Consider the following 72,089-nt stretch of genomic DNA (forward strand, 5'->3'; position numbering starts at 1 on the left):
CCCTCTGCGTGTGTGGCAGTCCATAGCAGAATCACTACCGACACCAGACCCATTAATGTCATAATAACATGAACACTGGCCATCTTCACGGAAACCACCAGGGTTATCATCGTGGATACAAACTCCTCCCTGTCTTATTGCACTGTGCAGAATCTGGTACGAGCATACAGAACGGAACGCTGCTTGTCGAATCCACATCCAGTATCCATCTGTCGTTCTGCCCCTGAACAAGGAAGTTAACCCACTGTTCCCCGGAATATCCCTGCCGGCCAAACCCTCCCCTAACCCGGGACGACACTGGGCAAATTGTGTGCCCCACCATGGGTCTCCCGGTCGCAGCTGGCTGGAATAGAGCCTTGACTTGAACCAGAATCTCTAGTGGCACAGCTAGCACTGCGATTCAGTGCTTTACACCACTGTGCCACAGGAGGCACCTGTTCCCAGACACTTCTGCCCAGATGTACAAAGAGTCTGGTGGACCAACTGTCAAACTTGGCCTTCATTAGCATCGGCTTAATCTACCAACCAATCATCTCTCACAACCCCTCACAACCTCTTGCCTCCATTTGCAGCCACGCCTCGCAGTCTTGTGATTCGCTAAAATTAAATGATGACAAATACTTTACTCAGTAGGTCACTCCCATAGAATTCTATGGTCAGCCTGGGGACCAGGTTATGAACAGTGCAGTTTCAGATATACTTTGAGACAAAGTTTAATTAATTCAGTCAGCATACTGCCCCATCTGTAAACAGCCCATCTATCTACCTACCTCATCGCCATACTGTATTTATTTATTTATCTTGCTCCTTTGCACCCCAGTATCTCTACTTGCACATTCATCTTCTGCATATGTACCATTCCAGTGTTTAATTGCTATATTGTAATTACTTTGCCACCATGGCCTATTTATTGCCTTATCTTACCTCATTTGCACTCACTGTATATAGACTTTGTTTTCTTTTGTTCTATTGTATTATTGACTGTATGTTTTGTTTATTCCATGTGTAACTCTGTGTTGTTATATGTGTCGAATTGCTATGCTTTATCTTGGCCAGGTCGCAGTTACAAATGAGAACTTGTTCTCAACTAGCCTACCTGGTTAAATAAAGGTGAAATAAAATAAATTAAAAAATTGTGTTTATCATTGTGCTTGTGTTGCTTCAGCACAACACTGCCATCGATAGACAAATCTATAAGTTGTACATTTTACATTTGAGTAATTTAACAGACACTTGTATCCAAAGCCGCGTACCTAAGAAGGTTAACGAATCAAATGTTTTGCATTTACTTTCCTATTTACAGAGGATTTAGTTGTTTTTTGTGGATGTCATGGAAACCACATAACATTTTCATAAATATTGTCAATTTTAATATTTATGTAATTATTTCTGTGTTATTGATATTGTTTTATTTTCTTGTCTAAGAAATACTAAGGAAAACCACTGTTCTTTAATACAGTGATTCTCAACTGGAGGGTCACAACTTTTATTTAAACATTATTTTGAAGGTCAACCACGCATATTGTTTCTGACGTTATACGTGCAGCGCGTCTGCAGTGGTGAAAATGTATGGCTAGCTAGGTTCAGTCTCAGGGGGTTTTCGCGCTGCACACACTCACTGACAAATACAATAACGTTCTCGCCCCACCCACACGAACATATCCAATGAAATTACATATTTCTCGACACAAACAAACACTGATCCAATAAAAATACTTAAATGTGACATGTCCAATCAGATAATACAGATCTTCTTCTGACAGCTATCTTGATTGACAGCTAACTATGATGACATGTTCTGCAGGCATTGCACATGTGGATAGTTAACTGTCATTTAACTCAAATAGGCTAGCTGTCAAAGTACAATCATAGAGACGTTTTTAAACCGTGCAGCTCCCTCTTCATCTACTGCTGCTTCCAATGTCAATATCAAGGCAGACAGCTCAGTCCCTGTCAAGAAGAGAAAATACCTATATAAAATGAGAAGGCATCTGGACACCAAGCATCCACGCCACAAAGATAAGACAGCTGACTTTTTTTTTAAAAATTGAAATTATCTGGAGGCCTCACAAGATGAATTGAAGAATGTATCAACCGTACAAGAAAAGGCCCTTTGCGCATCATACCTTGTGACCTAGCGCATTGCTAAGTGCAAAAAAAGCCCACACCAGTGCAGGGGATCTCATACTCCCTGCTGTGATTAATGTGTGCAGTGAAATCTTGGGAGTAAGCCACCAATTAACTTAAAACCATCCCCCGATCCAATGACATCACGAGGAGGAGAATCCAGGACATGTCTGAGGACATAACGCTCCAGACATTACACATCAGGGCAAATGGCCACTATGCACTGCAGATGGATGAATACACAGATGTGTCTAACCATGCAATTCTAATGGTCTATGTCAGACATGACTGGGAGAATAACATCAATGAGCATTTCCTCAACTCATGTTACTGGGTATGTATTATTTCCTTCTTGCACGCACGCACGCACGCACGCACGCACATACGCACGCACGCACGCACACACGCACTCACTCACTCACTCACTCACTCACTCACTCACTCACTCACTCACTCACTCACTCACTCACTCACTCACTCACTCACTCACTCACTCACTCACTCACTCACTCACTCACTCACTCTGAAAGTCATCTTTATGGAAACCTGCTGTTGCTGTCCACTTAAAGTTAATTTAACTGTACTTACGTTTCTTGTCTTCTATTCTATTGCTGAACACAAAGTTGTTTCATTTGAATGGTTACAGCAATTTACATTAATATTATGTTACTCAACGTACAACAGGGCATTGGATTCTCATTTACAACACTGTAATAGCAATTTACATACATTTACTGGTAATTATGTTGCCAATCAAATGCTGGAACAAAATATGTATTTACAGTTGGGTTCTGGAATTTGATTTACAGTACTATGATACATATTTACTGTAAGTTACTAGTATCCCATTTACAGTAATTTCCTGGCAATTAAGTTGCCAATAAAGTACTGTAATAATGTTGATTTACAGTGAGTTACTGTTCATTTACGGTACTATCATATATTTACTGTAAGTTACTGGTGCCTCATTTACAGTAATTTACTGGCAATAAAGTGCCAATAAAATACTGTAAGTTCACAGTACTTTGTTGGCAACTTAACTGCCAGTAATTTACTGTAAAATGTACAGTACATTTCTATCATTGTAATTACATTATTGCCAGTTGAGACACCGTGTAGGCTCTATAGCTTCGTGAAATGTTAGCCTTAACCTGAGAAAGTGACGACCAAATAGGCCTACCTATAAACATGTGTCCATTAGCTAAAGCAAAGCCATGCCCTGCACCTTAGAAAGCATATCATCGTTTCGATAGACATGTAGCCGCATAGACATGTTGCAATTTCAGCACTATGGACAGCGGCCGGTGGTCTACTTTGTGGGGCCCAGAGAAATTGTGGCTAGCGATCACCATGGAATTTAGTTTTTTGAGACATACAGAGATAGACAGAAGGTAAAGACAGTTAAAATAACACCGACTGTAATGATGGTTGTTGCTCACCTCCCCCCTCCATGGGTGTGGCAGTCCATAGCAGAATCACTACCGACACCAGACCCCTTAATGTCATGAGAACCTGAACTCTGGCCATCTCCACGGAAACCGGAAACCAGACAACAGGGTTATTGTCATGAATGAAAACTCCTCCCTGCCTTATTGTCCTGTGTAGAATCTAGTACGATCATGCGGCACTGAACGCTGCCTGATGAATGTGGACCCACAAACCAGTTTAAGATGTAATACACATGAAAACCAGTAGATGGGGACCTTGTCCCAGTAACAAGTACTCCTTGTAACAGTCTCTTCTGGACACACATCTTAGTACTGTATGCAATTGGACAATTACCGCAATTTCAACATTCCTCTGTCCTCCCCTGGGTCAATGTTCTCTCCTTGATTCAAGGAATTACTAAAGTTGATATGGCTGACCCCTCTTCTCCTTGACCTTGTTGTTGTCTTTCTCTGTCTTCCTCTCTTTCTTCTTCATTCTGAAGTGGTTTTCCACTCTGATCGTTTTCATTTGGACCATTTGTATTTGCTGGAGGGGGATAGGTGAGTTTAGGGTGAGTTAGCAGGATTCAGACACACAAACAGCTAGTATGAGTAAATGCATTTAACCATAAGGACATTAATATTCCATGGATGTCTACCTGCGGCAGAGAGTGACTCTTCCTCTTCAGGTGAGATGGTGTTCATCTCTTGAGACCTTGTGGGCTTTTTGGATTTGAGACCTTGAGACAGGAGACAGAAAAATATCAGACACTGAAAGCTGTTCATCAAAAGCCACCAATGTAACCCTCCTCTCTGTTCATCAGAAGGTGGTTGTGTTAAATGGTTCAACAGATTATGATGTCATCATCATTGTCATGACGTTGGCCTCTTTGGGTATAGCAAGCCACATCCCCCTCTCCCTGCCTCCCCCTTTTCTCCTTCAACTAGGCTGCTGTGGTCAGAGAGACATCGTAAATTCCTGAGGATCTCCTCATGGACACAGTATAGAGAGTAAATTTTCATAGAGAACAAAGCAATTCCTTCCACCTCACAGAACTTGAGGTACGAACAAATTTCATGTTCCGGAGAAAGTATAAAAGATCGGTGAAGAATCCAGCTACGAACTGGTCCGTTTGTCACAACTTGGGGAAGCTCATGGGAGACGGTGTGGCCACATTACCACAACGCTGTTTATATAATAGCCTCAGATATGAGGTTTACATCTAATTGTTGTATAAGATGAATGAGTGAGTATGATACTGTTTGTAAAATTGTGTAATATGACTTTGGACTGTTTAATGAAGGAAAACTCAAAAAGGGGATTGGAGTTATCTAAATCAGAGGACCGCCCCTGAGCCCAGTTAGGGTCAGACATCCTGGGACAGCCCTTTTCTGCCATTCTGAATAAAACCCAACTTTGAGAAATTATCAGCAGACCATGTTTTTCTCCATTAGGGGAGGACAAAGGTTGTGGACCATTGCTGAATCTTTTAACCATAACACGTGGTTAAACTCTTAGACTATCGATACCGACAGAATAAGAACAAGTCTTTGATATTAATTACTAGTCTGCAGCTAGGAATTCTGTATCATTGAACGAGAAGAACGACAACCGCCGGAACATCCATTCTATAACAATTTAATGAATGTCACTCTGAACTATCCCCTCTAACCAAGACAGAGAGAGAGAGAGAGAGGACGAAACTCTCCAACAGAAACAAACTTTTCACCAGCGAACAAGATGACACACCGAGCGTAAATATATACATATCGATTGTTCCCGAATGAGTGAGCGTTCATGTGAAAAGGATTAGCATTTCAATTGTTATAATTGTCACTCTGTAGTGACCCCCACTTCCCCTTTTGTCTAACAAGCCCCCATCCTGGTTTATCCCACTAGGTCACATTCTCCTATCATTTCTTGTAACCACAAGTACCTTGTTTGTTTGTTTATGCATTTCTGTGAATTACTTAGTTAGTATTAAATAAATTATTTAAGACAATTGATGTATGGATGACTCATAGTGAAGATTGGGTTTGTGCAGATAACCAACAATTTACGACATTTGGAATGAGACTAACGTGAGGTAAAGTAAATAATTCATTAATCAGAAGACTATGGATCAGATATGAAAATATCTGAAAGGTTATATTCGGAAATTATCACTTTGTAATCTGAATATTTTTCCTTGGTGCCCCGACTACCTAGTAACTACGGTTACATGATTAATCAGTTTGATCGTGTTACACTAATTACAGAGAATCATTGATAAAAACTACAAGTCTTCAGTTAATGATAGTAAAGACACAACATCATCATAATCTTACCTCTCAGCAGGTAACATATCACTGCTGCTATAATCACTGCAGCTATAATCACTGCAGCTATTATTATACCAGTGATTGAACCTGGACTCAGTCCATCTGAAACTGAAGGAGAAAATACAGAGTATCAGTTTTACTGTTGAATGTGATCCTGTGACTTACAGTGAGGGGAAACAGTAAAAGTAAACTTTGTACCATCAGATAGTTTATCAGGTGTGATCTGCAGGTAGGTGAGGATCAGGTGTGTGTCTCTGGCAGTAGAGAGTTCACAGCTGTAGGTCCCCTGGTGGACCATGGTTAACTTGTGGAGCTGAAGGCTGCCAGAGTCAGACAAATTCTGAACCTGCTCCTTCCACTTGTCAACAACATACATCTGAGCTGTACCGTTGGTGGAGGTGGACGTAAGGATGGTGACTATCTGGTTGAACGTCCAGGTGAGGTCAAAGGTCAGGAGGTCAGACTGAGAGACACTGCATGGGATGGACACCTCACTGCTTGGAGATCCTTGGACAGGAGCTGAGATGAGGTCATGAGAAAGAGCCTTTTTAGGATGGTCTTTGCATATTCTGTCTCACATTGATGTGTTGTGTTTGTACAGTTTGCAGCCAGATAAATATATTGATGAATTTATTCATTGATTTATGAATTGATTGATTAATAGGTTGATCAACTTATAACCTTGCTGTTTCAGGGTTGCTGTCCTGTCTATTGTCCCAGAGGTCACGGTACAGATGTTGGTTCGGTTTCTGCTAAACTGTTTTGTGCTGGTGATGTCATAGAGGCCCTGGTCATCCACCTTGATGCTGGTGGAGTTCTGGATGGTTCCAGGGTCAAATGAAAGGTCATAGGGGGGGTCAGTGGACCAGGTGAGTTTAGGCTCGGGGTAGATACCTGTAGAACTGCAGGTGATGATGATGTCATCTGATAACTGTATGTCCACCAAGTGGACTGGAGCTGCAACAAAGTAGACATTACACATGGAGCAGCCATGAAGTGATCATCATAGACAGACAGACAGACAGACATTCCGTACCTTCCACTGCTATGTTAATGAAGGACTCCATGTTGCCTTTAATAGTGCTGGTGTAACACTTGTATCTGCCCTGGTCCTGGAGTGTGATCCCTCTCAGCAGTAGTGAAGCGTTTCCTTTGGGGATCTGGTCATTGAACAGGGCTGTTCTCCCTCTGAAACGCTGGCTCTGCTGTTTGAGCTGATCTGTACTGTAGTAGTAGGAGTGGACGGTCAGGTCCTTGTCTTCTGGTTTCATCCAATGGATGACTTCCTCACTGCCAGGCAGGAAGCTGCAGGGCAGGCCACAATCCTCTGAGAACACACAGGTTACATGGACGTCTGGAAGAGAATAAACACACACATTAAATTAGCATCTGAACGAGAAGGGATTCAAACACAGACTCCTATTCTCCCCAATAGTCAGATACCTTGGTAAAGTGAGTAACCTGTTATTATTGTTAATATTCTCTCATTGTTGTCTTACTCGGTCCTCCACCTGTCCCTTTCCACACCCACAGCACCTAACCACTAACTAAAATCACAATCTAAAGTAAAGACAGACCTGAATGACTACACTTCCTTCATGCCTCTAATCATACCACACACCCATTCAGCAATCATTTACATTGTTAAACCAGCTTAGCCTGTCCTGTGTGTTAAATTGAATCACTGATCTTCCATTAGTTGTTCAAACATAATCACAGGGAGACTTTCTTGAGACCTCACTGTCAATCACATTATCACATGATGATTCATCTGTATATCACTTTGACTTAGGGTGGAAGTGGACAAAGATAACTACTCACAACAGGTCTGCTCTTGAAGTAAGTCATTCATGTTACAGAGAAGCTTGTTTTACAGTTAAACTGATGTGAGGTGATTCCAGTGAGTTTATATCAGTAAAACCCTGTCTGTCCTGTGTGATAACAACTTCCCTCCTCCCAGGTGCTGCTAGCTCAGCACTTACTGTCAAACAGACCTAGGACTACAGATGTAGGATCTACCTTGAGCCTGTTTGCTACAGCAGGAAAATAATTCTGCAGCAACAGGAAATGTGAATTATTATGTGGATTGTAATTAATGGACATGATACATTCATATATAGATACATTTTTCGTTAGGGCAAATCATGTCTGCCATTTTAAAGTGGAAATCACAATCTTTAGAAGCCTTTAAACTTGAATAGACTAGAACTTTTCTTTTCCTACTGTGCAGGATAATTCACAGCACCAAAAGAGTGATCAAATTAAGATCTTACATCTGTTGGAGATATTTTGGAATGTAATATTTTGAGTCACACAGAGTGGCTCCCGAGTGGTGCAGTGGTCTAAGACATTGCCTATCACTGCAAGAGGTGTCACTGCAGTACCTGGTTCAAATCCAGCTGTGATTGGGATTCCCATAGGGCTGCGCACAATTGGTCCGGGTTTAGCCGGGGTAGGGCATCATTGTAAATAAGAATTTGTTCTTAACTGACTTGCTTAGGTAAATAGAGGTATAATTCAAAGATGGATTAACTAAGAAGGTTGTCTCTCACCTCTCCCATCTGTGGATATGGCAGTCCACAGTAGAATCACCACTGACAACAGACCCCTTAATGTCATGGAAACCAGACCCCAGGCCATCTCCACAGAGATCAGACCTCAGGGTTATTGTTGTGGAAATGAAGTCCTATCCCTCTTAATGGATTGTAAAGAATCCTGTGCTTGTCATTCCAGTTTTGTTACTGATTTTTCAGGTTGTGAAGTGAGGAGTGTGCTGCTCCTTACACAAGTGCTTTAACTATTTACCGAATGAGTGTAGGGCAAAGATTAGTGCACTGTGAAATATTTACAGAGTGGATATGGACTTTCCTCCCTAGACAAATGACCCCTCCCCCATTGTTTTTTTTTTTTTTTTTTTTTAATTTTACCTTTATTTAACCAGGTAGGCAAGTTGAGAACAAGTTCTCATTTTCAATTGCGACCTGGCCAAGATAAAGCAAAGCAGTTCGACAGATACAACGACACAGAGTTACACATGGAGTAAAACAAACATACAGTCAATAATACAGTATAAACAAGTCTATATACAATGTGAGCAAATGAGGTGAGAAGGGAGGTAAAGGCAAAAAAGGCCATGGTGGCAAAGTAAATACAATATAGCAAGTAAAACACTGGAATGGTAGTTTTGCAATGGAAGAATGTGCAAAGTAGAAATAAAAATAATGGGGTGCAAAGGAGTAAAATAAATAAATAAATAAAAATTAAATACAGTTGGGAAAGAGGTAGTTGTTTGGGCTAAATTATAGGTGGGCTATGTACAGGAGCAGTAATCTGTGAGCTGCTCTGACAGTTGGTGCTTAAAGCTAGTGAGGGAGATAAGTGTTTCCAGTTTCAGAGATTTTTGTAGTTCGTTCCAGTCATTGGCAGCAGAGAACTGGAAGGAGAGGCGGCCAAAGAAAGAATTGGTTTTGGGGGTGACTAGAGAGATATACCTGCTGGAGCGTGTGCTACAGGTGGGAGATGCTATGGTGACCAGCGAGCTGAGATAAGGGGGGACTTTACCTAGCAGGGTCTTGTAGATGACATGGAGCCAGTGGGTTTGGCGACGAGTATGAAGCGAGGGCCAGCCAACGAGAGCGTACAGGTCGCAATGGTGGGTAGTATATGGGGCTTTGGTGACAAAACGGATTGCACTGTGATAGACTGCATCCAATTTGTTGAGTAGGGTATTGGAGGATATTTTGTAAATGACATCGCCAAAGTCGAGGATTGGTAGGATGGTCAGTTTTACAAGGGTATGTTTGGCAGCATGAGTGAAGGATGCTTTGTTGCAAAATAGGAAGCCAATTCTAGATTTAACTTTGGATTGGAGATGTTTGATATGGGTCTGGAAGTGGACTGGGAGATGTTTCGTATTGCGTCAGATAACAATATTGACGAATACGCTGATTCGGTGTGTGAGTTCATTAGAATGTGCGTTGAAGATGTCGTTCCCATAGCAACGATTAAAACATTCCCTAACCAGAAACCGTGGATTGATGGCAGCATTCGCGTGAAACTGAAAGCGCGAACCACTGCTTTTAATCAGGGCAAGGTGTCTGGTAACATGACCGAACACAAACAGTGCAGCTATTCCCTCCGCAAGGCTATCAAACAAGCTAAGCGTCAGTACAGAGACAAAGTAGAATCTCAATTCAACGGCTCAGACACAAGAGGCATGTGGCAGGGTCTACAGTCAATCATGGACTACAGGAAGAAATCCAGCCCAGTCACGGACCAGGATGTCTTGCTCCCAGGCAGACTAAATAACTTTTTTGCCCGCTTTGAGGACAATACAGTGCCACTGACACGGCCTGCAACGAAAACATGCGGTCTCTCCTTCACTGCAGCCGAGGTGAGTAAGACATTTAAACGTGTTAACCCTCGCAAGGCTGCAAGCCCAGACAGCATCCCCAGCCGCGCCCTCAGAGCATGCGCAGACCAGCTGGCCGGTGTGTTTACGGACATATTCAATCAATCCCTATACCAGTCTGCTGTTCCCACATGCTTCAAGAGGGCCACCATTGTTCCTGTTCCCAAGAAAGCTAAGGTAACTGAGCTAAACGACTACGGCCCCGTAGCACTCACTTCCGTCATCATGAAGTGCTTTGAGAGACTAGTCAAGGACCATATCACCTCCACCCTACCTGACACCCTAGACCCACTCCAATTTGCATACCGCCCAAATAGGTCCACAGACGATGCAATCTCAACCACACTGCACACTGCCCTAACCCATCTGGACAAGAGGAATACCTATGTGAGAATGCTGTTCATCGACTACAGCTCGGCATTCAACACCATAGTACCCTCCAAGCTCGTCATCAAGCTCGAGACCCTGGGTCTCGACCCCGCCCTGTGCAACTGGGTACTGGACTTCCTGACGGGCCGCCCCCAGGTGGTGAGGGTAGGCAACAACATCTCCTCCCCGCTGATCCTCAACACTGGGGCCCCACAAGGGTGCGTTCTGAGCCCTCTCCTGTACTCCCTGTTCACCCACGACTGCGTGGCCACGCACGCCTCCAACTCAATCATCAAGTTTGCGGACGACACAACAGTGGTAGGCTTGATTACCAACAACGACGAGACGGCCTACAGGGAGGAGGTGAGGGCCCTCGGAGTGTGGTGTCAGGAAAATAACCTCACACTCAACGTCAACAAAACTAAGGAGATGATTGTGGACTTCAGGAAACAGCAGAGGGAACACCCCCTATCCACATCGATGGAACAGTAGTGGAGAGGGTAGCAAGTTTTAAGTTCCTCGGCATACACATCACAGACAAACTGAATTGGTCCACTCACACAGACAGCATCGTGAAGAAGGCGCAGCAGCGCCTCTTCAACCTCAGGAGGCTGAAGAAATTCGGCTTGTCACCAAAAGCACTCATAAACTTCTACAGATGCACAATCGAGAGCATCCTGGCGGGCTGTATCACCGCCTGGTACGGCAACTGCTCCGCCCTCAACCGTAAGGCTCTCCAGAGGGTAGTGAGGTCTGCACAACGCATCACCGGGGGCAAACTACCTGCCCTCCAGGACACCTACATCACCCGATGTTACAGGAAGGTCATAAAGATCATCAAGTACATCAACCACCCGAGCCACTCCTGTTCACCCCGCTATCATCCAGAAGGCGAGGTCAGTAGAGGTGCATCAAAGCTGGGACCGAGAGACTGAAAAACAGCTTCTATCTCAAGGCCATCAGACTGTTAAACAGCCACCACTAACATTGAGTGGCTTCTGCCAACACACTGACACTGACACTGACTCAACTCCAGCCACTTTAATAATGGGAATTGATGGGAAATGATGTAAATATATCACTAGCCACTTTAAACAATGCTACCTTATATAATGTTACTTACCCTACATTATTCATCTCATATGCATACGTATATACTGTACTCTATATCATTGACTGCATCCTTATGTAATACATGTATCACTAGCCACTTTAACTATGCCACTTTGTTTACATACTCATCTCATATGTATATACTGTACTCGATACCATCTACTGTATCTTGCCTATGCTGCTCTGTACCATCACTCATTCATATATCCTTATGTACATATTCTTTATCCCCTTACACTGTGTATAAGACAGTAGTTTTGGAATTGCTAGTTAGATTACTTGTTGGTTATTACTGCACTGTCGGAACTAGAAGCACAAGCATTTCGCTACGCTCGCATTAACATCTGCTAACCATGTGTATGTGACAAATAAAATTTGATTTGATTTGATTTGGAAGGAGAGTTTACAGTCTAACCAGACACCTAAGTATTTGTAGTTGTCCACGTATTCTAAGTCAGAGCCGTCCAGAGTAGTGATGTTGGACAGGCGGGTAGGTGCAGGTAGCGATCGGTTGAAGAGCATGCATTTAGTTTTACTTGTATTTAAGAGCAATTGAAGACCTTAGAAAGGCACGGTAGGATAGATATAGGTCTGTAGCAGCCGGTAAGACAGCTAACGGTTAGCAGGCCGCAGATGGGCGTTCAGGTAACGTCGCGACGGAGGAGCCAGCCGGATCTCCTTCGGGTAGATAACGTCGGCAGTCCAGTTGTGAAGGCCCGGTGCGGCTCCGCGTAGGCAGTAAAACGGGTCCGGATAGGTGACTGCAGCCCAGGAGTGATTGATGGAACTCAGGAGTGATTGACGGAGCTGGCTAGCTCCGGAATAATTGATGTTTGCTCCGGAATCGACGAAGGCCGATAGTCACACGGATAGCAGCTAGCTAGCTGTGAGATCCGGGTATGAATGTCCAGAGAGCAGTCGAAATCCAGGGACATGGAGAGAAAATTTGCGCCGCGCCGTACAGAACTGGCGATAGATTTTCGAGCTAAAGGATAGCTGATGACCACAAACCGTGGTTAGCTGAATACCAACGATTTGCCAGTAAAGAAGCTAACTAGCTTCTGAACTAGCTTCTGATTAGCTTCTGGCTAGTTTCAGGCTAGCTTCTTGGAGTTTCTGGCTAGCTTCTTGGAGGATTACAGATTTGAAGTAAATAATACTTTTTTATAAATATAAATTGGTGAGGCGGGTTGCAGGAGAGTGTTTTGAAGATGAGTTGATGGAAAATAAAAATAAAATGTCTGTGAAAAAAGTTGTAAATATATATATATACAGGACACGACAAGACGAGGACATTGTGAAGTTGTGACTGAGCTTGGTATGCAAGACAGGGCAGCGACTGTGTTAAAGCAAAATGTCCGTACTGCGAGACTTGAATTCTTGTGCCGCTCTGCACACAAGCTAGCTAGCATCAACGTTAAGCCAACTCTCTGAAGTTCAAAGACATTAAAAGTTCCTTCATAGATGCCGCTCCTATGTAGGTATAATTATGTGGGTCTAATTCAGAGAATGCATGTCATAACAAGATGTCCAGCGCTTCAATCCAAGCTTCATGTAACTATTGCTTGCCTGCTCCATAGTAAGCTGCTCTTTCCTCACTGAATGGTGAAGTCATTTAATGTTCTGCTAAATGTTTAAAGAAAACTGTTTTCAGAGGTTTAATAATGAACAGAAATAAACTATATAAACCGTTACTTTTTAGGGTTTGAACCGGTTCAGAACTTTATTTAGCTGGTCGGAATAGTGAAATGGAACAACAACAAAAATAAGGCTTCTGTTCGGAGCCAAACGATTAGAAAAGACTAAGTCTTGCCAACTAATTCCTGGATATAATTCATGTTCTTCAACATTAATTAAGGTAAAAACAGAGACAAACTCTAAAAGGCCAATATCAGCAGACTCCAGGTGAAGGAAGTCCCTTGCAGATATGTGTCCTAAATATTATAGTTCACTGCTGTAACTGTGGATCACTTCCAGGCCAGCTGATGGTGAGTAACTATTGTTGAGGGTCTGTCCTGGATACAACAGTTAGTTGAGGGTCTGTCCTGGATACTACAGTTAGTTGAGGGTCTGTCCTGGATACTACAGTTAGTTGAGGGTCTGTCCTGGATACTACAGTTAGTTGAGGGTCTGTCCTGGATACTACAGTTAGTTGAGGGTCTGTCCTGGATACGACAGTTAGCTGAGGGTCTGTCCTGGATACGACAGTTAGTTGATGGTCTGTCCTGGATACTACAGTTAGTTTAGGGCCTGTCCTGGATACTACAGTTAGTTGATGGTCTGTCCTGGATACTACAGTTAGTTGATGGTCTGTCCTGGATACTACAGTTAGTTGATGGTCTGTCCTGGATAGTAGAGCTAGTTGATGGTCTGTCCTGGATACGACGGTTAGTTGATGGTCTGTCCTGGATGCTACAGTTAGTTGATGGTCTGTCCTGGATACTACAGTTAGTTGAGGGTCCTGGATACTACAGTTAGTTGAGGGTCTGTCCTGGATACGACAGTTAGTTGAGGGTCTGTCCTGGATACTACAGTTAGTTGAGGGTCCTGGATACTACAGTTAGTTGATGGTCTGTCCTGGATACGACAGTTAGTTGAGGGTCTGTCCTGGATACGACAGTTAGTTGAGGGTCTGTCCTGGATACAACAGTTAGTTGATGGTCTGTCCTGGATACTACAGTTAGTTGAGGGTCTGTCCTGGATACTACAGTTAGTTGAGGGTCTGTCCTGCATACGACAGTTAGTTGAGGGTCTGTCCTGGATACTACAGTTAGTTGAGGGTCCTGGATACGACAGTTAGTTGATGGTCTGTCCTGGATACTACAGTTAGTTGAGGGTCTGTCCTGGATACTACAGTTAGTTGAGGGTCTGTCCTGGATACTACAGTTAGTTGATGGTCTGTCCTGGATACACCAGTTAGTTGAGGGTCTGTCCTGGATACTACAGTTAGTTGAGGGTCTGTCCTGGATACTACAGTTAGTTGAGGGTCTGTCCTGGATACGACAGATAGTTGAGGGTCTGTCCTGGATACGACAGTTAGTTGAGGGTCTGTCCTGGATACGACAGTTAGTTGATGGTCTGTCCTGGATACTACAGTTAGTTGATGGTCTGTCCTGGATATGACAGTTAGTTGAGGGTCTGTCCTGGATACTACAGTTAGTTGAGGGTCTGTCCTGGATACTACAGTTAGTTGAGGGTCTGTCCTGGATACGACAGTTAGTTGAGGGTCTGTCCTGGATACGACAGTTAGTTGATGGTCTGTCCTGGATACTACAGTTAGTTGATGGTCTGTCCTGGATACGACAGTTAGTTGAGGGTCTGTCCTGGATACTACAGTTAGTTGATGGTCTGTCCTGGATACTACAGTTAGTTGAGGGTCCTGGATACGACAGTTAGTTGATGGTCTGTCCTGGATACTACAGTTAGTTGAGGGTCCTGGATACGACAGTTAGTTGATGGTCTGTCCTAGATACTACAGTTAGTTGAGGGTCCTGGATACGACAGTTAGTTGAGGGTCCTGGATACAACAGTTAGTTGAGGGTCCTGGATACGACAGTTAGTTGAGGGTCCTGGATACTACAGTTAGTTGAGGGTCCTGGATACGACAGTTAGTTGATGGTCTGTCCTGGATACTACAGTTAGTTGAGGGTCTGTCCTGGATACTACAGTTAGTTGAGGGTCTGTCCTGGATACACCAGTTAGTTGAGGGTCCTGGATACTACAGTTAGTTGAGGGTCCTGGATACTACAGTTAGTTGATGGTCTGTCCTGGATACTACAGTTAGTTGAGGGTCCTGGATACTACAGTTAGTTGAGGGTCTGTCCTGGATACTACAGTTAGTTGAGGGTCCTGGATACTACAGTTAGCTGATGGTCTGTCCTGGATACTACAGTTAGTTGATGGTCTGTCCTGGATACTACAGTTAGTTGAGGGTCTGTCCTGGATACTACAGTTAGTTGAGGGTCCTGGATACTACAGTTAGTTGAGGGTCTGTCCTGGATACTACAGTTAGTTGAGGGTCCTGGATACGACAGTTAGTTGAGGGTCCTGGATACGACAGTTAGTTGAGGGTCCTGGATACTACAGTTAGTTGAGGGTCCTGGATATGACAGTTAGTTGATGGTCTGTCCTGGATACTACAGTTAGTTGAGGGTCTGTCCTGGATACGACAGTTTGTTGAGGGTCTGTCCTTAATTAACTGGGAACTGGGAACTTGGAAATCTCTGACTTCCGACTTCAGTGCATCCAAGGCAAATGGGAACTGGGAAAATAAATAGTTTTGACTCTGAATTCCAACTCGGGAACTCAGGCATGTTTCTAGAGCTCCAACTTCCCAACTTTCCAACCTGAAGACCACTGACGTTATGATTTTTCTGAGTTCCCAGGAGTCTTGAAAGAACCATCAGTGCTCTCGTCTCCATTAAAACCAGATATCGATCCAGGTTTCATGTGACAGCAGAGATGAGGTGCTCAACGTCGACCACGCCCCCTGACTTTGAGAATCTCCTACACAACATGCATCAGGCACACCTAACTCATTAGTGGTGGTGAGATAAGAGTCATTATGTCAGACTACTTTGCAATTGACTGTCATAGTCCCACATTACAATTATGTGATGGTGAGTTGAGAAGACAATTAAAAATGCTGTTACAATGTTCCTCAATCGACTGCCATAGCCCCAAATAAAAAAAAATAACATTCTGTTAATTACATGTTTTTTTTCTTACATGGTTGGGGTCATGAGGATTTTCAGTTATCAGAATGGGAATACGTTTGGGAACCACTGGCCTAATGTATCTGTGTTCAATCAGGTGTAGGCATATGGTGCAGAGGCTGTAAGGCTACGAGATGGCGATGTTCGGCTGTCTTTGACCTGATCCATCTATGGGTAGGAGTTGCCCTCAGGCACAGATCTACAATCAGATTTCCCTTCCTAAGGTCTTATTCTAAACACTGAATGAGAATACAAAACTGACCTCAGATTCTCTAGAGGGACCTTTATCTTACTCCAACATGAACACAAGTTCAGCACATGATCCTGCAAGGTTGCAAGCCTCCTCCCAGAATCCAGGAGTCACTGACCAGTCTCAAGCAGGACCAATGGTATTAGACCAGTGTCTTCTGGTTACTGGCAGGTTGATGTAGACAAAAGAGATCAGGAGAATGGTTCCATTCACCTGTGGACAGTTCCCATGAATACCATTCAGGTTCTGTAATGCATCAACAACCTTTCAGACACTGGGGCAGACCAGGCATTATTGACTAGGCCTACTCACTGATCCACATGTTAAGAGGTGGAAAACAGAGGTTTGGTTTGGGGTTGAGCAGGCAACTTGAACTAGAAGCAAACAAAGTATAGTGAAGGAAACATATTTAATAACATTGTTCATAGTATTACGTGGAATGATAAGGCTTGTATGAATCTTTTCTCATTAGGACATTAGGACAGCCTTTAAATTCACAATATAATATAATCAACCAAAGTAAAGAAACCAATCAGAATGTGTTATTTGACTGGTAACTCCAGCCTAGGTGAATCTTCTGTTGGTTTTTAAAAGTCTCTGTTGGTTAGCATAGGAAACATATATTTGCCTGCTGTGAGATGTTTGAATATCCACTGTGAATAAGGTCCATTTTCACCTCTAGGTCAACCTCTTCTTAATTTTTGAGACACTGCAACAGTATTGCTGCTATGTTAGCACTTCATCTTGGTGTTCATCAAAATATCTCCCCCTTTTTGTCCCCGATTCAGAAGTTGTTTTCCAAATGGACCGTTTTCATTAGCTGCACAGAGAAAGATAGGTGGATAAGTCGGTTTCATTTCATCCCACAAACAGAGTTTTATATCACTGTATACAGACAACATTCCTACAGTACCTGTTGTGGAGGCAGTCATCTCACATTCAGCTGCTGGTGACATTCTCTGTAGAACCCAATCAAAACCATTAGTCACTATCATTCTAAATTCAGAACATTTTGATTTGTTAAATGGCTCAATAGAGGCTAACTATGGTTGTTAGAGTGAGGGGAAAAAAGTATTCGTTCCCCTGCTGATTTTGTACATTTGCCCACTGACAAAGACATGATCAGTCTATAATTTTAATGGTAGGTTTATTTGAACAGTGAGTGACAGAATAACAACCAAAAAATCCAGAAAAACGCATGTCTAAAAATGTTATAAATTTATTTGTATTTTAAGGAGGGAAATGAGTATTTGACCCCCTCTCAATCAGAAAGATTTCTGGCTCCCAGGTGTCTTTTATACAGGTAACGAGCTGAGATTAGGAGCACACTCTTAAAGGGAGTCCACAGAAGCAATCAATCAATCAGATTCCAAACTCTCCACCATGGCCAAGACCAAAGAGCTCTCCAAGGATGTCAGGGACAAGATTGTAGACCTACACAAGGCTGGAATTGGCTAAAAGACCATCGCCAAGCAGCTTGGTGAGAAGGTGACAACAGTTGGTGCGATTTTTCGCAAATGGAAGAAACACAAAAGAACTGTCAATCTCCCTTGGCCTGGGGCTCCATACAAGATCTCACCTCGTGGAGTTGCAATGATCATGAGAACGGTGAGTAATCAGCCCAGAACTACGGGAGGATCTTGTCAATGATCTCAAGACAGCTGGGACCATAGTCCCCAAGAAAACAATTGGTAACACACTATGCCGTGAAGGACTGAAATCCTGCAGGGCCCACAAGGTTCCCTGCTCAAGAAAGCACATATACATGCTCGTCTGAAGTTTGCCAATGAACTTCTGAATGATTCAGAGGACAACTGGGTGAAAGTGTTGTGGTCAGATGAGACCAAAATGGAGCACTTTGGCATCAACTCAATTCGCCGTGTTTGGAGGAGGAGGAATGCAGCCTATGACCCCAAGAACACCATCCCCCACCGTCAAACATGGAGGTGGAAAAATTATGCTTTGGGGGTGTTTTTCTGCAAAGGGGACAGGACAACCTCACCGCATCAAAGGGATGATGGACGGGGCCATGTACCATCAAATCTTGGGTGAGAACCTCCTTCCCTCAGCCAGGGCATTGAAAATGGGCCCTGGAAGGGTATTTCAGCATGACAATGACCCAAAACACACGGCCAAGGCAACAGTCTAGCCAGTCTCCAGACCTTAATCCCATAGAAAATCTGTGGAGGGAGCTGAAGGTTTGAGTTGCCAAACGTCAGCCTCGAAACCTTAATGACTTGGAGAAGATCTGCAAAGAGGAGTGGGACAAAATCCCTCCTGAGATGTGAGCAAACCTGGTGGCCAACTACAAGAAACGTCTGACCTCTGTGATTGCCAACAAGGGTTTTGCCACCAAGTACTAAGTCATGTTTTGCAGAGGGGTCAAATGCTACAAATTTCCCTAATTAAAATGTAAATCAATTTATAACATTTTTAACATGTGTTTTTCTGGATTTATTTGTTGTTATTCTGTCTCTCAAATAAACATTTTAAAACCATTACAATTATAGACTGATCATTTCTTTGTCAGTGGGCAAACGTACAAAATCAGCAGGGGATCAAATACTTTTTTCCCTCACTGTATTATCATCATAATAGCTTCCCTTCCCTTTCTGTTTCAGGTAACTTATTGTCCCAGCGACTACAGCTCCTCTCTCTTCAGAGAGAGACTGTCTGGGACTTCCAGAGGGACCCTGTTACATACAGGTAAAGAACCTGCATTCATCAAGGTGTGGGTGTGATACTACAGTAAATAAACTCACTATCACAGTGTAGCTACTTCCTCCTCCCGTAGCAATATATATGTGCACCATGCACATGCACACAATAAAGTAAACCAATACTTTAAAAAATGATGTCCCACAATCAATCAACTACCTCTCCTAATAATGTATAGTAACTGATTGATTAACATGCCAACAAATGACTTCTGATAATGGAACAGGTCCTGTCCTGTCCATTCAGTGTGTGTAAAGGCTGACAGGCCTCTCGAAGACACAATGAAGTTGAATGAGACAAAGCAGGGGATAATATACTGTCACTGAATAGTAAGTATTATGAATACAGAAGACAGTCATTGGTAAATGCACATTTTGTTTTGCAAATATAAAGTGCTTTTTGTAATCAAATATGGTGCTGGTCCAGAAATAACCCCTAGCTGCTACCCTCCTGCTTGCCACTCCATATGGATCCTAAATGATTATGATTATAACTTCACCTTGTCTTCTGTAGGAAACATTTTCAAAATTGCTTATAGTTATAGTTACTGAATTCATTCAAGTCTCTACAAGATTCTAGTGTCTAAACCAGTAGTTGTTTTGTCATCAATGTGTTAGCTAATCAATAATAGCCATTAAGAGACACCATGACCACATCCTGTAGAACACTGACACATTTCTTATCATATTCTTCTTGACTTTTGGCTTACACACCATAGAGAGTTCTAGAATGTCCTTTTTGTCTTACCCAGGATCAATATCCTCCCCCTCTGTCTGAGGCACTGGTATGTCTGCTGTGACTGACCCCTCTTCTTCTTGACCTTGTTGTCTTTCTCTGTCTTCCTCTCTTTCTTCTTCATTCTGAAGTGGTTTTCCACTCTGACTGTTTTCATTTGGACCATTTGTATTTGCTGGAGGGGGATGGGTGAGTTTAGGGTGAGTTAGCAGGATGCAGACACACAAACAGCTAGAATGAGTAATTGCATGTAACCATAAGGACATGAATATTCCATGAAGGTCTACCTGCGGCAGAGAGTGACTCTTCCTCTTCATGTGAGATGGTGTTCATCTCTTGAGACCTTGTGGGCTTTTTGGATTTGCACAGAAAAACTTGAGACAGGAGACAGAAAAATAGCAGAAACTGAAAGCTGTTCAACAAAAGCCACCAATGTAACCCTCCTCTCGGTTCATCAGGAGGTGGTTGTGTTAAATGGTTCAACAGATTATGATGTCATCATCATCATAACTTACCTCTCAGCAGGTAACATATCACTGCTGCTATAATCACTGCTGCTAGTATTATACCAGTGATTGAACCTGGACTCAGTCCATCTGAAACTGAAGGAGAAAATACAGAGTATCAGTTTTACTGTTGAATGTGATCCTGTGACTTACAGTGAGGGGAAACAGTAAGAGTAAACTTTGTACCATCAGATAGTTTATCAGGTGTGATCTGCAGGTAGGTGAGGATCAGGTGTGTGTCTCTGGCAGTAGAGAGTTCACAGCTGTAGGTCCCCTGGTGGACCATGGTTAACTTGTGGAGCTGAAGGCTGCCAGAGTCAGACAAATTCTGAACCTGCTCCTTCCACTGGTCATCAATATACATCTGAGATGTGCCCTTGGTGTAGGTGGACGTAAGGATGGTGACTATCTGGTTGAATGTCCAGGTGAGGTCAAAGGTCAGGAGGTCAGACTGAGAGACACTGCAGGGGATGGACACCTCACTGCTTGGAGATCCTTGGACAGGAGCTGAGATGAGGTCATGAGAAAGAGCCTTTTTAGGATGGTCTTTGCATATTCTGTCTCACATTGATGTGTTGTGTTTGTACAGTTTGCAGCCAGATAAATATATTGATGAATTTATTCATTGATTTATGAATTGATTGATTAATAGGTTGATCAATTTATAACCTTGCTGTTTCAGGGTTGCTGTCCTGTCTATTGTCCCAGAGGTCACGGTACAGATGTTGGTTTGGTTTCTGCTAAACTGTTTTGTGCTGGTGATGTCATAGAGGCCCTGGTCATCCACCTTGATGCTGGTGGAGTTCTGGATGGTTCCAGGGTCAAATGAAAGGTCAGAGGGGGGGTCAGTGGACCAGGTGAGTTTAGGCTCAGGGTAGATACCTGTAGAACTGCAGGTGATAATGTCATCTGATAACTGTATGTCCACCAAGTGGACTGGAGCTGCAACAAAGTAGACATTACACATGGAGCAGCCATGAAGTGATCATCAAATCAAATCAAATCAAATTTTATTTGTCACATACACATGGTTAGCAGATGTTAATGCGAGTGTAGCGAAATGCTTGTGCTTCTAGTTCCGACAATGCAGTAATAATAGACAGACAGACAGACATTCCGTACCTTCCACTGCTATGTTAATGAAGGACTCCTTGTTGCCTTTAATAGTGCTGGTGTAACACTTGTATCTGCCCTGGTCCTGGAGTGTGATCCCTCTCAGCAGTAGTGAAGCGTTTCCTTTGGGGATCTGGTCATTGAACAGGGCTGTTCTCCCTCTGAAACGCTGGCTCTGCTGTTTGAGCTGATCTGTACTGTAGTAGTAGGAGTGGACGGACAGGTCGTTGTCTTCTGGTTTCATCCAATGGATGACTTCCTCACTGCCAGGCAGGAAGCTGCAGGGCAGGACACAATCCTCTGAGAACACACAGGTTACATGGACGTCTGTAAGAGAATAAACACAGAAACACAGATTCATCAACACTGACTACACAAAACATTAAAGACACTGGCTCTTTCCATGTCACAGACTTACCAGGTGAGTACAGGTGAAAGCTTATTGATGAAAGCTTATTGATCCTTTACTGATGTCACTTGTTAATAAAATGCAAATTAATTACTTAAAAATCATAGAATGTGATTTTCTGGATTTTTGTTTTAGATTCCGTCTCTCACAGTTGAAGTGTACCTATGATAAAAATTACAGACCTCTACATGCTTTGTAAGTAGGAAAACCTGCAAAATCGGCAGTGTATCAAATACTTGTTCTCCCCACTGTATGCAAGTACCTTTGAACAGGATATGATAGTCGGTGTCAAGCGCACCGGTTTGTGTCAAGAATTGTAAAGCTGCTGGGTTTTCACAACCAACAGTTTCCTGTGTGTTTTAAGAATGGTCCACCACCCAAAGGACATCCAGCCAACTTGACAGAATTGTGGGAAGCATTGGATTCAACATGGGCCAGCATCCCTTTGGAATGCTGTCGACACCTTGTAGAGTCCATGCCCCGATGAATTGAGGCTGTTCTAAGGGTAAAATGGGGGTTTACTGTCCAAAATGGTATAATCAGTGTATAACACTTTGCCTTAGGGTGGAAGTGACCAAAGATCACTACACGCAATAGGAAAACTCTGCTCTTGAATTAATTTGTCAGTCTTCGGTAATGACCAACATGTTTATGATCTACAGTAATTCATGTGTCTGAGAAGCTTGTTTTACAGTTATATGGTATCATATGATATGGAGTCTGGAGTCTGCACTGTAATATTTTGAGACAAACAGAAGGTAAAGACAGAAGAACTAAGACAGAATGATGATGGTTGTTACTCACCTCCCCCATCTGTGGATGTGACAGTCCACAGCAGAATCACCAGACAACAGACCCCAGACAACAGACCCCTTAATGTCATGGAAACCAGTCCCCAGGCCATCTCCACAGAGACCAGACCACAGTGTTATCGTTGTGGATACGAATTCCAGCTAGTAGCTGTGTTGTCGCTCTTAGCCAAATCCAGTTAGTCACAGAGTAATGTGCCCATTCCGGTTTTGTGTTGGTATGTGAATGTTATTAGCAGTAAGCCTAGTTTCACTCTTCAAGAGCAGTGTCATTGGTAGACCAGGTAAAAGGATAGTTCACTCAAATTACAAAATTACACATTGGTTTCCTTACCCTGTAAGTAGTCTATGGACAAGGTATGACAGCAATTCATGCTTTGGTTTAGTTTCTGGCACTGTTTCCACATGCAAATATTTTCAGGTATCAAGTTTTTATTGTCACGTGCACCAGTACAGTGCAATGCCTTTCTTGTCAGCTGTAAGGGTGCGTGCTGGTGGCAGGGAAGCCAGGCGCAAGAGATCGAACTTGGTATAAAACGGAGCAGTTTAATAAGTGCTCAAAAACTCAAAATATACAAAATAATAAAGTGGGAACAAAACCCGTCGCACACCAGAACATATCTTGCACAATGCTTACAAACAAACAATCACCGACAAGGACAATGAGGGGAAACAAAGGGTTAAATACACAACATGTAATGAATGGGATTGGAACCAGGTGTGATACAAGACTTGACAAAACCAAAGAAAAATGAAAAGAGGATCAGCGATGGCTAGAAGGTCGGCAACTTCGACCGCCGAACGCCGCCCGAACAAGGAGAGGGACCAACTTCGGTGGAAGCCGTGACACCAGCTCTTTTCCCAGTAACAGTATAAATATCAATATACAGTATAGTACTATAAAGTAAAGTAGAAGAAAAACACATGGGAAATAGAAATAAGAAGAACATGAGAATGTAAGTAAGCTAAATACAGGGTCCGTTCCAAAACCATATTTACAATGTGCAGGGGTACTGGAGAGGAAGGGCTCAATATGTACAGGGGTAAGGTGACCTCGGCCTCAGGAGTAGCAGCAGCTTATATGATGATTGGATGTGTGTGTGTGTGTGTGTGTGTGTGTGTGTGTGTGTGTGTGTGTGTGCCTGTACCTATACAGTAGTAACATGTTATTTAACTGGTAACTACAGACGAGGGGAATGTTTTGGTCTAAATCTCTAAATGCTGAGCATAGGACAAATATCTTTGCCTGGTGTGAGATGTACCAGCTCTTAAATATCCATTGTGAACAAGATCCATTTTCACCTCGAGGTGACCCTCCCTGTCACAAATTCCCTGCCGGTTACTGTTATCAGCACCTCACAAACCTGAGCTGCACACTCCACTCCCCATACCCCACGACTGGAGCCTGAGAGTCTAGGGGTACTATAAACCTGCCTCTCAAACTCTGACCTGTGTCACCTGTGCCCAGATAGGTTGCTAGGGGTGTTACTAGGGGGCCAGACATCTGCCCATCCTCTGGAACATACAGGTCACACAATACTGTCAGTGTCCCTCAAGCAGGGCAGAGAGCAACATCTGTCTCTTCAATAGTGTCAGTGTCCCTCAAGGAGTGACTGAGAGCAACATCTTTGTCTCTACAATAGTCAGTGTCCCTCAAGGAGTGACTGAGAGCAACATCTTTGTCTCTACAATAGTCAGTGTCCCTCAAGCAGGGCAGAGAGCAACATCTTTGTCTCTACAATAGTCAGTGTCCCTCAAGCAGTGACTGAGAGCAACATCTTTGTCTCTACAATAGTCAGTGTCCCTCAAGGAGTGACTGAGAGCAACATCTTTGTCTCTACAATAGTCAGTGTCCCTCAAGCAGGGCAGAGAGCAACATCTTTGTCTCTACAATAGTCAGTGTCCCTGAAGCAGGGCAGAGAGCAACATCTTTGTCTCTACAATAGTCAGTGTCCCTCAAGCAGTGACTGAGAGCAACATCTTTGTCTCTACAATAGTCAGTGTCCCTCAAGCAGTGACTGAGAGCAACATCTTTGTCTCTACAATAGTCAGTGTCCCTCAAGGAGTGACTGAGAGCAACATCTTTGTCTCTACAATAGTCAGTGTCCCTCAAGGAGTGACTGAGAGCAACATCTGTCTCTACAATAGTCAGTGTCCCTCAAGGAGTGACTGAGAGCAACATCTTTGTCTCTACAATAGTCAGTGTCCCTCAAGGAGTGACTGAGAGCAACATCTTTGTCTCTACAATAGTCAGTGTCCCTCAAGGAGTGACTGAGAGCAACATCTGTCTCTACAATAGTCAGTGTCCCTCAAGGAGTGACTGAGAGCAACATCTGTCCCTACAATAGTCAGTGTCCCTCAAGGAGTGACTGAGAGCAACATCTGTCTCTACAATAGTCAGTGTCCCTCAAGCAGTGGCAGAGAGCAACGTCTCTGCCCATCAACAACTGGACTCACTCCTATCTCTGGACTCGTGGAATGGAGTGCGTTCTCAAAGTGAGTTTTATATTTTGTTCCTTAATAAGGATTAGCCCTTTTTTAAAAACATTTTTGCCTACAATGACATACCCAAATGTGACTGCCTGTAGCTCAGGCCCTGAAGCAAGGATATACATTCTTGGTACCATTTGAAAGGAAACACTTTGATGTTTATGGAAATGTGAAAGGAATGTAGTAGAATATATCACAATAGATCTGTATATTTGTATATTTTGCTGATTCATGATCTATGGGTTCGTGCAGATATCTAAGGGTTTGCGACGTTCAGAATTTGACTGATGAGGTAATATTACATTCATAAGTGACTGAAATCGATAAGATATGAAAATATCTGGAAAGTTAGTTCGGAAATAGAAACTTTTTAAACATTTTCCTGTGGTGCCCCAACTTCTTTGTTAATTCAAGTTACATGATTAGTTTAATAGCATAATTAAATTACATAGAGAATTGAGTTCATTTTGAGATCGTTGAACAATGTTTGAGAGATGACCGATATTTTTGTGCCCGAATTAATTAGCGCATGACAAGTTAAGCAGTCCTCCAGGACTGTTTCCAGGTATGGCCGTTTAGAGTTGCATTTAGTGAACATATTCCCCACAAAGTGGAGTGGTCGTTCGCAACGATGTGATGTGCCATATCTGTTCAAGATGAAAGCAGATCAACTTTTCGGATGCTGAGTGGGCTTGGCTTTAGTGAAGCTTTAGACCTTTTTCTTCGCAACGTTTGTATAAGTCTATAGACAAAGCCTGTGGGGTTGTTTCTTGATCGAGCGGGCCCTGGATAGGGTCTCGAGTGAGAGCGGGAGAAATTTGACTTTTAACGTCCTTGCTAAGGGTGTTAATTCCTGCAGACCTGATGTCCGGCAATTCCCCGTCTAGTCCTTGTGACTTATCTTTGAACCTTTTCTCACATTTTTCTCGCTTTAGTTCTTCACGTAGTGGAACTTCTAGAGAACATAGGTCTATGTTTTGATCATCCTTTCACATTTTGTTACCCTTGTGCTCTGACCCTTTGTGTGGGTTGGGTGCAGGAACGTAGCGAACAGGTCGATTGTAGCGGTAGTCATGTTGATGGCGACGTTCTTTACAGTTATTTCGACCGCTGTGGTTATTGGAGTCGTGATTTCGTGGTAGAAACCGCTGTTGTGCGTCATCTCTCAACACTCCAATACCTGATAATGCACCCTCTAACTGGAGTGAGTGCTCCTGGTCAAACTTCAAAACTGAGACGTCAGGGCTCTTAGAGTTGTGTGCTTTTGATGCTTCAAAAGCTGTGCTTGCAAGCTCTCTGAGTTGTAAGATAGGCAAGCCAATGTGGGCTGTAGGTCCCAAGTAGGTAATGAAATTGGGATACATGTTCGACAGAAACATTTCTTTGAATGGTAACAGCTCTTCCATTCCTGTTTCAGTGAGTAGGCCACAGTAAGATGAACGAAGCCTATGATATTAATCTCGTGTGTGTTCATTCTGAGCTTATTTGACATTGTTAGCCAGTGAGCTGATGTGTGTGCAAGTCGCAGAACCACTGAATTCTAATTTCAAAGCTGTGGCAAGTTTAGCGTTGTTGTCACGCCCTGACCTGAGAGAGCCTTTTATTGTCTCTATTTTGGTTTGGTCAGGGTGTGATTTGGGTGGGCATTCTATGTTTTGTTTTCTAGGATTGTGCTTCTATGTTTTGGCCGGGTATGGTTCTCAATCAGGGACAGCTGTCTATCGTTGTCTCTGATTAGGAATCAAACTTAGGCAGCCTTCTTTCCCTGTTGTTTTGTGGGTAGTTGACTTTGTTAGAGGCATTATAGCCGAAGTTAAGCTTCACGTCGTTTCTTGTTTTGTTGGCTACATTTTCTAAAAATTAAAGAACTCTGTACGCTCACCACGCTGAACTTTGGTCCGCTTCTTACGACGCCTGTGACAGTTGTTGTTTAGCATGTGTTGCAGTTGTAGACAATTAACTTTGTCACGTCTATTTGACGTTCGTTTCAACAGATAACCCTGTCAGAATCCATAGCGTTCGGGTAGCCATCCAATGCGTCCTCTATGTCAGCTAGGAACGTCTCAGTATCATTTGGCTGACCTGGAATGGGGTCAAAGGTGGGGACATTTTTGACAAGTTTGTCAAGGCGCTCCGTGTCAACTTGGCGGAGAGGATTGGCTTCATCATGTGGGGAAATTGAGGTCGAAAGTCCAAGAGGATAAGACTGAGGGACACATGAGGGAGTCAAAGTCTGAAACCTTCTATCGTCTTTACTCCTTTGAGTACCGAGCTCCAGTTGTTTGGTTGGGTAGTCACGCTGTAGCGCATGACCGTTCTGAAATTCCTTCAGATGGTACCTAAGGGTGATATTCTGCTGCCTAGCAGAGTCAACTTGAGCGCTTAGAGAACTGATTTTGGACATGTGAGTGTCACACTTGCTCCGTTTGGTATCATACTTATCTGTCATGGTTTGCAGATAGAGGTCTTCAGTATGGAGCGAGAGATTCAGTGATGAGATTCCCTCCACTTGCTTAGAAAATCAATACTTCCATCTTCATCACTTGAGTTCTCTCATCATTCATTAGGTCAACAACAAAGTTCTGCTGATTTGTCATCAACTTCGTCATTGTGTTCATTAACTGATCGTCTTTGGTCTGCAGCAATGTTACTTTGAGAAACATTCAACAAAACTGCTTGCATGTTATCAAATTGCACGTTTGAAGTGGACTACATCGTATTAGTTTTGGCTAAATCGAGTTGTTCCTATAGAAAACTATTTATTTTGTTTTAGCGTTTGTGCTCATTCATCATCATAAGTATTTGCAATTACTTTTAATTGTTCAGATTTGAAACACAGTTCCTCGGCTAGCAGAATGTTTTCATTTCCTGCTTTTGTCAATAGTTGCTCGGTTCTCTCCACCTGTCCCTTCATGTCAGCCATGTCTTGCACCTGCTTCTGCTGAGCACTGCGGTACTGGACCGATGCCAATCTTTGATGGTGATACATCAGGGCTAAAGTGGAGAGAACCGTACAAAGCCTGTGTTCGTTGGTTGATTTTGGAGATCGTTGTTCGCAATTCCTGCTATTGTTCCGCTAATGTCATAATTAGGGTTTGAATTGCTGCTGAGGTCAGTGATAAATCCTTTTAGGAGTGAGGGTCACTAATTAGCGGGGGAGTATGGACCACCCCTTCTGATAGCTTGCACATTCTTAGAACATTTGAGAGGAAAAATGTCCCTATGATTTCAAAGTTTGGGTTTGGATTTATTGAAAGCTGCAAAAACAATTTTTATCTATTTATAGACGTTAATAAACCATCAATACTATCAGCAATGCGGGAGTTGGACGTGAATGAATTTGCAAAATAAAATCGTGATTCACATAAAAATAAAAACAAGATTACTCAGTCCATTTATATTTTCCAACGGGGCTTTACATTTGGGTGAGTTTTAGCAGCCTTGTTTCAACGAGTTTTAGTAGCCTCGTTTCACTGCCAAAAATAGAATTATAGCATCTAGAAAAAGTCAAATACAGGTAGAGAAATAACAACACATCACATGCAGGTAGCCTAGTCAAATAATTAACATCCAATCACATGAACCGTTACTCATCCAATCACATGAACCGTTACTCATCCAATCACATGAACCATCTCATGGGAAATCCACTAACGTTCCGTAGGTAACCAAACGTTGCTGCTGCTCATGTTGGTATCTGTACTGATGGCGCAAAAGCCATGACAGGGAGACATAGTGGAGCGGTAACGCGCGTGCAAGCAGTTGCTCCCGATGCCACTTGGGTACACTGCAGCGTCCACCGAGAGGCTCTTGCTGCCAAGGGAATGCCTCATAGCTTGAAAGACATTTTGGACACTACAGTGAAAATGGTTCACTTTGCTAAAGCAAGGCCCCTGAACTCTCATGTATTTTCTGCACTATGCAAAGACATGGGCAGCGACCATGTAATGCTTTCAAAAAATATATATTATATATATTTTTTTATGTATACATACATTTTTTTAGCCCTTTTTTCTCCTCAATTTCGTGGTATCTGTTACGGTCCACAGTTTCTGTGTTGTTGTGGGTTTGTATGTGTGTATTTCAGGATGGCTTCCTGGATTCCAAAGCAGCTGATTGGTCGGCCCATCACTAATTAGAGCTCTGAACCCGCCCTCTCGTCAGGGGATACAGCTGTCTGCAATTACCGACTCCTTCTGCAGCTTGAAAAGCAAGTGTTCCTTTGTTAGGAAAGGGAGTTTCTTTGTATGTCCTGTGTTGATTGTTAGTCTGGTATAATTTGTAAAGTATTTTGTAGCTGCTCCTGCAAAAGGTATGTGTATACCATAGTGCCTAGTGTTTTTGGTTTATTCAAATTGTTCACTAAGTTTGAATTATTCTGTTTCATTTGTTCGCAGGGGATGGCACCTTGGGAGAGTTTAGGCAAGAGGGCTGCAGGCATGCATATACCCGTAGTAATTACTGTCTATGCACACTAGGTAAGACCTGGGCGGACCACCCCTTGTATTTTGGTTAGCGCGCCAGGTGGCATTAAGAATAGGTAACCACTGGGTAGGCAGGTAATGTAGACGAGGGGGAACTTTAACTTTGACTTTCTTTGCTTTGGTTCTGTCCAGCCCCTTTTCCACACCTTACTGTGTGAAGGAAGAATAAATGATCTGTAAACGGTAATATTCTCTGCCTTTGTCATCCTTATTTTTTTAAATAATTGAGAGACCAGCTTAAATTTGTCTTGACCATAATTTTCACTTGGTTTTGACCGCTTATGACGAGTTTCCCACATGACTGGCCTATTTGGGTGATGTTTTTTCTTGCCTGAATGATCTGAATCTAGGATTAGACTCTTCGCAACTATATTTGATGTGCGGGACAAGAATGAGGCTATGATTAAGAAGTTGGAGCTCTTCTCTGTCTCAATTAACAAGGACAACACGCAGGTCTTTCCATCATTGTATGATTTTTTTTTTTGTTGTTGTTGTGCGCAAATAACTCAAGCTTACGGACAATGTCAAATGTGATATAGTGAAGCACCTGAGTGAGTTGGGTACGCAATTATGCAGGTGCTTCTCCAAAACCGATAATACAAACAACTGGATTCGTTATCCCTTTCATGCCCTGCCTCCAGTCCACTTACAGATATCTGAAAAAGAGAGGCTCATTGAAATTGCAAGAAGTGGTTCTGTGAAAATTTAATTTAATCAGTCACTGCCAGATTTCTGAATTGGGCTGTGCTCCGAGTATCCTGCCTTGGCAAATTGTGCTGTTAAGACACTGATGCCCTTTGCAACCCCGTTACCTATGTGAGAATGGATTCTCGCCCTCGCTAGCAGGAAAACTAAATACAAGCACAGACTGTGTGGAAAATGATTTAAGACGGACTCTGTCCAATACAACCCAACATTACAGAGTTATGTGCATCCTTTCAAGCACACCCTTCTCATTAACATGAGTTATTCACAATTTTCAATGTACAAATAAGGTTTTATATGTAAGATGGTTAAATGAATAGCAAATATATTGATTATTATTTGTGCCCTGGTCCTATAAGGGCTCTGTCACTTCCCACAAGCTGGGTTGTAACAACTCACACTCGTTACGTATTGTATAGTGTGTGGCAGGCTTCCAATAATGGGAAAAAATAACATTTGAGAGTGCGCTGACCCTGGTGTTTAGAGGGGGGTATGCAGCTGGAGGTTGAATGTTTGAAGGGGTACGGGACAGTAAAAAGGTTGGGAACCACTGATCTCGGTTAATATGGGAAAGTTTTAAATATCTCATTTTAATTGGAAGAACCTGAAAAGGTATGTTAGACAATTTCTTATTAAATTGATTGAGATGATATCCAATCAATTGAGATTGGCTGGATTATCATAAGTGTAACCAGTAAATCAAATGTGAGGGTACATTCACCACCAGGGTCACTTATCCCGAAGGCTGAAGCTACATGGGGATTCCCGTGAAGGCGGGGCTTCCGTCAGTACTGGGGGTTGTACTCAATGAGCTTTGCAAAAGCAAATTTGACTGATTAATCAATGTTAATGATAAATCAAACCTGTATAGGCTATTTGGGAATTAAACTTTGATTAACCTGAAAGCGTAGCAGTATCAAGGTTAATGTTGAAATTGTCTCATTTGTAGAAGCCAATCAATTTGGATATTATTCAAAATGCCTATTTGAAAAGGGTAAGTCTGGCAATTTTACCTCGCGTTAAATTGAACGAGACGATGATATCCAATCAATTGAGATTGGCTGGATTATCATAAATAGCAAACCACTTCAACATGTAGCGACAGCTTGTCACGCCCTGACCTTAGAGCCTTTTTCTCTATTTGGTTAGGTCGGGGTGTGATTTGGGTGGGCATTCAAGTTTTTCTATTTATTTGTTGGCCTGGTATGGTTCCAAAATCAGAGGCAGCTGTCTATCGTTGTCTCTGATTGGGGATCATACTTAGGCAGCCCTTTTTCCAACCTTAGTTTGTGGGATCTTGACTTTCTATAGCCTGCAGAACGTTACGTTCGTTTTGTATTTTGTTTTTTCGGTGTTCATTTTAATAAATGTAAGATGTTCGCCTACCACGCTGCACCTTGGTCCGATCATTTAATCAACGAGCGTAACACAGCTCCATGCTTTCTGGTCTAATGTACATTTTGTCACGAGTGGTTTGATACACTTATGGGAAAAGGGAGTTCCATGACACCTGATGTAATGTCTCTGCTCACGTGGGCATGGCCACTGACTTGGTCAAGACCTCAAATTAAAACAATTCTCCTTCAGAAGACTAAGATCACATTATCCTAACCAAAAGTATTCTTATGCTTAATCATTCATTTTATACAACATTCAGATGCAAACCCCATAATTGAGAAGTGTATACAAACAAAGATACAGTAATGTGTGTTTCCTGTCCTTCATGAAGTCGCCAAATGAAACAAACCCGACATGACTGTTCCTTAAGTGTCCACGGACTGGTTCCACTGTCACGTCATGACCATAGAGAGCCTTTATTTTCTATGGTAGAGTAGGTCAGGGCGTGACTGGGGGGTTAGTCTAGTTTATATTTTCTATGTGGGGTTCTAGTTTTGTTTTCTATGTTGGTGATTGGTATGATTCCCAGTTAGAGGCAGCTGGTAATCGTTGTCTCTAATTGGGGATCATATTTAAGTAGCGTTTTTTTCCACTTGTGTTTTATTGGATATTGTTTTGAGTTAGTGCACGTAGCATCTCTAAAGTCACGGTTCGTTGTTAGTTAATTGTTTATTTGTTTTTGTCTTTGCTAAGTTTAACTTTCTAGTAAATCAATCATGTGGAACTCAACATCCGCTGTGCCTTGGTCCGTTAATATTGTTTAAATCTCCAATTTAAATCTCCAGCGACTGAAATGACTGCAACACTATACATGTCAGCTACTACAGCGACTGAAATGATTGCAACACTATACATGTCAGCTACTACAGCGACTGAAATGACTGCAACACTATACATGTCAGCTACTACAGCGACTGAAATGATTGCAACACTGTACATGTCAGCTACTAAAGTGACTGAAAGAGCTGCAGTTAGTTTCAGAGTGGGTGGCAAGGAATAGGTTGGTCCTATTTTTAAAACTAAAAGCATTGTTTTTGGGACAAATCATTCACTAAACCCTAAACATCCACTAAATCGTGTAATAAATCATGTGGAAATTTAGCACATATTCTGGACCCTCTCTTTCTAAAATTATCAGCCAAAATTGTTGCAACCCCTATTACTAGCCTGTTCAACCTCTTTTGTATCGTCTGAGATCCCCAAAGATTGGAAAGCTTCCGCGGGCATCCCCCTCTTCAAAGGGGGATACACTCTAGACCCAAACTGCTACAGACCTATATATATCCTACCCTGCTTTTCTAAGGTCTTCGAAAGCCAAGTTAACAAACAGATCACCAACCATTTCCGCTATGCAATCTGGTTTCTGAGATGGTCATGGGTGCACCGCAGACACGCTCAAGGTCCCAAACGATATAACCTCCATCGATAAGAGACAGTACTGTGCAGCTGTATTCAAAGACCTGGCCAAGGCTTTAGACTCTGTCAATCACTACATTCTTATCGGCAGACTCAACAGCCTTGGTTTCTCAAATGACTGCCTCGCCTGGTTCACCAACTACTTCTCAGAGTTCAGTGTGTCAAATCGGAAGGCCTGTTGTCCGGACCTCTGGCAGTCTCTATTGGTGTGCCGCAGGGTTCAATTCTCGGGCCGACTCTTTTCTCTGTATACATCAATGATGTCGTCTTGCTGCTGGGGATTCTATGATCCACCTCTATTCAGACACCATTCTGTATACTTCTGGCCCTTTGGACACTGTTAACTAACCTCCAGACGAGCTTCAATGCTGTACAACTCTCCTTCCGTGGCCTCCAACTGCTCTTAAATGCAAGTAAAACTTCAACCGATCCCTACCATCACCTGCCCGCTCGTCCAGCATCACTACTCTGGACAGTTCTGACCTAGAATATGTGGACCACTGCAAATACCTAGGTGTCTGGTTAGACTAAACTCTCCTTCCAGACTCATATTAAGCATCTACATTCCAAAATTAAATCTAGAATCGGCTTCCTATTTCGCAATAAAGCATACTTCACTCATGCTGCCAAACATACCCTCGTAACACTACCGATTCTTGACTTTGGCGATGTCATTTAAAAAATAGCCTCCAACACTACTCAGCAAATTGGATGCAGTCTATCACAGCTGAGATAAGGCGGGGCTTTACCTAGCAAAGACTTAGATGACCTGGAGCCAGTGGGTTTGGCGACTAATATGAAGCGAGAGCCATTCATTTTGTCACCAAAACCCCATATACTACCCACCACTGGGACCAGTATGCTCTCGTTGGCTGGCCCTCGCTTCATATTTGTCGCCAAACCCACTGGCTCCAGGTCATCTATAAGTCTTTGCTAGGTAAAGCCCCGCCTTATCTCAGCTCACTGGTCACCATAGCAGCACCCACCCGTAGCACGCTTTCCAGCAGGTACATTTCACTGGTCACCCCCAAAGCCAATTCCTACTTTTCCTTCCAGTTCTCTGCTGCCAATGACTGGAATGAATTTCAAAAATCACAGAAGCTGGAGACTCATATCTCCCTCACTAACTTTAAGCACTAGCTGTCAGAGCAGCTCACAGAACTGCACCTGTACATAGCCCATCTGTACGTAGCCCATCAAACGACCTCATCCCCGTACTATTATTTTTTTGCTCCTTTGCACCCCAGTATCTCTACTTGCACATTTATGTTCTGCTAATCTGTCACTCCAGTCTCTATCACTCCAGTGTTTAATTGCTCAATTGTAATTATTTCATCACTATGGCCTATTTATTGCCTTACCTCCTTGTTTGCACACACTGAATAATACTTTTTTTTCTAGTGTGTTATTGATTGTATGTTTTGTTTATTCCATGTGTAACTCTGTGTTTGTGTCGCGCTGCTTTGCTTTATCTTGGCCAGGTCGCAGTTGTAAATGAGAACTTGTTCTCAACTAGCTTAGCTGGTTAAATAAAGGTTGAATAAAAAAATTCAATAAAAAATATTGATACAACAGTAGCTAAGATGTGAAGTCTGTCCATCATAAAGTGCTGCTCTACCTTCTTAACAACATTATCATCAAGGCAGGTCCTACAGGACCTAGTATTGTTGCACCTGGACTACTGTTAAAACGTGTGGTCAGGTGCCACAAAAAAGGAATTAGGAAAATTGCAGTTGGCTCAGAACAGGGCAGCACAGCTGGTCATGTTTAGTTAATTAAATTGAAATGTGTCAATTGTGATCATGGTCACAGCTCTATCGCAAATGTATCATTCTCCACATGTCATGTCAGTTTCCCTGTGGACTTTTCTCTGAAATGAGATGTTGAACTGTCAGAGGCTATGCTAGATGCTATACTAGATGCTAGCTGCATCTAGCTCAGCAGACCATGACAATGTTAAATTGCAATTTATAAACCCAGATTTTAGTCAGTGCCTATTAAAATTAAAGTCAAACTTGCAAATAGGCCATTTATAATGGTTTGTTGTCTTAACATCTGGAACATAATAATGGCACAATTGCCAGAAAATAGCCTAACATTTGTTTTAAAAAAAAGTTTGTCCCAAGTGTTTCTTGTACAGAAATGTTGAGATCCTCTGCAATAAAAATGTAACATTTTGTTAATTACATTTTTTTCCCCACTGTCATTCTCCACTAAATTCGGGACATTATGGTGTGTTAAATGGCTAAAAAGAAGTTGACTATGTTTATAATTTTTTTAACCTTTATTTAAATAGGCAAGTCAGTTTAGAACAAATTTTTATTTACAATGACGGCCTACCCCGGGCCAATTGTGCACCGCCCTATGGGTGCACAATTAACTTATTGTTCCTGCTTCTCTTCAGAGAGAGACTGTCTGGGACTTCCTGCTATATACAGGTAAAGAACATTCATCAAGGTGTGGGTGTGATGCTATCACAGTGTAGCTACTTCCTCATCCCATAGCAAAATGCATGTGGACATGTAGCAAGGTTCATTCTGCATTGTGTACTTTTAAATAGGACACTGCCACAACTATATGTCTGCTGGTTGGATTATTTTTTATTTGCCCTGCACACAAAGAGCCAACACAATATTTTAGCCCTTGGCGCAGTCACAGCTCTCAGGCACCTTGCTAGCTGAAGGTCAGGCAAAAGAGAACCAAAAAGGAATAGCAGATGCTGCGTACACACATTCAGTGCACAACAGCACACCATAGTATACAAGTAAAATGATATAGAACATAATTCGGACAAAATAAAAGACATACCTGCACACGAAGAGACAACACACAATATTTTAGCCCTTGGCACATTCACAGCTCTAAGGCACCTGCGTGAGCACATGGACACTCACTCAAACACTGTCCCAAGTACTCACAAGTTACAATAGATACCCTAGTTAGCGAGCTCAGTGAAAGTTGTTACCATAAATCTTTATATTGTCCACATTGTAACAAACCTATGGTAGCACAACAGTACATTGTAACATTACCACAGTTTTATATTGAACAATTTTGGAGCCAAGGACAACATACCTTTCAAGCCGAAGGTCAGGCAAAAGAGAACAATAAGGGGGTACGGAAATACAGATAATGGGCCAAACCAAAATATACAACTTTTACAATATTGATATGAAAAAGTGTTTGTACAACAACAAATAACATTAGCTATGCAGCTGTAATTAAATTTAAAAAACACACTGAATTATTATTATCAAATTATAAACATCCCCTCTTGACCTGGCCTATTTGAATTGGTCCTTGTGTGCAACTTGGTGCATAATCTAGGGGAACAACATCACACTGCTACACACACACACACACAATAAATTTAACTAAAACTTAAACTATGTTCCACAATAAATCAACTACTTATCCCAATGTATTGTAATAGCCACAACCCTCTGGCTAGGCACTCCATGTAGATCTGAAGGATCCATTGCCTTTTGTAGGTGAAAATGTCATCATTGCTTATTTGCAACTTAAAGTATCCAATTGTCACCTTTCCTCTTTGTCCTCCCCTGGGTCTATGTCCCCTCTTCTGTCTGAGGCACTTAGTGTGTCTGCAGTGGCTGACCTTGTTGTCTTTCTATGTCTTCCCCTCTTCCTTCTTCATTCTGAAGTGGTTTTCCACTCTGACTGTTTTCATTTGGACCATTTGTATTTGCTGGAGGGGGATGGGTGAGTTTAGGGTGAGTTAGCAGGATGCAGACACACAAACAGCTAGTATGAGTAAATGCAGTGGACCAGGTGAGCCAGTGGACCAGGTGAGTTTAGGCTCAGGGTAGATACCTGTAGAACTGCAGGTGATGTCATCGGATAACTGTATGTCCACCAAGTGGAATGAAGCTGCAACAAAGTAGACATTACACATGGAGCAGCCATGAAGTGATCATCATAGACAGACAGATAGACATTCCGTACCCTCCACTGCTATGTTAATGAAGGACTCCTTGCTGCCTTTAATAGTGCTGGTGTAACACTTGTATCTGCCCTGGTCCTGGAGTGTGATCCCTCTCAGCAGTAGTGAAGCGTTTCCTTTGGGGATCTGGTCATTGAACATGGCTGTTCTCCCTCTGAAACGCTGGCTCTGCTGTTTGAGCTGATCTGTACTGTTGTAGTGGGAGTGGACGGTCAGGTCCTTGTCTTCTACTTTCAGCCAGTGGCTGAGTTCCTCACTGCCAGGCAGGAAGCTGCAGGGCAGGACACAATCCTCTGAGAACACACAATTAACACACGTTAAGTGAGCATCTGGACAAGATGGGATTCAAACACAGACTCTTATTCTCCCCAATAGTCAGATACCCTGGGAAAGTGAGTAGGCCCTTTGTTTATATCAGAGTGTTATTAACCTGTTATTATTGTTAATATTAACCTGAGTCTATTCTGTCATTGTGGTCTTCCTCGGTCCGCCACCTGCCCCCCTCCACACCCACAGCACCTAACCTCTAACTAAAATCACAATCTAAAATAAAGACCCCAGTCAGACCTGAATGACTACACTTCCTTCATGCCTCTAATCATACCACACACCCATTCAGCAATCATTTACATTGATAAACCATCTTAGCCTGTCTTGTCTGTTAAGTTGAATCACTGATTCCTACTTTGAAGATGTTCAAACAATCACAGAGAGACTTTGATGAGACCTCATTTTCAATCACATGATCCTTCATCTGTATTACACTTTGCCTTAGGGTGGAAGTGCTTGGGACCTAGCTTGTTCTAGGTCCAAAGAAACAAAGATATCTTCTGTTGAATCTGACAATCTTAATGGTTGTACAGTCATCTCAAATAAAACTGTGAAGGACCTCGGCGTTACTCTGGACCCTGATCTCTCTTTTGAAGAACATATCAAGACCATTTCAAGGACAGCTTTTTTCCATCTACGTAACATTGCAAAAATCAAACTTTCTGTCCAAAAATGATGCAGAAAAATTAATCCATGCTTTTGTCACTTCTAGGTTAGACTACTGCAATGCTCTACTTTCTGGCTACCTGGATAAAGCACTAAATAAACTTCAGTTGGTGCTAAATACGGCTGCTAGAATCCTGACTAGAACCAAAAAATTTGATCATATTACTCCAGTGCTAGCCTCTCTACACTGGCTTCCTGTCAAAGCAAGGGCTGATTTCAAGGTTTTACTGCTAACCTACAAAGCATTACATGGGCTTGCTCCTACCTATCTCTCTGATTTGGTCCTGCCGTACATACCTACACGTACGCTACGGTCACAAGACGCAGGCCTCCTAATTGTCCCTAGAATTTCTAAGCAAACAGCTGGAGGCAGGGCTTTCTCCTATAGAGCTCCATTTTTATGGAACGGTCTGCCTACCCATGTCAGAGACGCAAACTCGGTCTCAACCTTTAAGTCTTTACTGAAGACTCATCTCTTGGGGGCGGAGCTAGCATGTTGGAGTGAACGGCTGTGCGTGAGAGGCTCCTGCAACTTTTTTGCGAAATAATCTAATTTAACCTACTTTATGGCACTTTTTACAACAAACGTTTCTTTCTAATACAAGATTGTAACTTTCTATATGAAAATGCAGAGTAATAAGCGACCAAAGGACAATAAATCCACAGCGGAGGCCTACTCCCCACTAAACAACGAGACAGACATGGCGGGAGGCACATGCAACAACGTGACACTTACAGAACTTACCCGGGCTTTGGGGGAGCTACGTGTTGCTATAGCTGAGGATCTTAAGGCCACTATTGCTGAAATGAACACCAAAATCGAGAGCATCATTCGAACGGTCGCTTCACATGGCCAGAGTATTGTGGACCTTGAGAAGGCTTCTGAATTCAACGCTGGTAGGATCGACGAGTTAGAGAAGCTATGCACGTCATTGCAGGATACTGTGCAGAGGCTTTCTGTGAAAGTGGTCGACCTGGAGGGCCGATCCAGACGTAATAACCTTCGCGTTGTTGGTCTGGCAGAGGGGGTAGAGGCGGGCTCTCGCCCCACCGACTTCTTCGCCAAGCTATTGAAGGATGCAATGGGATCGGATGTTTGGCTTCGGATCCCCAGCTGGACCGCGCACATCGCTCCCTTGTCCCAGTGCCTGGACCGGGCCAACGTCCTCGCCCAGTAATCATCTGTTGTCACAGTTTCAAGACCAAGGATCTTATCCTGCGTGAAGCTCGAATGAGGGGCAACCTGTCACATAAAGGGCATCCATTCCGTGTCTATGAGGATTATGCGCCCGATGTGGCAAAGCATCGCACCGACTACAGAGATGTCATGACCAAACTCTACAAACTCCATCTTCGCCCAGCCTTACTCTTCCCTGCAAGACTAAGAATTACCCCGCCTTCCGGTGAGAAGATTTGGCTCTCCTCGGTTTTGGACGCAGAGAAGTTTATCCGGGGATATACACCAATCCCCCGTACAGGTTAGAGTGCCTTGTTATTGCATGTTAGGGTCTGCTCAAGGACTCGAATCCATACTATACCATATTGGGTGAAAACCTATTAAACGGGCTCAACAAGGGCTACCGAACATGTAAGACGCTGAGCAGACCAATGAATGGTGGTCAGAGCTCTCATTTAACGTTAAATTCACTTTCATCCCGGCTGTGCTCAGAGCGATGCATATTTTTTACTTCCAGGTTTGATCACTGACACCTTCGGACGGATATACTTATAATCCCCCACTTTTGTTTTGTTTCGTTATTTTACAATCCTTACATTATTCTTACTACCATACCATTTATTTATTGCTTGCGGGGGACTGGGGGTGATGGTTGGGAGGGGGCAGACACCTGGTTAGCAAGTTGATTTTTTGTGCCGTTCTGCCTTTGTCTGGCCGTGGGCCTCTCTCCCGACTAGAGTCCCACCAGCCCTCTGCAGTGCTTATGTCTGTGTAGGTGTGCGTACATATAATTACTATTTGTACTTTATTACTATTTTCTCTTAGCATTTTAGTATTATGTATGTGTATATATTAAATCAGTGTAGATTGTTATTCTGGGGTATGAATGTGTGTATGTGTATGTGTGCATATGGATGTATATACATATTCTTTAAATATATATTTTTATATATGATTTTTTTGTGTGGGTATGTATACATACGTGTGTGTGTGTGTGTGTGTGTGTGTGTGTGTATATGCATATATTTTTCTTTCTTATTAAACATGTTTTTTTTATGGGGGGAACGTTTAATTGAACAAATCCTTGTTCCGATCTCCTGACCCACAGTATGTAAAGGTACGGCTGACTATGTCGGTTGCGGATGGTTTAGTTTTTGACCTGCAGTGCTTAGCAATATAATCTTGAGGCTATATCTTGCTTATCTCTGGGATTGACCCAGGATGACGTTTAAATGCGCAATATGTTTAAGTTGCAACTTATTCGGTTTAGGTTTATTAGATGCTAACTGAACACTTAACTCGCGGGAGCCTCCTCAGTTCATATGTTAGTAGAAGTTCTAGGATAGTGAGAGATGAAAGTATAGTTGGGATTTTATTTTTGTTTTTCCTCTTGTTTGAGGTCGGACCATGCTTTTTTGTCATTGGCCAGACAATGTGTTATTTTTAATTGTTTTTCTCTCCTATTTGTGCATGCCTGTTAAAGGTGGGTTGATGGGGGGTGTGTGTGTAAGTGTTGGGGAACAGGGTGGGAAGTAAAGGTGCTTGCAGGGGGGGAGGGGTGGGTTGGATACTCTTTTTTTTCAAAAGAGTCGCCCTAATTATCGAACCGCTTGCTCAGACGATTAGATCTCATGCAGCAATACACGGCTATAATACTAAAGATACCCTAAATAAGATCTCCCTATACGCAGATGACATCCTCCTCTATGTAACAGAACCCAAGGCTAGTATCCCAGCTATTCTTGATGTGATCAATTTGTTTGGTACCTTCTCGGGATACAGAATAAATTGGAACAAGAGTGAATTAATGCCCATACGGTCGCAAAATATCTCCTGGCTAGAACATCTCCCATTTAAGTTATCTTCAGAAAAATGTACCTACCTAGGAATTGTTGTTACCAAACAATACTCCTTACTATTTAAAGAGAATTTCCCCTCTCTGATACAAAAACTCAAAGCAAACATACTATTTTGGAGAACTCTACCAATTTCTCTGCTCAGAAGAATTAATGCCATTAATATGGTCTTCCTCCCACAACTGCTCTACCTATATCAGAACATCCCAGTATTCATACCTAAATCCTTTCATAAACAACTGGACTCAATTATCAATCCTTTCATCTGGGATTAAAAAAAACACACAGGATAGGTAAAAAACACCTCTGTAAATCCAAGATGGAAGGAGGATTGTCTCTCCCAAATTTTATATTTTATTACTGGGCCGCTAACCTCCGCGTTGTTACGTTTCTATTGGACAACGTACTTCCGGCATCCAGCTGGCTTAGTATGGAGCGTGAGGAGTGTCACCCCTTCTCTACTGGCGCTGTGATTCTGTCGCCTGTCAATCTGGAGATGTCACTTTATTGTAACAATCCTATTATACATAGCACAGTCCGAATCTGGAAGCAAATTAAAGTCCACTTTGAGCTTAGACCAATGTCATTCATGCTCCCTGTCGCCAGGAATCCCTCCTTTGCCCCTTCTAACCTTGATAACACCTTTGAGCGATGGGGAGAGTTGGGGATAAGTACCATAGGGGATTTATACATAGAGGGGGCCTTTGCTTCCTTTGAGTTGCTGAGGGAAACTTATAATCTTCCCAGAAGTAATTTTTTCAGGTTCCTACAAATTAGAGACTACGTTAGAAAACACCTCCCAACATTTGGGAATGCTAAACCTTCCATGTTTGACGGATGCATAAAAATATGCCCCACCTCAGATAAACTGATATCGCGTCTATATGATGCTTTTCAATCTGTGAGCACACCTTCTACAGATGCCATCAAGGCAAAATGGGAGGAAGAACTAGGGACTGACATCTTGGTGGAAGACTGGGAAGAGAGCTTGGAGTATATCCACACATGCTCCATTAATTCCAGACATCGTCTCATACAATTCAAGGTATTACACAGATTACACTATTCCAAAACTAAACTGCATAGGATATTTCCTGATACATCCCCTACATGTGATAAATGTCAGGCTACGCAGGGTACACTACTCCACTGCTTTGCCCTATGCTCTAGCTTGCATGGTTATTGGTGTGGAATTTTTGGGATCCTCTGTGAAGTTTTGGAGACTTCAATAGATCCAGACCCGCTTCTGATAATCCTGGGAGTATCTGAAATCCCTAAACGGATTAACCAACCCCCAAAAACAACTAATCTCGTACGGTCTCATCTCGGCAAAAAAACGAATCTTGTTGTTTTGGAAAAGGAGGGAAGCGCCCTCTACCAAATTATGGCTCAGTGAATTGGCAAACACTGTACACTTAGAAAGAATTCGATATATTCTGAACAATAAATTATCAACATTTGATCAAATCTGGCAGCCTTTCCTCTCCTACTTGGACGAGTCGGCGCTGTGAATTTGTACTTATTAACACACTCTCAATTGTAATATTTTAATCTACCTTTGGGCAGCATGTGCTGGCCCTACCACCCGAGCAGGTGGGGATGGGGGGGACGGACGGACGGACATCTTCCCTCTTTCTTTCTACGTGTCCTTGTTTTGTATGTCGTGTTTTGTATTATTTGTTCTGCACCCAGAACTCTGGGTCTTGTTGTTCCTGTATGCTCTTTTATGTTTACATAAGAATTGTATACCTGTCTTGTATACCTATACACCATTCTTGTGTGTTTAATAAAAATATTTGAAACAAGACTCATCTCTTCAGTGGGTCATATGATTGAGTGTAGTCTGGCCCAGGAGTGGGAAGGTGAACGGAAAGGCTCTGGAGCAACGAACCGCCCTTGCTGTCTCTGCCTGGCAGGTTCCCCTCTTTCCACTGGGATTCTCTGCCTCTAACCCTATTACAGGGGCTGAGTCACTGGCTTACTGGGGCTCTCTCATGCCGTCCCTGGAAGGGGTGCGTCACCTGAGTGGGTTGATTCACTGATGTGGTCATCCTGTCTGGGTTGGCGCCCCCCCTTGGTTTGTGCCATAGCGGAGATCTTTGTGGGCTATACTCAGCCTTGTCTCAGGATGGTAAGTTGGTGGTTGAAGATAACCCTCTAGTGGTGTGGGGGCTGTGCTTTGGCAAAGTGGGTGGGGTTATATCCTTCCTGTTTGGCCCTGTCCGGGGGTGTCCTCGGATGGGGCCACAGTGTCTCCTGACCCCTCCTGTCTCAGCCTCCAGTATTTATGCTGCAGTAGTTTATGTGTCGGGGGGCTAGGGTCAGTTTGTTATATCTGGAGTACTTCTCCTGTCCTATTCGGTGTCTTGTGTGAATCTAAGTGTGCGTTCTCTAATTCTCTCCTTCTTTCTCTCTCTCAGAGGACCTGAGCCCTAGGACCATGCCCCAGGACTACCTGACATGATGACTCCTTGCTGTCCCCAGTACACCTGGCCGTGCTGCTGCTCCAGTTTCAACTGTTCTGCCTTATTATTATTCGACCATGCTGGTCATTTATGAACATTTGAACATCTTGGCCATGTTCTGTTATAATCTCCAGCCGGCACAGCCAGAAGAGGACTGGCCACCCCACATATGCTCTCTCTAATTCTCTCTTTCTTTCTCTCTCTTGGAGGACCTGAGCCCTAGGACCATGCCCCAGGACTACCTGACATGATGACTCCTTGCTGTCCCCAGTCCATCTGACCGTGCTGCTGCTCCAGTTTCAACTGTTCTGCCTTACTATTATACGACCATGCTAGTCATTTATGAACATTTGAACATCTTGGCCATGTTCTGTTATAATCTCCACCCGGCACAGCCAGAAGTGGACTGGCCACCCCACATAGCCTGGTTCCTCTCTAGGTTTCTTCCTAGGTTTTGGCCTTTCTAGGGAGTTTTTCCTAGCCACCGTGCTTCTACACCTGCATTGCTTGCTGTTTGGGGTTTTAGGCTGGGTTTCTGTACAGCACTTTGAGATATCAGCTGATGTACGAAGGGCTATATAAATAAATTTGATTTGATTTGAAGTGGCCAAAGATCACTACGCACAACAGGAAAAGTCTGTTCTTGAATTAAGTAATTCATGTTTCAGAGAAGCTTGTTTTACAGTTAAACTGATGTGAGGTGATTCCAGTGAGTTTATATCAGTAAAACCCTGTCTGTCCTGTGTGATAACAACTTCCCTCCTCCCAGGTGCTGCTAGCTCAGCACTTACTGTCAAACAGACCTAGGACTACAGATGTAGGATCTACCTTGAGCCTGTTTGCTACAGAAGGAAAATAATCCTGCAGCAACAGGAAATGTGAATTATTATGTGGATTATAGTTAAGCCTTTCTTGAAACTTGAGTACACTAAAGCTTTGCATTTCCTATTGTGCAATACAATTCGTAGCAACAAAAGAGTGATCAAATTAAGATCATACATCTATTGGAGTTATTTTGGAATGTAATATTTTGAGACAGACAGAAGGTAAAGACAGATGAACTAAGACAGACTTATGATGGTTGTTACTCACCTCCCCCATCTGTGGGTGTGACAGTCCACAGCAGAATCACCACCAACATCAGACCCCTTAATGTCATGGAAACCAGAACCTAGGCCATCTCCATGGAGATCAGACCACAGGTTTATCGTTGTGGAAACAAACTCCTCTCCCTCTTAATGGATTGTAAAGAATACAGTACCTGCGCTTGTCATTCCAGTTTTTTTTTTTTTACTATTGGCCAAATAATTGTAGGGCAAAGTACTGCAATGTGAAACATTTACAGATTAGATAGGGCCTTTCTGCTCTAGACAAACTCTCCCTCCTTGTGAAGTTGTGACTGAGCTTGGTTTGCACGACAAGGCAGTGACTGTGCTAAAGCAAAATGTCATGGATAGATTGCAAGGCCAGCAGATAATGTCTGAACAACTCAGTGAATCTGTCTGACTATGTAGCATTTTACTGGTTGCCCGATTAGATCTTTAAAGTCTGTATGAATGACATGACAATGAATTGGCCTCCCCTCCACATACTCTCCATGGATATCCACCAAGGATATGGTTGCCAATTATTTCCTGGATATAATTAAAGTTCTTCAACATTCATTACTTAGATTTATTTTTTGTCAAACATTTTAAAAAAGTTTTGACATACTGCTCACCACAGGTAGGTAAAAACAGAGACAAACTCTAAAACGCCAATATCAGCAGACTCCAGGTGAAGGAAGTCCCTTGCAGTTATGTGTCCTAAATATTACAGTTCACTGCTGTAACTGTGGATCACTTCCAGGCCAGCTGATGGTGAGTAACATCAGTCCTGTCAGGTCTCATCCCAAGACCTCAGGTAGACCTACTCATGGTACTGCTGCTCCATCCACCAGCTGTGTAGGTCATGCCGTCTCTGGCATGGCCGCGGGAACACGTTTGGGGGTGAGGATGTTGACATTTGTCGACAAGGTCTCTCCTGTGGTAAGGGGACTGCTCACAGACAAGCCTCTCTCATTGGCAGTGGTTTCTGGGATAAGAGACAATATGGAAGGGAGATATTACTCACCAAACAGAAGTACACACATCATACATTAGTTAACATGTCGTCAAGGCTAAGTCTAGCAGTACGGATGTTTACGTTTCGGTTGGAACCAAAATGATTTTCTAATCGGTTCACTCTGAACAGAACCATTATTTTTGTTCTTGTTCCGTTCCACTGTTCTGACCAGATAAATAAAGTTCTGACCCGGTTCAAACCCTAAAACACTAACGGTTTATATCGTTTCTTTGTTGTCACGTTTACTCCTGCTCCTCCCCTAACCCCCAGACCTGGGATTCATCATTATGCACACCTGGCATCCATCATTACGCACACCCGGCATCCATCATTACCCGCATCTGCAGATCATTATGATTCACACCATTACCTTCCTCATTACCTCCCCTTTATCTGTCCCTCCCTTACGTTCATTCCTCAGGTGGCATTGTTCCTGTGTTCATGCTATATCGCCACTGTTACGCTGTCTTGTTTCATATTTGATTAAACATTTCACCTGCTTCTCGACTCACAGGGTCATTGTTACAGAATACTGCCTCACAAAACTATGGAAGCAGCAGGAGAATCAAATGTCTCTGACAGTCAACGAACAAGCTTATCTTCTACATCAACACCATGACCAGCTGGCACAACTGGGGACGGCTATGGAGACACACTGGCAAAGATACTCAGCTGGCAGGCAGACACTGGAATGCGTTTCTGAGTGACCAAGGGAGGGCTTGTACGGTATATGCACTTTGTTGCTTTTTTGGGGGGGACTGAAAAAATGTACGGAATGTAAAATAACTTTATTAACCGTTTCCATGCTTTTAAATAACAGTTGTCTTCCGGAACAGATCACTTGTTATCGGTTCTGATTCTGTTCCTCTAAATGTTATTTTTCGGTTCTTTGAACCAGTTCCAACCCCTGGTGTAAATGCATCCTCTAGCTCTACAGGTACATTGGATTCTGCTACACAGGCTTCTAGATATAACAATACTCCTGACTCCTGATGTAAGTATTCACTCTGTTCTGACCACCATACTCCTGCCTAGTGTTCTTCATGATCCTCTTACACCTTCTTGTGGTCTGTCCTGGATACTACAGTTAGTTGATGGTCTGGCCGGGTCCTACACATACACTCCACAGTAAGGGTGGACTGCGACTTACCTTTCATTGGCTTCATTTCACTGGTTTCCTCTGGTCTCTTTCTGGGCTTTGACTGGTCACCTGGTGACAGGAAAAGGGATATCAGGTACAGATATTGTAAATGTAGAAGTATTTAAACAGTCATTTACCTGCAAGCTCATTCAGCCTTAGTTCTCTCAGTATTACTACACATTTGTGATTATAGACAGATAATGTTAGGTTTATTATTATAGTTAACCTTTCCCCCTGCCCATACTCCTTACCTCTGACTTTAAGATATCCCAGAATTCCTGTGAGGGCGAGAGCCAGCACTGCTATCACCACGGCAAAGATCCACCACCGAGACTCCTCGTGACTTCGCATACGCTCACCTATACACAGATAAAATACACAGATAAAATACACAGGTAAAATACACACAGATAAAATACACAGGTAAAATACACACAGGTAATATACACATGCCCTGATCTGTTTCACCTGTCTTTGTGCTTGTTTCCACCTCCCTCCAGATGTCACCCATCTTCCTCATTAACCCCAGTGTATTTGTACCCGTGTTCTCTGTTTGTCTGTTGAAAGTTTGTCTTGTCAGGTCTTACCAGAATGTTTTCATATCTCCCTGCTTTCTCAAATTCTGTTTCCTAGTGTCCCCGGTTCTGACCATTCTGCCTGCCCTGACCCTGAGCCTGCCTGCCATTCTGTACCTTATTGACACTGCCCTGGATTACGGACCTCTGCCTGCCTTTGACCTGTCTTTTGCCTACCCCTTGTTTGGGTCAATAAACGTCTGGGACTCAAGCTGTCTGCATCTGGGTCTTATCCTGAGTTCTGATACACACAAGTAACAGACACACAGGTAACAGACACACAGGTAGCAGAAAAAGACAGTAAACCCCTAACAATAGATGTAGTGGTCATGGCTCACATCAACACCATTATCCCAGAAACCCTAGACCCACTCCAATTTGCATACCGCACCAACAGATCCACAGATGATGCAAACTATATTGCACTCCACACTGCCCTTTCCCACCTGGACATAAGGAACACCTATGTGAGAACGTTATTAATTGACTACAGCTCAGTGTTCAACACCATAGTACCCTCAAAGCTCATCACTAAGCTAAGGACCCTGAGACTAAACACCTCCTTCTGCAACTGGATCCTGGACTTCCTGATGGGCTGCTCCCAGGTGGTAAGGGTAGGTAACAACACATTCACCACGCTGATCCTCAACATGGGGGCCCCTCAGGGGTGCATGCTCAGTCCCCTCCTGTACTCCCTTTTCACTTATGACTGCACGGCCAGGCACAACTCCAACACCATCACTAAGATTGCTGATGACAAAACAGTGGTAGGCCTGATCACTGACAACAATGAGACAGCCTATAGGGAGGTCAGAGACTTGACCGTGTGGTGCAAGGACAACAACTTCTCCCTCAACGTGATCAAGACAAAGGAGATGATTGTGGACTATAGGAAAAGGAGGACCGAGCATGCCCCCCTTCTCATCGACAGGGCTGTAGTGGGGCAGGTTGAGAGCTTCAAGAGTTCCTTGGCATTCAAATCGCCAACAAACTAACATGGTCCAAGCACACCAAGACAGTCATGTAGAGGGCACAGCAAAACCTATTACCCCTCAGGAGACTGAAAAGATTTGGCATGGGTCCTCAGATCCTCAAAAGGTTTTAAAGCTGCACCACCGAGAGCATCCTGACGGGTTGCATCACCGCCTGGTATGGTAACTGCTTGGCCTCCAACCGCAAGGCACTACAGAGGGTAGTGCGTGTGGCCCAGTACATCACCAGGGCCAAGCTTCCTGCAATCCTATACCCCTATACCAGGTGGTGCCAGAGGAAGGCCCAAAAATTGTCAGACTCCAGCCACCCTAGTCATAGACTGTTCTCTCTGCTACCGCACGGCAAGCAGTACCGAAGCACCAAGTTTAGGTCAAAGAGGCTCCTAAATAGCTTCTACCGCCAAGCCATAAGACTCCTGAACAGCTAATCAAATGCTACCCAGACTATTTGCATATTTGCATACTCTTATTATCTATGCATAGTCACTTTAATAACTTTACCTACATGTACATATTACCTCAATTTCCTCGACACCGGTGCCCCGAACATTGACTCTGTACCGGTACCCCTTGTATAAAGCCCCGCTATTGTTATTTACTGCTGCTCTTTAATCATTTGTTATTCTTATCTCTTACTTTTTTCCCCCTTAACTGCATTGTTGGTTAAGGGCTTGTAACTAAGGATTTCATTGTAAGGTTTACACCTGTTGTATTCGGTGCATGCGACAAATACAATTTGATTTGATTTTTGATTTGATTTAGTGTGTAGGTGTGAGTGTTCTCTCACCAGTGACAGCTGAGATGTTGACCCCGGTGTGTTCTGTGTGTGTGTTCTGGGGGGAAGAGTAAACACAGGTATAGGTCCCTGTGTGTTCCAGACTGACTGGGTTGACCAATTGCAGCGATCCGTCACCGAGCGGAACCCTGAGGACGTCCAGTCTTGCACAGGCCTCCCAGGGTGCTGAGGCAGAACTGAGCTGTGATTGGCTGTCGTAGGTGAGGATGAGGGCCTCTTCGTTGTGATTTGTGAAACTCCAGGAGACGGATGATTTAGGCTGGTAGGGTGGGGCATGGCAAGGAATGGTCAGATCCTTCCCTTCTACTCCATTGATCTCTGAGAGAGAGCGAGAGATTACAAAAAGCTTTTAAAGTTTTATAAAACAGTGTATGTGAGTGTGTAATACCTCTTTCTCTGAGTGAAGCGGTCCAGGTCTGTGATCCATAGGAGGAGATGACAGTACAGATGTAGGTGAGCTCTGATTGGCTGTTCAGCCTCCTCAGCCGGCTCTCCACCGCATACAGCCCCTGTCGGTCAGCCAGTTTACGCGTTATTGGTCGAAGTGGCTGGGCGGTGGGTGGGTCAGTTGCCCAGGCAACGTGAGGGGCGGGGTAGACATGTCGAGTGGTACACTTCACCTCTTCATAGCCACTTAGTCTGGACAACTCCAGAGACAGGGCTCGGACGGGCGCTACACACACACACACATATATATATAAGTCGGTGTGTATATATGTAACCGATGTGAAATGGTTAGCTAGTTAGCGGTGGTGCATGCTAATAGCGTTTCAATCGGTGACGTCACTTGCTCTGAGACCTTGAAGGGGTAATGCGAGGGGTAACGATGCTTCGTGAGTGACTGTGATTGATGTGTGCAGAGGGTCCCTGGTTCGAGCCCAGGTTGGGGTGAGGAGAGGGACGGAAGCTATACTGTACTATTACATATATATACACACACCAACTGATCATACATTGATAGAACATTGACAGTCACTGTGGTTGTGTCTACCATTCGATTGACAGCTTGACTCACCCTCCACCCTGACGATGACATGGGCTTCGTGCACGCCTGCAGAGGTACGCACGTGACACTTGTATCTGCCGCGGTCCCTGGGGCCACACCCCCTCAGGTGCAGCGATGCGTTACCACGGGATACCAGGTGTGTGAAGAGGGAGGTGCGGCCAGCATATTGCTCATGCTCACTCCACTCCCCTCCTCGCTGGAAGGAGTGGACAGGCACTTCCTGTTTGAGCCAGCGGATGACCTCATCACGGTCTGTTTGGAAGCTGCAGGGCAGGACACACTCCTCCAAGAACACACACGTCACGTGAGCATCTGTAAAGAGATCACACACTCCTGTCAATACACCTCAGGGCCTATTGGCAATCAGAGGAATTCAGTCAAGTAAACCTGCATTGCATTCATATAAACACCTTGTGGTGGAGTGAAACCATAGTAGTTCACTGTACAAACAACAGATAGACTCCTCTTTCTTTGTGAGTGTGTGTGGTGTGTGTGCTCTTCATCTTACCTGAACACATCTCCAACCAACTTAAACAAACATGGTACGCTCCGATGATCATTCTTGGCTTTTATTATCTGCAGCCAAGCATGAAGTCACGTACTCCTGTCAGACACACACACCTCCCTATGTGCTACATGTCACAATTCTTACTCAGCTCTGTGAGTCATCTCACCTGCCTGCTTACCACAACCTTTAACCGTTATTGATCATTGAACACAGGGTTAGTCAACTTTCTTCCTGGAGAACAAAAGGCACTTCAGCTTTTTGAGTTGACCTTTTTTGCTTTAGAACTGGGAGGCCAAATAGGTGAAATCTAACCAATCGCTGATTGATGAATTATCTCAGTTAGTGAGGTAATTAGTAAAGTCAGGTGTGGTGGAGCAGTTCCATCTGGGAACCAGATCTCACATGGTCTGATACAGTCTGACACGGTCTGATACGGTCTGACACGGTCTGATACGGTCTGACTTCAGTATTCAAAGTTTGTCCAGGGAAAGTAGGGGGGGGGGGGTGAACATCGTGTTTTGACGGTTAAGTTTAGGCATTCTTTCCGATTGGTTAAGCTAAGGTTTGGGATAGGGTAAAAAATAAAATAAACATCAAATGTGTGCCTAGCACTGGGATTGAACCTGTGATCTTCAGAGCTGGAGCTCATGATTGGGTAGAGTAGCACTGGGATTGAACCTGTGATCTTGGAAGCTGGAGCACGCGGCTTACGCCCATCCGCCATCTCCATCCATAATGCCCTAGCAAGCAGCGGACCTACTTGATCATAATAGTGCTCACTGCTGCCCCTAGTGGCCAGTCCTGAAGGCATCTCCTGACATCCCAGGGACCTGGAATACTGCACTGGTCTGGTGTGACCTGGCTGCTCCAGGATCAGGGTTCTAACCACCTGCTCTAACCAACCAGTTACCAAATCACCTAAACTCACCATGTCAATCAGGGCCAATCAGAGGCAGTCTCACCTGGGATTGTGGTCTGAGTTGAGATGCTGATCCACAGAAGGAGACAGGTCCAGGTGTATGTCACTGCCATGTCAATCTCTCTCACACATGTGTACACATGTACACATACTCACAAAAACACACATCCAGAGACAGTGACACACACGTCCGTCCAATCTTCACTTCTGTGGTCACCGTCTCTTCCTCAAGGTTAATCTTTCTTCATGAGCCTCTCTCTCGTTCTCCTGTGTCTCTCTTCTCTTTGTAGTGTAGAAACACACACACATTCAGAGCTAATGAGAGACATGCGGTGTGGTAGCAATAACGTGACAGGACATGTTCAGGAGGCTGTGGCTAATAGAGTTTGATCTCCTAATTGGGGGGTGGGGGGGAGGGGGTGCTAAGAGAGACATCTGGTTGAGGTTTCCTTTATTCTCCCCTCCCTCCACGTCTTCCTGTGTGTGTTTCCCCTCTCTTTCCTTATCACATATTAGCTCTCTCTTTTTTAATCATATCTTACCTCTCTCTTTCCTTATCATATATTCCCTTTCTTAATTATATCTTCTCTCTTTAATCATATCTTACCTCTCTCTTTCCTTATCGTATATTCCTTTCTTAATTATATCTTCTCTCTTTCCTCATATCTTATCTCTCTCTTTCCTTATATCTTCTCTCTTTCTTAATCACATCTTCTCTCTCTTTCCTTATCATATCTTATCTCTCTCTTTCCTAATATCTTGTCTCTCTCTTTCCTTATCATATATTCCCTTTCATAATTATATCTTCTCTCTTTAATCATATCTTATCTCTCTCTTTCCTAATATCTTGTCTCTCTCTTTCCTTATCATATCTTATCTCTCTCTTTCCTAATATCTTGTCTCTCTCTTTCCTTATCATATCTTATCTCTCTCTTTCCTAATATCTTGTCTCTCTCTTTCCTTATCATATCTTATCTCTCTCTTTCCTAATATCTTGTCTCTCTCTTTCCTTATCATATCTTATCTCGCTCTTTCTTTGTGATAGTTCAAGATGTAGAGTAGAGCATGACAGAGCGGAAGAGAAGAAGGGAAGAGAAGGGAAGGGAAGAGAAGGGAAGGGAATAGAAGAGAAGAAGGGAAGAGAAGGGAAGGGAAGAGAAGAGAAGAAGGGAAGAGCAGTGAAGCGAAGAGAAGAGAAGAAGGGAAGAGAAGAGAAGAAGGGAAGAGAAGTGAAGGGAAGAGAAGAAGGGAAGAGAAGTGAAGCGAAGAGAAGTGAAGCAAAGCGAAGAAAGGAGATGAGAGTAGGTCACATCTGCTACATATTCTACAGTCTATTCACTGTAATGTAAGAGTTCCAAATCATCTTTATTCAATCACATCAAAACACACACCCACACATAGTTACACGCACACACACACACAAACACACTCACACACCCACACACACACACACACACCCACACATAGTTACACACACACACACACACACACACACACACACACACACACCATAAATGAGATAGATCACAGGGCAGAGAAAACACAGGACAGAGGGCAGAGCATCACATGGAAATAGTTAGTGAGGTTAGACATCAAACACAGAATAATCACACACTCATGGAGTCATTGTCATCTGGTGCAGTATTTGTCTTCTCTGCTCCTCCTCTCACACACCATTTCACACTTTTGTTCTAGCTCCCCACACGGGCACATTCAACTAATCATGGGCTTGATGATTTGTTGATTAACTGAATCAGGTGTGGTAGTGAAGGGCTACAACAAAAATGTATATCCTTGGTGATACCAGAATTTAAAAAACAAACCAATACTGACCTAGTGTAGCGCAATAACGTCCCAGAGCTAACAGAAATAACTCTATATTTCCCTGTTCATAAAAGCAGATACTCTTGACATGGCCATACTGACTTGATACCTAACAGCAGTCAACTGTAGCTTACTTTATAAGGTGCTGATCAGATATTGATCGTGGTGGGTGGAAAACAGCCCTGGTGTTTGCTCTAGTTAGGATTGTAAGGGTTCATTTAAGGAATGGACTACATGACTGAATCCCCATACAAGTTTTCATACAAAATGTATTAATAGTATTTGGTATTTGATTAGGATCCCCATTAGCTGTTGTAAAAGCAGCAGCTACTCTTCCTGGGGTCCAACAGAACATGAAACATGACATAATACAGAACATTAATAGACAAGAACAGCTCAAGGACAGAACTACATCAATAAAAATCAAATAAGTATAGAGATATTACAAGTCTATGAAGTGTGTGTGTGTGTGTGTGTGTGTTCAGTGCCGTGTGGTGTATGGCTCTCTAGTGATGAAGATAAAGTTATCTTCTAGAAAACGGAGAGAATAAGAGAATGAAAAGCAGACTTACACGAGTTCCACGTCAAGCAGAGCGAGACGAAATGAGGGAGGGAGATGTGAGAGAGAAGGAGAGAGAGAGCTGCTCCCTACTTCTTTTGAAAGTGAGGAGTTTGACTGGACTAACAGGTTACTTAAAGGACTCTTGCACGCACACGTGCGAGAACACACGCCAGCCCCCTCTCTTTCCTCTCTCACACACACACCACACACATTTCCCAATGTACTGAAGGAGAGACGGGGGGTAAATTACACACACCCCTCTGGATGGGTGGAGTTAGAGGGGTAAAAAACACAAACCCCTTAGAGAGAAGTCAGATACTGATTTGGTCATACAGTGGATATGCAGTGGCTACACAGGGCCTTCAGAATGTATTCATACCCCTTGGCTTATTCAGCATTTTGTTGTGATACAGCCACACAATAACCCATAATGACAAATTGAAAACATGTTTTTAGAGATGTTAGCAAATTTATTGAAAATTAAATACAGAAATATCTCAATTACATATTGTAAGTATTCACACCACAGAGTCAATACTTTGTAGATACACCTTTGGCGGCGATTACAGCTTTGAGTCGTCTTGGGTATGTCTGTATCAGCTTTGAGTTGTCTTGGGTATGTCTGTATCAGCTTTGAGTTGTCTTGGGTATGTCTGTATCAGCTTTGAGTCGTCTTGGGTATGTCTGTATCAGCTTTGAGTCGTCTTGGGTATGTCTGTAGCAGCTTTGAGTCGTCTTGGGTATGTCTGTATCAGCTTTGAGTCGTCTTGGGTATGTCTGTATCAGCTTTGAGTTGTCTTGGATAGGTCTATCAGCTTTGAGTTGTCTTGGGTAGGTCTATCAGCTTTGAGTTGTCTTGGGTAGGTCTATTAGCTTTGAGTCGTCATGGGTATGTCTGTATCAGCTTTGAGTCGTCTTGGATAGGTCTGTACCAGCTTTGAGTTGTCTTGGGTAGGTCTGTACCATCTTTGAGTTGTCTTGGGTAGGTCTGTACCAGCTTTGAGTTGTCTTGGGTATGCCTGTATCAGCTTTGAGTTGTCTTGGGTATGTCTGTATCAGCTTTGAGTCATCTTGGGTATGTCTGTAGCAGCTTTGAGTCGTCTTGGGTATGTCTGTATCAGCTTTGAGTCGTCTTGGGTATGTCTGTATCAGCTTTGAGTCGTCTTGGGTATGTCTGTATCAGCTTTGAGTCGTCTTGGGTATGTCTGTAGCAGCTTTGAGTCGTCTTGGGTATGTCTGTAGCAGCTTTGAGTCGTCTTGGGTATGTCTGTATCAGCTTTGAGTCGTCTTGGGTATGTCTGTAGCAGCTTTGAGTCGTCTTGGGTATGTCTGAATCAGCTTTGAGTCGTCTTGGGTATGTCTGTATCAGCTTTGAGTCGTCTTGGGTATGTCTGGATCAGCTTTGAGTCGTCTTGGGTATGTCTGTAGCAGCTTTGAGTCGTCTTGGGTATGTCTGAATCAGCTTTGAGTCGTCTTGGGTATGTCTGTAGCAGCTTTGAGTCGTCTTGGGTATGTCTGAATCAGCTTTGAGTCGTCTTGGGTATGTCTGTAGCAGCTTTGAGTCGTCTTGGGTATGTCTGAATCAGCTTTGCACATCTGGATTTGGGGATTTTCTCCCGTTCTTCCTTCCAGATTTTCTCAAACTCTGTTAATGGGTTAGATGGGGAGCGGCGGTGAACAGCAATCTTCACATTTTTCCACAGATTTTTAATAGGATTGAAGTCTGGGCTTTGGCTGGGCCACTCAAGGACTTCCACATTCTTATTCTGAAGCCATTCCAGCGTTGCTTTGGCTGTGTGCTTGGGGTCATTGTCCTGTTGGAACGTAAATCTTGGTCCCAGTCTAAGGTTGTTTGCACTCTGAAGCAGGTTCTCATCATGGATTTGCCTGTATTTGGCTCCATTCATTGTTCCCTCTATCCTTACCAGTCTCCCAGTCCCTGCCGCTGAAAAGCATCCCCATAGCATGATGCTGCCACCACCATGCTTCACGATAGGAATGTGTTAGATGGGTGATGAGTTATGCCTAATTTTCTCCAGACATAGCACTTTGCTTTCAGGCCAAAGAGTTACATTTTTGTCTCATCAGACCACATAATCTTTTGCCTTATGCTCTCAGTCTTTCACGTGCCTTTTGGCAAAATCCAGGCATGCTGTCATCTGCCTTTTTCTCAGGAGTGGCTTCCATCTGGCCACTCTCCAATAAAACCCAGATTTGTGAAGTGCTGTAGAGACTGTTGTCCTTCTGGCAGGTTCTCAGCCAAGGAACTCTGCAGTTCTGTCAGAGCGGTCATTGAGTTCTTGGTCACCTCCCTGACCAAGGTCCTTCGGTTGCTCAGTTTGGTTGGACGGACAGCTCTAGGCAGAATCTGGGTAGTTCCATACTTTTTTTCAATTTACCAATGATGGAGACCACTGTGCTCTTGGAAACTTTCAAGACTCTAGAAATTGTTTAATACCCTTCCCCAGATATATGCCTCATCACAATTCTGAGATCTATGGACAGTTCCTTTGACTTCATGGTATAGTTTCTGCTCGGACATTACAGTATATAGACACGCTTGTTTCTTTCTAAATCATGTTCAAACAATTGAATTGGCCACAGGTGGAATTCAATCAAGTTGAAGAAACATCTCATGGATGATCAATGGAAACAGGATGCACCTGAGCTCATTTTCGAGTCTCATAGCAAAGGGTCTGAATACTCATCTAAAGAAGGAATTTCAGTTTTTTATTTAATAATACTCATTTGCAATCATTTCAAAAAAACTTTTTGTCACTTTGTCAATACATTTTGTGTACATTTCTGAGGATTGTTATTTAATTTAATCTATTTTAGAATAAGGCTGTAATGTAACAAAATGGGGTCTGAATAATTTTCCGAAGGCACTGTATATAGACTTATAAACTCAGTAAAAAAATAAACGTCCTCACTGTCAACTGCGTTTATTTTCAGCAAACTCATTGCAAAGGGTCTGAATACTTACGTAACTAAGGTATTTAAAAAAAAAAATGTAAATACATTTGCAAAGATTTCTAAAGATGTGTTTTCTCTTTGTCATTATGGAGTATTGTGTGATGAGGAAAAACAAATATTTAATACAGTTTAGAATAAGGCTGTAACGTCACAAAATGTGGAACAAGTCAAGGTGTCTGAATACTTTCCCGAATGCCCTGTACAATGGGCATTCATGCATGTACACACACAACCCCCATACCCCCTGTAACACCATACATTCTGTCATTCTTACTGCCTGACCTGCGTTTCAACTGGCTTCTGGCTATATCAGTCTTCATTAAGTTACGGAATGCGGGAAGGAATCTGGAGTGATTCTAGGGAGTAGCTGATTACCCAAATCAGGCAGTGTGTGTATGTGGGAAGGTTGTTGCAGAAACCACAGGCAGTGTTTCTCCAATCACACCCTACAATTACAGGCTTATTAAAGAGACACATCACTCAACTATCGCAGGGCGTCTGTGTGTGTGTTTATAATGTGTGTTGTCTTTCCAGGCCTATAGACCACAAGCTGAAGAGGCAGGACAGCACCAACTCTCTACTCATCAAGACTGAACGGCTGCTGAGGATCGAGGAACACGACATCGCTACGAGACCTGGCTTTGGAGGTCAGAAACACACATGTGCCACATACACAGGAAACACCTACAACTCTGTTGGCAGGTTGACATTTATTGAGATGAGTCTTGTCCTGGAGGCAGAACTGAAATATTCCGCTAGGTAGGCCAGCTGCAACGTCAAAATGGGCTATATTGGAAACATTTATGAAAACCAAACTGTGCTTTTTGGTGTTAATTTAAGGTTAGGGTTTTGCATAGCTGCCTCCAGAACAAGATCCATGACGAAAATCGCTAACCTGCTCTCTGTCTCCCAACGAAACTAATCCAATCAGTCAATCTCTGCCCCCCTTTGATGATGCATGCAATAGCTGTGTTATGAGAAGATGTGCTGGCCAATGAGTTTCTGAGACATTGAACACATCGCTCCCAAACCAGCACTGGCTCACATTATACTCACTGTGTGTGTGTGTGTGTGTGTGTGTGTGTGTGTGTGTGTGTGTGTGTGTGTGTGTGTGTGTGTGTGTGTGTGTGTGTGTGTGTGTGTGTGTGTGTGTGTGTGTGTGTGTGTGTTTGTGAACAGTGTGTGTGTGTGTTGTGTGTGTGATGTTGATCCCTTGTCCATATTGAGCGGTTTTTGGAACAGAGGTTGTGAGAGGGTTCCCGACCAGTTTATGATGTTGACAGTATAAAACAATTGTACAGAGTAGAGCGGTGGTCACCAACCCTGATCCTGACACAGAGTAGAGCAGTGGTCACCAACCCTGATCCTGATACAGAGTAGAGCGGTGGTCACCAACCCTGATCCTGATACAGAGGAGAGCAGTGGTCACCGACCCTGATCCTGATACATAATAGACTAATGGTCACCAACCCTGATCCTGATCCTGAAACACAGTAGAGCAGTGGTCACCAAACCTGATCCTGATCTATATACAGAGTAGAGCAGTGGGCACCAACCCTGATCCTGAAACAGAGTAGAGCAGTGGTCACCAACCCTGATCCTGATACATAATAGACTAATGGTCACCAACCCTGATCCTGATCCTGAAACACAGTAGAGCAGTGGTCACCAAACCTGATCCTGATCTATATACAGAGTAGAGCAGTGGTCACCAACCCTGATCCTGAAACAGAGTAGAGCAGTGGTCACAAACCCTGATCCTGATCCTGAAACAGAGTAGGGCAGTGGTCACCAACCCTGATCCTGACACAGGGTAGAGCAGTGGTCACCAACCCTGATCCTGATACATAATAGACTAATGGACACCAACCCTGATCCTGATCTATATACAGAGTTGAGCAGTGATCACCAACCCTTATCCTGATACTGAAACAGAGTAGAGCAGTGGTCACCAACCCTGATTCTGATCTATAAACAGAGTAGAGCAGGGGTCACCAAGCCTGATTCTGATCTATATACAGAGTAGAGCAGTGATCAACAACACTGATCCTGAAACAGAGTAGAGCAGTAATCACAAACCCTGATCCTGATCTATATACAGTGTAGAGCAGTGGTCACCAACCCTGATCTTGATCCTGATACAGAGTAGGACAGTGGTCACCAACCCTGATCTTGATCCTGATACAGAGTAGAGCAGTGGTCACCAACCCTGATCCTGATCTATATACAGAGTAGAGCAGGGGTCACCAACCCTGAATCTTATACAGAGTAGAGTAGTGATCACCAACCCTGACCTTGATCCTGATAAAGGTCAGGGTCTATGTTTCGTATTGCGTCAGACAACAACAATGACGAATACGCTGATTCGGTGTGCGAGTTCATTAGAACGTGCGTTGAAGATGTCGTTCCCATAGCAACGATTAAAACATTCCCTAACCAGAAACCGTGGATTGATGGCAGCATTCGCGTGAAACTGAAAGCGCGAACCACTGCTTTTAATCAGGGCAAGGTGACTGGTAACATGACCGAATACAAACAGTGCAGCTATTCCCTCCGCAAGGCTATCAAACAAGCTAAGCGTCAGTACAGAGACAAAGTAGAATCTCAATTCAACGGCTCAGACACAAGAGGCATGTGGCAGGGTCTACAGTCAATCACGGACTAAAGGAAGAAATCCAGCCCAGTCACGGACCAGGATGTCTTGCTCCCAGGCAGACTAAATAACTTTTTTGCCCGCTTTGAGGACAATACAGTGCCACTGACACGGCCTGCAACGAAAACATGCGGTCTCTCCTTCACTGCAGCCGAGGTGAGTAAGACATTTAAACGTGTTAACCCTCGCAAGGCTGCAGGCCCAGACGGCATCCCCAGCCGCGCCCTCAGAGCATGCGCAGACCAGCTGGCCGGTGTGTTTACGGACATATTCAATCAATCCCTATACCAGTCTGCTGTTCCCACATGCTTCAAGAGGGCCACCATTGTTCCTGTTCCCAAGAAAGCTAAGGTAACTGAGCTAAACGACTACCGCCCCGTAGCACTCACTTCCGTCATCATGAAGTGCTTTGAGAGACTAGTCAAGGACCATATCACCTCCACCCTACCTGACACCCTAGACCCACTCCAATTTGCTTACCGCCCAAATAGGTCCACAGACGATGCAATCTCAACCACACTGCACACTGCCCTAACCCATCTGGACAAGAGGAATACCTATGTGAGAATGCTGTTCATCGACTACAGCTCGGCATTCAACACCATAGTACCCTCCAAGCTCGTCATCAAGCTCGAGACCCTGGGTCTCGACCCCGCCCTGTGCAACTGGGTACTGGACTTCCTGACGGGCCGCCCCCAGGTGGTGAGGGTAGGCAACAACATCTCCTCCCCGCTGATCCTCAACACTGGGGCCCCACAAGGGTGCGTTCTGAGCCCTCTCCTGTACTCCCTGTTCACCCACGACCTCGTGGCCACGCACGCCTCCAACTCAATCATCAAGTTTGCGGACGACACAACAGTGGTAGGCTTGATTACCAACAACGACGAGACGGCCTACAGGGAGGAGGTGAGGGCCCTCGGAGTGTGGTGTCAGGAAAATAACCTCACACTCAACGTCAACAAAACTAAGGAGATGATTGTGGACTTCAGGAAACAGCAGACGGAACACCCCCCTATCCACATCGATGGAACAGTAGTGGAGAGGGTAGCAAGTTTTAAGTTCCTCGGCATACACATCACAGACAAACTGAATTGGTCCACTCACACAGACAGCATCGTGAAGAAGGCGCAGCAGCGCCTCTTCAATCTCAGGAGGCTGAAGAAATTCGGCTTGTCACCAAAAGCACTCACAAACTTCTACAGATGCACAATCAAGAGCATCCTGGCAGGCTGTATCACCGCCTGGTACGGCAACTGCTCCGCCCTCAACTGTAAGGCTCTCCAGAGGGTTGTGAAGTCTGCACAACGCATCACTGGGGGCAAACTACCTTCCCTCCAGGACACCTACACCACCCGATGTTACAGGAAGGCCATAAAGCTCATCAAGGACATCAACCACCCGAGCCACTGCCTGTTCACCCCGCTATCATCCAGAAGGCGAGGTCAGTACAGGTGCATCAAAGCTGGGACCGAGAGACTGAAAAACAGCTTCTATCTCAAGGCCATCAGACTGTTAAACAGCCACCACTAACATTGAGTGGCTTCTGCCAACACACTGACACTGACACTGACTCAACTCCAGCCACTTTAATAATGGGAATTGATGGGAATTTATGTAAATATATCACTAGCCACTTTAAACAATGCTACCTTATATAATGTTACTTACCCTACATTATTCATCTCATATGCATACGTATATACTGTACTCTATATCATCGACTGCATCCTTATGTAATACATGTATCACTAGCCACTTTAACTATGCCACTTTGTTTACATACTCATCTCATATGTATATACTGTACTCGATACCATCTACTGTATCTTGCCTATGCTGCTCTGTACCATCACTCATTCATATATCCTTATGTACATATTCTTTATCCCCTTACACTGTGTATAAGACAGTAGTTTTGGAATTGTTAGTTAGATTACTTGTTGGTTATTACTGCACTGTCAGAACTAGAAGCACAAGCATTTTGCTACACTCGCATTAACATCTGCTAACCATGTGTATGTGACAAATAAAATTTGATTTGATTTGATACAGTGTAGAGCAGTGGTCACCAACCCTGATCCTGATCCTGATACAGAGTAGAGCAGTTTTCACCAACCCTGATCCATATACAGAGTAGAGTAGTGATCACCAACCCTGAATCCTGATCCTGATACAGAGTAGAGTAGTGAACACCAACCCTGAATCCTGATCCTGATACAGAGTAGAGTAGTGAACACCAACCCTGATCTTGATCGATATACAGAGTAGAGCAGTGGTCACTAACTTTGATCCTGATCTATAAACAGAGTAGAGCAGTGATCACCAACCAAATCAAATCAAATCAAATCAAATCAAATTTTATTTGTCACATACACATGGTTAGCAGATGTTAATGCGAGTGTAGCGAAATGCTTGTGCTTCTAGTCCCGACAATGCAGTAATAACGAGCAAGTAATCTAACTAACAATTCCAAAAAAAAAAACAAAAAAAAACTACTGTCATACACAGTGTAAGGGGATAAAGAATATGTACATAAGGATATATGAATGAGTGATGGTACAGAGCAGCATAGGCAAGATACAGTAGATGATATCGAGTACAGTATATACATATGAGATAAGTATGTAAACCAAGTGGCATAGTTAAAGTGGCTAGTGATACATGTATTACATAAGGATGCAGTCGATGATATAGAGTACAGTATCAACGTATGCATATGAGATGAACAATGTAGGGTAAGTAACATTATATAAGGTAGCATTGTTTAAAGTGGCTAGTGATATATTTACATAATTTCCCATGATTAAAGTGGCTGGAGTAGAGTCAGTGTCATTGACAGTGTGTTGGCAGTAGCCACTCAATGTTAGTGGTGGTTGTTTAACAGTCTGATGGCCTTGAGATAGAAGCTGTTTTTCAGTCTCTCGGTCCCAGCTTTGATGCACCTGTACTGACCTCGCCTTCTGGATGGCAGCGGGGTGAACAGGCAGTGGCTCGGGTGGTTGATGTCCTTGATGATCTTTATGGCCTTCCTGTAGCATCGGGTGGTGTAGGTGTCCTGGAGGGCAGGTAGTTTGCCCCCGGTGATGCGTTGTGCCCTGATCCATATACAGAGTAGAGTAGTGAACACCAACCCTGATCTTGATCGATATACAGAGTAGAGCAGTGGTCACCAACCCTGATCCTGATCTATATACAGAGTAGAGCAGTGGTCACCAACCCTGAATCTGATACAGAGTAGAGTAGTGATCACCAACCCTGATCCTGATACAGAGTAGAGTAGTGATCACCAACCCTGATCGTGATCCCATATACAGAGTAGAGCAGTGGTCACCAACCCTGATCTTGATCATGACACAGAGTAGGACAGTGGTCACCAACCCTGATCCATATACAGAATAGAGCAGTGGTCACCAACCCTGAATCTTATACAGAGTAGAGTAGTGATCACCAACCCTGAATCCTGATCCTGATACAGAGTAGAGTAGTGAACACCAACCCTGATCTTGATCGATATACAGAGTAGAGCAGTGGTCACCAACCCTGAATCTTATACAGAGTAGAGTAGTGATCACCAACCCTGACCTTGATCCTGATACAGTGTAGAGCAGTGGTCACCAACCCTGAATCTGATCCATATACAGAGTAGAGCAGTGGTCACCAACCCTGATCCTGATACAGAGTAGAGTAGTGAACACCAACCCTGATCGTGATCCATATACAGAGTAGAGCAGTGGTCACCAACCCTGAATCTGATACAGAGTAGAGTAGTGAACACCAACCCTGATCTTGATCGATATACAGAGTAGAGCAGTGGTCACCAACTTTGATCCTGATCTATATACAGAGTAGAGCAGTGATCACCAACCCTGATCCATATACAGAGTAGAGTAGTGAACACCAACCCTGATCCTGATCCATATTCAGAGTAGAGCAGTGGTCACTAACCCTATATTTGATTAACTCCATTTTTTAAAACTGCATTGTTGTTTAAGGGCTTGTAAGTAAGCATTTCACAGTAAGGTCTACACAGTGCATGTGACAAATACAATTTGATTTGATTCTCCTATGGGGACAGCTAAAGAACCGTTTTGGAACCAGTTTTTCTAAGTGTACACATTGCAGCTCTCCAGGACCAGGGTTGGAGACAACCAGAGAATAGCCCTGATTAATGACTTCAGTGTGATGTCATGTGTGTGGGTGTAGCAGGAATTTGTGGGTGTTTGTGTTTGTTGCTCTGGTTTGGTGGTTTCGGTCGTGGTGAGGAGCTCCTCCGGTCCTGACGAGCTATATATATATATATATATAATATATATATATATGAGTGTGTGTGTGTGTGTGTGTGTTCTCAGGTGCAGCCATCCCTGTGGGCATTGCTGTCCAGGTGGAGGGTATCGACATCATCTCAGAGGTCAACATGGGTGTATAATCTATACACGTGTGTGTATAATCAATCCACATGTGTATCTGAACAATCTTCTGTGTTCTGCCGAGGGCATCACCATGACCCTGTACCTGCGTCACTCCAGGAAGGATGAGTGGCTGGCTTTTCTGTCCCGTAGCAAAGTTAGCAGGACGTTTGGCGGGTGTCTGGTGAAGAAGACGTGGGTTCCTGATGTGTTCTTTGCCCACTCGAAGAGGTCCCTCATCCAGGACACCACCATGGAGAACATCATGATCAGGGTCTATCCTGACGGAAGCATATTCTACAGCGTCAGGTAGAGCATCAGCGTCTGTGTGTATATTACTATGCTGTATGTAGGTATCCTATCTCTTATCTCTTTTTATATGATTATTATGTTGTTATATACAGTGACTGCTCTCTACTCCATAGACTTCAGAACTGTTTACTACAACTAGAGAGCTGTGAGTCACACACACACACACACACACACACATCACGTGCGTGCACTCACACAGACATGCACACACATATTTACATAAATAAACATTCACCCACAGTAAACATCTGATTGCTGATTGATTGGTTACACAAATACACACCACACTTTCTCTCTCCCCCTTTCTAGAAGCGTATAATGACAATGATCTGATGTTGTTTTGGAAGAATGGCAACGAGTCTCTGAGGACAGATGAGATTGTTCTCTCTCAGTTGTTCGTCAAGAAGTTCCACCCTTCCAGTGGCCTCACCTTCTACAGCAGCACGGGTTTGTCTGAGTATTTATATGTGTCTGTTTTGTGTTCTTTGTGTGTCTCGTCTCTTGTAACTATTAGGCTAACGTACCGCTTCTTTAAGAAAACCCTCAACTTTTCTCTCTCTCTCCCACTCTCTCCCCCCATTATCCTCTCACTTTCTGTCTCTCTCCATCACCTTTCCTTTCTGTCTCTCTCCATCACCTTTCGTTTGTATCTCTCTCCATCACCTTTCCTTTCTGTCTCTCTCCATCACCTTTCCTTTCTGTCTCTCTCCATCACCTTTCGTTTGTATCTTTCCATCACCTTTCGTTTGTATCTCTCTCCATCACCTTTCGTTTGTATCTTCTCCATCATCTCTCTCCATCACCTTTCGTTTGTTTCTCCATCTCTCTCCATCACCTTTCGTTTGTATCTCTCTCCATCACCTTTCGTTTGTATCCTTTCCTTTCTGTCTCTCTCCATCACCTTTCCTTTCTGTCTCTCTCCATCACCTTTCCTTTCTGTCTCTCTCCATCACCTTTCCTTTCTGTCTCTCTCCATCACCTTTCCTTTGTGTCTCTCTCCATCACCTTTCGTTTGTATCTCTCTCCATCACCTTTCGTTTGTATCTCTCTCCATCACCTTTCGTTTGTATCTCTCTCCATCACCTTTCGTTTGTATCTCTCTCCATCACCTTTCGTTTGTATCTCTCTCCATCACCTTTCGTTTGTATCTCTCTCCATCACCTTTCGTTTGTATCTCTCTCCATCACCTTTCCTTTCTGTCTCTCTCCATCACCTTTCCTTTCTGTCTCTCTCCATCACCTTTCCTTTCTGTCTCTCTCCAGGTTGGTGTAACAGCTTGTTAATAAACTTCATCCTGAGGAGACACTTCTTCTTCCTCATGCTGCAGACCTATTTCCCCAGCCTGCCGATGGTGCTGCTCCCTCTGAATCAACAGGAGGGCTGTGCCTGCACGCGTCTCCCTGGGTTAACACACACACACCCCTGAACACACCTGGCTAGAGCTAAACACACACACACACAGACCAATTCACGTGATTATACTTCTACATACTAAATACAGTACATAATAGTTTAAACACACACACATACCAATTCACGTGATTATACTTATACATACTAAATACAGTACATAGTAGTTTATACACACACAACTCCCCCTTTAGGAGCTCCCGAGTTGGCGCAGCGGTCTGCATCTCAGTGCTTGAGGCGTCACTACAGACAACCTAGTTCGATTCCAGGCTGTATCACAACTGGCTGTGATTGGGAGTCCCATAGGGCGGAGCACAATTGGCCCAGAGTCGTCCGGGTTTGGCCAGTGTAGGCCGTCATTGTAAATAATAAATTGTTCTAAACTGACTTGCCTAGTTAAATAAAGGTTAAATAAATAAATACAAAATTAGAGCTATCCAACCTTAACACGCCTGCTGTCCCCCACACAGACCTCTCCCTTTATAGATCTCCAGACAAATCAAATCCAATTGAATTTGTCACATACACGTGTTTAGCAGATGCATCTCAGAGGTCTTGTGTTTCTCGCTCCAACAGTGCAGTAATATCTAACAAATAATATCTAACAATTTCACAACAATACACACAAATCTAAAGTAAAGGAATGGAGCAATGTCAGAGCGACATAGACTAAGATACAGTAGAATAGGATATAATGCAGTAAATTCATAGGAGATGAGTAAATGCAAAATATGTAAACATTATTAAAGTGACTAGTGTACCATTATTAAAGCGGCCAGTGATTTCAAGTCTATGTATATAGGGCAGCAGCCTCTAATGTGCTAGTGATGGCTATTTGAGGCCTTGAGATAAAAGCTGTTTTTCAGTCTCTCGGCCCCAGCTTTGATGCACCTGTACTGACCTCGCCTTCTGGATGATAGCGGGGTGAACAGGCAGTGGCTAGGGTGGTTGTTGTCCTCGATGATCTTTTTGGCCTTCCTGGGACATCGGGTGGTGTAGGTGTCCTGGAGGACAGGTAGTTTGCCCCCGGTGATGCATTGGGCAGACCGCACCACCTTCTGGAGAGCCCTGCAGTTGCGGGCGGTGCAGTTGCATACCAGACAGTGATACAGCCTGACAGGATGGTCTCAGTTGTGCATCTGTAAAAGTTTGTGAGGGTTTTAGGTGCCAAGACAAATTTATTCAGCCTCCTGATGTTGAAGAGGTGCTGTTGCGCCTTCTTCACCACACTGTCAATTTCAGTTTGTCAGTGATGTGTACGCCGAGGAACTCAAAGCTTTCCACATTCTCCACTGTGGTCCCGTAGATGTGGATAGGGAGGTGCTACCTCTGCTGTTTCCTGAAGTCAACAATCAGCTCCTTTGTTTTGTTGACGTTGGGTGAGAGGTTATTTTCCTGGCACCACACTCCCAGGGCCCTCACCTCCTCCCTGTACGATGTCTCGTCATTGTTGGTAATCAGGCCTACTAAGGTTGTGTCATCTGCAAACTTGATGATAGAGTTGGAGGTGTGTGTGGCCACGCAGTCATGGGTGAACAGGGAGTACAAGAGGGGGCTGAGTATGCATCCTTGTGGAGCCCCAGAGTTGAGGATTAGCGAAGTGAAGGAGTTGTTTCCTACCTTCACCAACTGGGAGCGGCCCGTCAGGAAGTCCAGGACCCAGTTGCACAGGGCGGGGTTCAGACCCAGGGCCTTGAGCTTAATGATGACCTTTGAGGGTACTATGGTTTTGAATGCTAAGCTATAGTTCATGAACAGCATTCTTACATAGTTATTTCAGTTATCACTACAGTACTGACCATGTCCACCATCATTACTGGGGTGTCCTCCTCCATGCCACAAGTAAGTGTAATTGTGTGTGTGTGTGTGTGTGCGTGCGTGCCTGCATGCGTGTTTGTTTGTGTGTGTGTGTGCGTGTGTACACTGCATGTGTGTGTGATTCAGGTGTCCTAACGTGAAGGTGGTGGACATCTACCTATGGACCAGCTTCCTGTTTGTGTTCCTGTCAGTGATAGAATACGCTGCTGTCAACTACTGTTCTATGCTAGAGGAGATGAGACGACTGAATAGAGGAAAGGTCAGAGGTCATTAATTTCCAGGATATTCCAGGTATTCTCTCTACACCACACTGCTCTCTAGTGTTCAGATATGAGAAATTATGACTCCATGAAATCACCACAAGTTTCTTTCCTAGTATGTTCTATATGATCCACACAGTGTATTGAGATGTATTTTATATGTGCGTGTCTGTCCCCCCATTCAGCTCCCAACCTCTTATAACGCCAGCCAGGCCATGGCCTTCGACGGCTGTTTCCACGACAATGACATCAAGTGGACCCTGTTCACCCATCTGTCAAACTCCCACGGAACTCCACCCCAGAACCCTGAGGATCCCCCCCCCCAACCGAGGGGACATGTCTCCACCGACAACGGCTGGTGCGGCAGAACGTGGACCTGCTACTTACCTACACCTACTTGATCGACTCGTACTCCTCGCATGGCCTTCACTATGTCCTACCTGCTATTCAATACCATCTACTGGAATATGAACTCCTCCTGAGGGGCCCTACTGAGCATACTACTGGGACCCTACTGACTATAACTCCTCCTGAGGGACCCTACTGATCATACTGCTGGGACCCTACTGACTATAACTCCTCCTGAGGGACCCTACTGATCATACTGCTGGGACCCTACTGACTATAACTCCTCCTGAGGGACCCTACTGATCATAGTGCTGGGACCCTACTGACTATAACTCCTCCTGAGGGACCCTACTGACTAATAACTCCTCCGAGGGGCCCTACTGACTATAACTCCTCTCGAGGGACCCTATACTGCTGGGACTCTACAGAGTATGGACTCCACCTGAGGGACCCTTCTGAGTATGGCCTCCTCCGAGGGGCCCTACTGACTATAACTCCTCTCGATGGACCCTATACTGCTGGGACTCTACAGAGTATGGACTCCACCTGAGGGACCCTTCTGAGTATGGCCTCCTCCTGAGGGGCCCTTCTGAGTATGGACTCCACCTGAGGGACCCTTCTGAGTATGGCCTCCTCCTGAGGGGCCCTTCTGAGTATGGACTCCACCTGAGGGGCCCTTCTGAGTATGGACTCCACCTGAGGGGCCATTCTGAGTATGGACTCCACCTGAGAGGGACCCTTCTGAGTATGGCCTCCTCCTGAGGGGCCCTATGGACTCATCCTGAGGGGCCATTCTGAGTATGGACTCCACCTGAGGGACCCTTCTGAGTATGGCCTCCTCCCGAGGGGCCCTATGGACTCCTACTCTGTGAAAATGTTTACCACTGGGACCCTACTTTAAAATAGTCTAGATCACACTTTAATGTGTACGATCCCCTGCCCAGGTTGAAACAATAGATGTTCACTGCTTACTATAACCAAGGAATATTAGGGGAAAACCTTCCTATGCTTTATCACTATAACTGTTGAGTGATTTATGTTTTTTCATTTAATTTTGTGGTGAATGAATGGTGTATCTTATTATGTCAGTCATGTACTGTATGTTCAGAAATAAACATTATTGAAATCTGTCATTTTTATTCATTATTCAAACCTCTCTATCAGCCAACATTCCAGACAGCACCTGTGACCTGCCATAGGCAGCAGATCGGACAGTCGGACAGTCTTCCTGTTTAGATTAAAACACCACGGATCCGGCACGAGATATGGCTCGGGAAAACGTACCCCAATCCAGGGAGCAGAAATACATTGTACTCCGAATTGGCCCATCATCCCAATTGTTACACAGAGAAGAATGAACGAGTGCTAATGGTCACAAGCGAGTCGGATCTGCTGGCTACACCTGAAAATAATGCAAAGAAATTCAGAGATTTTTTTCGTATATAAATGTTTGCTAATTTAAACAAACATTTTTCAAATTCCTCAGATTTTTCGTTAACACAAACTTAACCTTTAAAAATAATATAGATTTTTTTTTGTTGCTCTCGGTAGGCTGTTGGTGCCCATGGTTACTGAAAAGTTTTGTTTACATGTCATTTTGGAGGAGGTAGACTTGACGTGCGGTCTGAAAAGCAACACACACGGCTAAACTAGCTAACATCGTATGCAAAGGAGAATATTAGCCAAAATTGGCCAGGTGAGTTGCTTTGCCTATGTAACGTTAGTTCGCAAAGCAAACGGTTTCAATAAGTTATTTGGTCAATGACTGTTAACGTTAGCTGATACATCATTGTTATTCTCACCATATGTTGTGAACCGATCAAAGAAACCTGTCCCTGCTGGTTTATTTTGTTACTGTAATTAGCTACATTATATATGGCTAGTTGGATGCGCACCTATCTAGCTAACTTTGCCAGATTAAGCAACGGCCACTGGGTACTAACATTCGTTGACGGTGACTAACTAGCTAGGTTAATGTCAATGTGGACAGTAAGTAGTTACCGCTAGTTAGCTAACGTCAGCTGTTTTCGCTACAGGGCCAATCAGGGGTGTAATTATTTGTCCAAACCGTCGCAAAACGGAAAATGATTTTTCCATTGCATAAATACAGCCGCTATATGTCACTCCACGTTTCGTCCCGGTTGCTTCCGTTTTAGAAACTTTTGCAACATATTTGGCGTAATGAATACGCCCCAGGTGAATGAGTCATGTGCTGGCAAGTGGCAGCTCACCATTAGCTAATGCTGGCATTTTTTCGACCTCTATTTTGTAAAGTTAACTTTAGCTATCTAGTCATTTTATGTAGGCTAGTCACAAAAATTCCCTCGCCCAAATTATATGTAACGTTATTAGTCAAACAAGCGCTCTATTCAATCCGCATCACGGAAATTTGCTTTACAGCGTGATTGAAACAATGCAATGTTGCTGCTTTAGCGGAAACTACATTCACGTTAAACGCATATTTCGGTTCAATCGTAAATAACTTAACAATTTCTATCGCGGGATCTGTAACGCGTCAGCTTTACAGATTGACTAGAGCCCTTAGTCCAAATTGACATGAATGCTCACACAAAGCCAACTGTGTCACTGACTGATCTTTCAAAATGTGTCTGCAAATGTGGTGCAACAAGCTTCATAGGCAGGCAACTAACTGTACGTTTCTCATTTCCCTGTACAGAGTTCATAGTCAGCTGTCAGTGTCTGGTAACTTGCAGTCAGATGTCCAGTGCCTGAATTAGTAGATTGTGTCTGCGGCCTGCACTGGTTAAGCACATTCTCCTCTCTATTCATACTGAACAAAAATAGATTTTAAAAGATTCAAACACTTTACTGAGTTACAATTAATATAAGGAAATCAGTCAATTGAAATAAAGCACAGCCATGGGTGGGCCTGATAGGGGATAGGCCCACCCACTGGGGAGCCAGGCCCAGCCAATCAGAATGACTTTTTCCACACAAAAGAGCTTTATTACAGAAAGAAATACTCCTCAGCACTCCCTCAGATGATCCCACAGGTGAAGAAGCCGGATGTGGAGGTCCTGGACTGGCTTGGTTACACGTGGTCTTCGGTTGTGAGGCTAGTTGAACGTACTGCCAAATTCTCTAAAATTACGTTGGAGGCGGCTTATGGTAGAGAAATGAACATTAAATTATCTGGCAACAGCTCTGGTGGGCATTCTTGCAGTTAGCATGCCAATTGCACTTTCCCTCAACTTGGGACATCTGTGGCATTGTGACAAAAGTGACCTGTTATTGTTCCCAGCACAGGGTGCACCTGTGTAATGATCATGCTGTTTAATCAGCTTCTTGATATGCCAAACCTGTCAGGTGGATGGATTATCTTGGCAAAGAAAACATGTTCACTAGCAGGGATGTAGACAAATTTGTGCACAACATTTGAGTGAAACAAGCTTTTTGTGCATATGGAACATTTCTGTGATTTTTATTTCAGCTCATTGGACCAACACTTTACATGTTGTGTTTATATTTATGCTCCCCCCACACACAC

The 72,089-nt window shown here is 43.7% G+C and overlaps 3 protein-coding genes across 9 annotated transcripts in view; 1 reads left to right on the forward strand and 2 right to left on the reverse strand.

Annotated features, from left to right (window-relative positions):
* Window positions 1-8,694, reverse strand: part of LOC112236893 (V-set domain-containing T-cell activation inhibitor 1-like) — a 19,999-nt gene extending 11,305 nt beyond the window's left edge. For 2 of the 5 annotated variants that reach the window (XR_006080307.1, XR_006080306.1), the window contains exons 1-7: window positions 8,429-8,692; window positions 6,913-7,230; window positions 6,558-6,833; window positions 6,075-6,395; window positions 5,883-5,984; window positions 4,214-4,294; window positions 3,567-4,101 (exon numbers count right to left, since the gene is read on the reverse strand). Coding sequence is in view for 3 of the 5 variants with exons in the window: in XM_042308801.1 (XP_042164735.1) it covers window positions 3,962-4,101; window positions 4,214-4,294; window positions 5,883-5,984; window positions 6,075-6,395; window positions 6,558-6,833; window positions 6,913-7,230; window positions 8,429-8,516 (1,326 nt within the window). In the remaining 2 variants the exon portion in view is untranslated. Of the gene's footprint in view, window positions 1-1,060; window positions 4,102-4,213; window positions 4,295-5,882; window positions 5,985-6,074; window positions 6,396-6,557; window positions 6,834-6,912; window positions 7,231-8,428 lie in introns of those variants that run through there. The other 3 variants (XM_042308801.1, XM_042308802.1, XM_042308803.1) reach the window with 3 other exon arrangements.
* A 27,399-nt stretch (window positions 8,695-36,093) lies between these two features.
* LOC112236889 (CD276 antigen) lies at window positions 36,094-45,508 on the reverse strand. The gene is made up of 4 exons (XM_042308795.1): window positions 45,065-45,508; window positions 37,481-37,771; window positions 37,349-37,405; window positions 36,094-37,223 (listed from the first exon to the last, which is right to left on the reverse strand). The coding sequence occupies exons 1-4, from the start codon at window positions 45,129-45,131 to the stop codon at window positions 37,111-37,113; spliced, it is 528 nt and encodes a 175-aa protein (XP_042164729.1). The 5' UTR covers window positions 45,132-45,508; the 3' UTR covers window positions 36,094-37,110.
* A 24,340-nt stretch (window positions 45,509-69,848) lies between these two features.
* LOC112227678 (la-related protein 4B) overlaps window positions 69,849-72,089 on the forward strand; it is a 19,397-nt gene continuing 17,156 nt past the window's right edge. For 2 of the 3 annotated variants that reach the window (XM_042308791.1, XM_042308793.1), the window contains exon 1: window positions 69,849-70,277. The gene's annotated coding sequence lies outside the window, so the exon portion shown is untranslated. The remainder of the gene's footprint in view (window positions 70,278-72,089) is intronic. The other variant, XM_042308792.1, reaches the window with a different exon arrangement.

Source organism: Oncorhynchus tshawytscha, linkage group LG29, assembly GCF_018296145.1.
Source record: "Oncorhynchus tshawytscha isolate Ot180627B linkage group LG29, Otsh_v2.0, whole genome shotgun sequence".
Taxonomy (NCBI): Eukaryota; Metazoa; Chordata; class Actinopteri; order Salmoniformes; family Salmonidae; genus Oncorhynchus; species Oncorhynchus tshawytscha.

What these genes read in the sequence shown, in the direction of transcription:
- LOC112236889 (XM_042308795.1), bottom strand. Translation starts at nt 45,131, where the DNA reads ATGACATTAAGGGGTCTGATGTTGGTGGTGATTCTGCTGTGGACTGTC. An exon ending in CATTAACATAGCAGTGGAGG is followed by an intron (nt 37,406 to 37,480) that starts GTACGGAATGTC and finishes ACTTTGTTGCAG; the next exon opens with CTTCATTCCACTTGGTGGAC. An exon ending in CATCACCTGCAGTTCTACAG is followed by an intron (nt 37,224 to 37,348) that starts GTATCTACCCTG and finishes ATCCCCCTCCAG; the next exon opens with CAAATACAAATGGTCCAAAT.